Source organism: Mya arenaria, chromosome 8 (genome assembly GCF_026914265.1).
Source record: "Mya arenaria isolate MELC-2E11 chromosome 8, ASM2691426v1".
NCBI classification, from domain to species: Eukaryota; Metazoa; Mollusca; class Bivalvia; order Myida; family Myidae; genus Mya; species Mya arenaria.
Genome location: NC_069129.1, coordinates 51,606 through 123,694, shown reverse-complemented (window position 1 = coordinate 123,694; position 72,089 = coordinate 51,606). Strand labels below are relative to the sequence as shown.

Sequence of the window (72,089 nt, the reverse complement as noted above, 5' to 3'; positions counted from 1 at the left end):
GCCTCCTTCTGGTCGTAACAGCCACCCAAAGTAGGTCCATGTGCTTGTTTTACCCAAATAGGGGGTCCTGGACGTTGGGGGTCAATTTTGGTCAAGCTCACCCCAAGATGGAAGTTATTGGGCGGTGCTAGGTGATAGCCCTGGATGTCCCCTACATGCCAGTACCCGGTCTTGGGGCGTCACATCGCCTCCTTCTGGTCGTAACAGCCACCCAAAGTAGGTCCATGTGCTTGTTTTACCCAAATAGGGGGTCCTGGACGTTGGGGGTCAATTTTGGTCAAGCTCACCCCAAGATGGAAGTTATTGGGCGGTGCTAGGTGATAGCCCTGGATGTCCCCTACATGCCAGTACCCGGTCTTGGGGCGTCACATCGCCTCCTTCTGGTCGTAACAGCCACCCAAAGTAGGTCCATGTGCTTGTTTTACCCAAATAGGGGGTCCTGGACGTTGGGGGTCAATTTTGGTCAAGCTCACCCCAAGATGGAAGTTATTGGGCGGTGCTAGGTGATAGCCCTGGATGTCCCCTACATGCCAGTACCCGGTCTTGGGGCGTCACATCGCCTCCTTCTGGTCGTAACAGCCACCCAAAGTAGGTCCATGTGCCTTGTTTTACCCAAATAGGGGGTCCTGGACGTTGGGGGTCAATTTTGGTCAAGCTCACCCCAAGATGGAAGTTATTGGGCGGTGCTAGGTGATAGCCCTGGATGTCCCCTACATGCCAGTACCCGGTCTTGGGGCGTCACATCGCCTCCTTCTGGTCGTAACAGCCACCCAAAGTAGGTCCATGTGCTTGTTTTACCCAAATAGGGGGTCCTGGGACGTTGGGGGTCAATTTTGGTCAAGCTCACCCCAAGATGGAAGTTATTGGGCGGTGCTAGGTGATAGCCCTGGATGTCCCCTACATGCCAGTACCCGGTCTTGGGGCGTCACATCGCCTCCTTCTGGTCGTAACAGCCACCCAAAGTAGGTCCATGTGCTTGTTTTACCCAAATAGGGGGTCCTGGACGTTGGGGGTCAATTTTGGTCAAGCTCACCCCAAGATGGAAGTTATTGGGCGGTGCTAGGTGATAGCCCTGGATGTCCCCTACATGCCAGTACCCGGTCTTGGGGCGTCACATCGCCTCCTTCTGGTCGTAACAGCCACCCAAAGTAGGTCCATGTGCTTGTTTTACCCAAATAGGGGGTCCTGGACGTTGGGGGTCAATTTTGGTCAAGCTCACCCCAAGATGGAAGTTATTGGGCGGTGCTAGGTGATAGCCCTGGATGTCCCCTACATGCCAGTACCCCGGTCTTGGGGCGTCACATCGCCTCCTTCTGGTCGTAACAGCCACCCAAAAGTAGGTCCATGTGCTTGTTTTACCCAAATAGGGGTCCTGGACGTTGGGGGTCAATTTTGGTCAAGCTCACCCCAAGATGGAAGTTATTGGGCGGTGCTAGGTGATAGCCCTGGATGTCCCCTACATGCCAGTACCCGGTCTTGGGGCGTCACATCGCCTCCTTCTGGTCGTAACAGCCACCCAAAGTAGGTCCATGTGCTTGTTTTACCCAAATAGGGGGTCCTGGACGTTGGGGGTCAATTTTGGTCAAGCTCACCCCAAGATGGAAGTTATTGGGCGGTGCTAGGTGATAGCCCTGGATGTCCCCTACATGCCAGTACCCGGTCTTGGGGCGTCACATCGCCTCCTTCTGGTCGTAACAGCCACCCAAAGTAGGTCCATGTGCTTGTTTTACCCAAATAGGGGGTCCTGGACGTTGGGGGTCAATTTTGGTCAAGCTCACCCCAAGATGGAAGTTATTGGGCGGTGCTAGGTGATAGCCCTGGATGTCCCCTACATGCCAGTACCCGGTCTTGGGGCGTCACATCGCCTCCTTCTGGTCGTAACAGCCACCCAAAGTAGGTCCATGTGCTTGTTTTACCCAAATAGGGGGTCCTGGACGTTGGGGGTCAATTTTGGTCAAGCTCACCCCAAGATGGAAGTTATTGGGCGGTGCTAGGTGATAGCCCTGGATGTCCCCTACATGCCAGTACCCGGTCTTGGGGCGTCCACATCGCCTCCTTCTGGTCGTAACAGCCACCCAAAGTAGGTCCATGTGCTTGTTTTACCCAAATAGGGGGGTCCTGGACGTTGGGGGTCAATTTTGGTCAAGCTCACCCCAAGATGGAAGTTATTGGGCGGTGCTAGGTGATAGCCCTGGATGTCCCCTACATGCCAGTACCCGGTCTTGGGGCGTCACATCGCCTCCTTCTGGTCGTAACAGCCACCCAAAGTAGGTCCATGTGCTTGTTTTACCCAAATAGGGGGTCCTGGACGTTGGGGGTCAATTTTGGTCAAGCTCACCCCAAGATGGAAGTTATTGGGCGGTGCTAGGTGATAGCCCTGGATGTCCCCTACATGCCAGTACCCGGTCTTGGGGCGTCACATCGCCTCCTTCTGGTCGTAACAGCCACCCAAAGTAGGTCCATGTGCTTGTTTTACCCAAATAGGGAGGTCCTGGACGTTGGGGGTCAATTTTGGTCAAGCTCACCCCAAGATGGAAGTTATTGGGCGGTGCTAGGTGATAGCCCTGGATGTCCCCTACATGCCAGTACCCGGTCTTGGGGCGTCACATCGCCTCCTTCTGGTCGTAACAGCCACCCAAAGTAGGTCCATGTGCTTGTTTTACCCAAATAGGGGGTCCTGGACGTTGGGGGTCAATTTTGGTCAAGCTCACCCCAAGATGGAAGTTATTGGGCGGTGCTAGGTGATAGCCCTGGATGTCCCCTACATGCCAGTACCCGGTCTTGGGGCGTCACATCGCCTCCTTCTGGTCGTAACAGCCACCCAAAGTAGGTCCATGTGCTTGTTTTACCCAAATAGGGGGTCCTGGACGTTGGGGGTCAATTTGGTCAAGCTCACCCCAAGATGGAAGTTATTGGGCGGTGCTAGGTGATAGCCCTGGATGTCCCCTACATGCCAGTACCCGGTCTTGGGGCGTCACATCGCCTCCTTCTGGTCGTAACAGCCACCCAAAGTAGGTCCATGTGCTTGTTTTACCCAAATAGGGGGTCCTGGACGTTGGGGGTCAATTTTGGTCAAGCTCACCCCAAGATGGAAGTTATTGGGCGGTGCTAGGTGATAGCCCTGGATGTCCCCTACATGCCAGTACCCGGTCTTGGGGCGTCACATCGCCTCCTTCTGGTCGTAACAGCCACCCAAAGTAGGTCCATGTGCTTGTTTTACCCAAATAGGGGGTCCTGGACGTTGGGGGTCAATTTTGGTCAAGCTCACCCCAAGATGGAAGTTATTGGGCGGTGCTAGGTGATAGCCCTGGATGTCCCCTACATGCCAGTACCCGGTCCTTGGGGCGTCACATCGCCTCCTTCTGGTCGTAACAGCCACCCAAAGTAGGTCCATGTGCTTGTTTTACCCAAATAGGGGGTCCTGGACGTTGGGGGTCAATTTTGGTCAAGCTCACCCCAAGATGGAAGTTATTGGGCGGTGCTAGGTGATAGCCCTGGATGTCCCCTACATGCCAGTACCCGGTCTTGGGGCGTCACATCGCCTCCTTCTGGTCGTAACAGCCACCCAAAGTAGGTCCATGTGCTTGTTTTACCCAAATAGGGGGTCCTGGACGTTGGGGGTCAATTTTGGTCAAGCTCACCCCAAGATGGAAGTTATTGGGCGGTGCTAGGTGATAGCCCTGGATGTCCCCTACATGCCAGTACCCGGTCTTGGGGCGTCACATCGCCTCCTTCTGGTCGTAACAGCCACCCAAAGTAGGTCCATGTGCTTGTTTTACCCAAATAGGGGGTCCTGGACGTTGGGGGTCAATTTTGGTCAAGCTCACCCCAAGATGGAAGTTATTGGGCGGTGCTAGGTGATAGCCCTGGATGTCCCCTACATGCCAGTACCCGGTCTTGGGGCGTCACATCGCCTCCTTCTGGTCGTAACAGCCACCCAAAGTAGGTCCATGTGCTTGTTTTACCCAAATAGGGGGTCCTGGACGTTGGGGGTCAATTTTGGTCAAGCTCACCCCAAGATGGAAGTTATTGGGCGGTGCTAGGTGATAGCCCTGGATGTCCCCTACATGCCAGTACCCGGTCTTGGGGCGTCACATCGCCTCCTTCTGGTCGTAACAGCCACCCAAAGTAGGTCCATGTGCTTGTTTTACCCAAATAGGGGGTCCTGGACGTTGGGGGTCAATTTTGGTCAAGCTCACCCCAAGATGGAAGTTATTGGGCGGTGCTAGGTGATAGCCCTGGATGTCCCCTACATGCCAGTACCCGGTCTTGGGGCGTCACATCGCCTCCTTCTGGTCGTAACAGCCACCCAAAGTAGGTCCATGTGCTTGTTTTACCCAAATAGGGGGTCCTGGACGTTGGGGGTCAATTTTGGTCAAGCTCACCCCAAGATGGAAGTTATTGGGCGGTGCTAGGTGATAGCCCTGGATGTCCCCTACATGCCAGTACCCGGTCTTGGGGCGTCACATCGCCTCCTTCTGGTCGTAACAGCCACCCAAGTTCCGTGATGTTTGGTTTCAATTGGTTAGGCTGTGGTGGCTTGTACGTCAAAACAGAGATTGATCATGATTGTATGTTTATTTAATTTTTCATTAATATTCATTTAATATTACATTTATTGCATCATACAGAATGTCCAGTCCTCGTTTAGTGGTTACAAATACATCTATACAGCGATCTATGTTATTGATATCAAACCAGACTTGTTGTCTTCTTTAATCGATATTCTTTCATCATTTTATTTATTGCATTAAACTGAATTACGTCCAATTCTTATTCAGCGTTCACCAATAAATGTGTTTTATGTTTCCTTTTACTTCCACAATCTGGTGCATTTCAAGAATTTTCAGTGCAAAATTTATTACGGTTATGATTAAATTCCTTATTGGCTGCTGACTTAATGTATTTGGCAATTTTCTCTATTTCGTCGTATCTATTTCCGTAAGTCAACGCAAACACTTATTGGCTGCTAGCTATTGGCTGCTGGCTTGGCGGTAGTCAGAAGTTTCTTTAAAAATCGCGCTGCTGTAAAGTGATTGTTTACATTTTACGACATACATGGAGACAAAACGTCCAATGTGAAACGGTGAATGTCTTGTATAACGATCATCGAAGTTACGTCCCTCCTTCTTTTAAGAAGTGTTGATGATCCCATGAAAACAAGTTTCAATATTGTTTTAAGCGGAAGTATTTTTATAGATAAGAACCAACCCTTATTATTGAAAATCAAAACACTTGAAACTGATGTGATCACCATCGTGCGTCATGAGCATTGATTAAGATTCCAAGTCAAGTCTGCCAATAGTTATAGTGGCAAATACAGAGTAAACATTGTCACCAATACCGTTCAAACCAGAATTCTTGGTTAGTGATAATTGATAAGAAGTATTAAACATATATTATCAAAATATAGTCTGAGAAAACATTATCCTCGTCGTTTAAGAATTGCAATTCTGTTAATGTACATAACAATTTACAATAACGTTACAAAATTAGTCGTACAAGTGCAACTTATAAACTATTTAGCGATACAGATACAACGATACAGATGCAAAGAAACACCGATTCAACGATACAGATTGAACGGTACAGACACAATGGTACAACGATACAGATGCAACGATACAACAATACAGATACCGCGATACCCTGAACGATTCAGATACAACGAAAAAACGATACAGATTCAACGATACAGATACAAAGACAAATCGATACAGATTCAACGATACAGATACAAAGACAAATCGATACAGATTCAACGATACAGATACAAAGACAAATCGATACAGATTCATCGATACAACAATACAGATACTACAATACCCTGAACGATTCAGATACAACGAAAAAACGATAGAGGTACAACGATACAGATACTAAGACAAATCGATACAGATTCAACGATACAGATACAACTATACAGATATTATGTTAGAACGATGCAATGCTACAGATACAACGATACAGATTCAACGATACAGATTCAACTATACAGATACTATGATAGAACGATACATATACTACGATACAACGATACATATATTTAATAAAAACGATGCAACGATACATATACTACGATACAACGATACATATATTTAATAAAAACGATGCAACGATACATATACTACGATACAACGATACATATACTTAATAAAAACGATGCAACGATACATATACTACGATACAACGATACATATACTACGATACAACGATACATATACTTAATAAAAACGATACAACGATACATATACTACGATACAACGATACATATATTTAATAAAAACGATGCAACGATACATATACTACGATACAACGATACATATACTTAATAAAAACGATGCAACGATACATATACTACGATACAACGATACATATACTTAATAAAAACGATGCAACGATACATATACTACGATACAACGATACATATACTACGATGCAACGATACATATACTACGATACAACGATACATATACTTAATAAAAACGATACAACGATACATATACTACGATACAACGATACATATATTTAATAAAAACGATGCAACGATACATATACTACGATACAACGATACATATATTTAATAAAAACGATGCAACGATACATATACTACGATACAACGATACATATATTTAATAAAAACGATGCAACGATATAGATACTACGATACAACGATATACTTACAAAGATACTTCCTTATCTACTAATTTGTCTTTCCTATGATGTGTCGCGGGCGCGGGCGCGGGCGTGGCCATTCTCGACTGTTTAACCTCTAGTCTTTGGCTGATTTGATAAACACTTCAATGGGCGAGATAACTGATGACGGATGTGCATAGAGAATGTTTATGTCGTCGTATACAAAACCAAACATATGTTTCACAATCCCCTTGTTCTGGTACTCGTTTAATAATTTAGTGTCTTCTGCATGGTGACCTAGATTCATTAAAATAAATATTTTCCCTATAATACTTTAAATCATTTCTTTTTTCATTTGTTTGGAGGGAGACATGATATCAAAAGAGACATTTGAAACCGATACTGCAAACATCCGGGGAAGGGAATACATCATCTTATTCAGAATTATATCGTCACGACTTGAAAATGTCAATGTCAAGCGTGTTTGCGATCTGTAAATTTGCACTTCTGTATATCAAGGAAATTTGACAGATTTGTTTGTCGATTCATGCCTCACCAGCACACTATATCGACAACCACACCATAATTCCTTTGATGGCCGGCACTTATACAGACACATAATATTTTGCCATTTGCAAACTGTTTTGAAATATGCCTGTGCATTTAAATATTTGTGTGCATAAGAATATTCAGTCTACGGACAATCTAAAACCAGGGTGTGAACAAGCAAGATCGATCTAAAATCCTACCGTTCAGATCTTTTTCAATTTCCCCTTTCTTGAGGTATGGAGTTATTTTCGAGATATTTCCCGATTCGGAAGCACTTGTTTCCCACTCAGGAAGCAACACCAACCAGTCAGTGAAAACAGCTAAACAGTGGGTCAGGATCTGGAAACGAAGCAGTTTTGTACTACCGCTGTTACTACTGAATAGTACCGTACAAACAGAATATGGTTGAGCCAGAGTATATCAAGTATGAGAAAGTATTGTTCTGAAATATAAAATATTTCAGAACGGATCAGAATATTATTTTATTTTTTTACAGTTTTTATAACAAATATACCAAAATAACAACTAAACTATGCAATGAGCGTCTTTTAAGGAATAAATTGCGGGACATATGTTATTATCGGGGTATGAACGCAGTTGGGCTGGTTAAAGCGTGTCGAGTCGAACACCAATAGTTTATTATTTCTTTCAAGAACTGTTATAAAAATACTTCATTTCATTGAAGAAAACCTTACACAAATTCTATCTGATTCATTCTGTAAACAGAACGACCCTACCGTAACCGGAAACAGATTACGACACAGTAACGCGGGAAAAGAATCAATCACTTCAAATCACCTTTAAACGTACAATTTAAACACTAAATTTACTTTCTAACAAGTTTTTCGGAGCCTGCTAACACAAAACAAACGATAAGAAGATGAACAATTTTCAATCTAAATGTACAAATGCATATAAATATAAGATGATTCACTATCCGAACATATCCGAAGATGTTGCGTTCATCGAAAAATATTCGCAATTGCCGCAGCCAGGGGGGGGGGGGGGGGTCACTGCGTTGTGCTTCTCATGTATTTCCCCCAAACGCAGTCTAAACAGTACCAGCCGTAGACGCACTGGTGGGATCGCCAGCTTTTCTCCAGTAGTAATAACTCGCAACTTACTATCCACGTACCCCATGTGCTCTCCGCGCAACACTCATGCACCAGCCACGCGGTAGCCGACATTTCTTCGCGGACCAGAAATGTTGCATGTCCATTTTTTCTTCACGTAGGAAGGCTACGCGCGGGTCAGGTAGCTTCAAATTACTTGCGAAGTACGCGCTGGCCAACCGCGGAGGACCCGTACAACCCCAAATTCTTGACGTGAACCACTACGCCTATGCGAGTCGGATGAAACCATAGCCTTACACGCTAGATGCTACAATTTCTAGGCAACTGTAGGTCAATTGCAGCAAAAATTATAATCACACTATAACGTAGAAGCAAGTGTTTTTACAGCATCTTCATGAAACTTTGCTGGTGTGTTTGTCTTGTTAGGATGATATGACTCAGTATGCTCTTATTGGTTAGTATGAGGTTCGGTATCGCAATTCGGTTAAGCCCCAGTGACTGACCTTTCTAAGCACGATTGACCACGCTATTGTGATGTTGCCTCGTAATGTATTGTCTTGTGACGAAGTTTGTTTAGAGGCAACATTTAACGTTTATTACAGTATGAAGTCTACACTGACTCTCTCCTCGAATAACGATGACTACATGTGTTTACAATAATTTATAAAACAATCGTTTGTTCATTCCGTGTCGAATGATTTCCTTATCGTACGTGAAATCTAATTCCAAGAATTATTCGCCAGTAAGACAGAGAAGAAAAATAGATAGAGAAAATAACTCTGAAATGATCAAATAAGGACCTCTCCTGGGACCACTTATCTGCAATTTGCCGCGGCGGCCGAAGTAAACGCAGCCTTCTGAATATGCGCAAGTTTCCGTGAAGAAAGTAATGGGATATTTTGTTACTTTAAGTCAGCTAAATGGGTAATAAATATAACCATCTCCCATTCGCCCACACGTTTTTTTAGCAACATTAAAGGTTTTGGAGCACTTGGACCTGTTTGAATTCAGACATCACAATTAGCCTTTCTCTGTAAATACTACCGTTCATGAATTGCTGTTGTCTATCAGACATGCACAGATCGAAATCTGAGTAATGTCTAAAGGTTATAACAAATGCGATATGCATTTACGAAACTAAACGGGACTGGAATGTCGGCTTATTTATTTTGTAAATGCATTATAGTTACCGTTTAACCGACTTAGTGTTTTACATTATATTTTGGCTACTGACACAGTCTCTGTCTTAATTTACCGATTCATCTGATTAAAACTATAACGTCTGACTGCGAATTTAGGCGGATAGAGAAAACGAATCCCATGTTGTCATATAACCCAATGTTAAAACTATAATGTCGATAGGATATTTCGACATTGAAAGGGTGATTAATAAACACCAAAGTTATACATGTATAGCCTTACTTTCACCTTTCCAAAAAGTGTTTTTGAAAAAAAAAGTGATATAAAAGATGTTTTTCTTGTCCATCTGAAGACCTACACTCTAAAACCACGGATGTAAATACAATGTACATGTATATCGGAATGGATGTGTAAAACAGTTCAAGTCTTCGCCACAGTTTCCTCAAAATTTCAGCAACTCGTTAACCACATGACTCTGGTATGATATTTGCGTTTACTGTTTCTAACTATATTGCAGCAGGACATTATGTTTTGTCAAGAATCATGTAACTTTGAGTTATTACCATCCAAATTGGAATACTCAGCACTATGCCAAAATAAATCGGCACATTTAGAAACTTCCATCGCATTGAACAACATTTAGTTTTTAACACTTATGCCAGTAGCTTTTCATTGTGATCACCTCGTCTGAGACATTGATAGTTAAACGCCATGGCATTTGGCTTTAAAATATTATTCAGGTTAATTAAATTATTTTTATAGACATAATTTATTAAAAGTGAAGAGCACTTATGACCTTTTATAGTAATATGCAAGCACATATCAAAATAATTTATATAAAATCAATACCACGTGAAGGTGTTATCGAATGTGGAATTTTAACTTCATTTATAATTTTACAACGATTTTGAAACAATTATATTAATCGCTCTGGTTGGCACGCTGTATTCGAGAGCGTGTTCCTATGGTGTGGGCGGAAGTGGAGTACCCGGAAAAAGCCAACTTGTCCCACTTGGTGACGACACACCTGCCTTGTTTTTGTGCATCTTCACCTTATTTGATTGATATAACTATGTGTTCTGTATTTTGATATTATCAGTTATAGAGGAAAAATTTAGAACAAGACGACTGAGGTTGATGACGCACCGTGACTATAGGGTAGAAACCGTATATGGGATATACACGTACAAAACGAGAAAGTGTGGCGTTGGCAGTTCTGCATTTAACCATCTGAAACCAACGAACATTCTATGTATATAAAATATTACCATTTTAATGTTATCTTATTCTAACTGTCTTGTGAAACCGATACTCGTGCGAGACTCGTGTTAGACCCATGCGAGACTCATGTAAGACTCACACGAGACTCATGCAAGACATATGCGAGGCTCATGTGAGACGCACACGAGACTCATGCAAGACTCATGTAAGGCTTATGCGAGGCTCATGTAAGACTTATGTGAGACTCACACGAGACGCTTACGAGACTCATGTAAGACTCATGTAAAACTTATGCAAGACTCATGTAAGACTCATGTAAGACTCATGCAAGACTCATGTAAGACTCATGCGAGACCCATGTAAGACTCATGCGAGACTCATGTAAGGTTCATGTAAGACTAATGTAAGAAAAATGCGAGACTCATGTAAGAATCATGCAAGACTCATGCGAGACTCATGTAAGACTCACGTTAGGTTCATACGAGACTTATTTAAACTTATGCGAGACTAATGTAAGACTCAAGCGAGACTCATGCGAGACTCATGTAAGACTCATGTAAGATTTATGCGAGGTTCATGGTAGACTCATGTGAGACTCACACGAGACGCACACGAGACTCAAGCAAGACTAATGTAAGACTTATGCATGGCTCATGTAAGACTTATGTTAGACTCATGCAAGACTCATGTAAGACTCATGCGAGACCCATGTTAACTTATGTAAGACTAATGTAAGACTCATGCGAGACTAATGCAAGACTCATGCGAAACTCATGCGAGACTCATGTAAGGCTAATGTAAAACTCATGCGAGACTCATGTAAGAATCATGCAAGACTCATGCGAGACCCATGTTAACTTATGTGAGACTAATGTAAGACTCATGCGAGACTAATGCAAGATTCATGCGAAACTCATGCGAGACTCATGTAAGGCTCATGTAAGACTCATACGAGACTCATGTAAGGCTCATGTAAGGTTCATGCGAGACTTATGTAAACTTTTGCGAGGCTCATGTAAGATTCAAGCGAGACTCGTGCAAGACTCATGTAAAACTCATGCGATACTAATGCGAGACTTATGCAAGACTCATGCGAGACTCATGCAAGACTTATGCAAGACTTATGCGAGGCTCATGTCAGACTCATGCGAGGTTCATGCAAGAATCATGCAAGACTCACGCGTGATTCATGCGAGACAGAGAAGATGGTTTTGGTGCACCAAGGAATCCTTTCATTTCGGAATCTTAAATGAACAAAGCTAATGATGATTGACGATCTCTGGGAGATTGACGTTCAGACTGATTGATGGACAGGAGGCATTATGTATCCATTAGCACGCGGAAAGGCGCAAACATTTAGCACCACTTACAAACCATTACAATACATCAGCTTTATTAAATCAACGCAAACAGACAATGTTAATGTGGTAAGTCAGGGAACGCCACTCCCAAACTGTATTTGCCATAAAATGCTTATATAAGTGAGAGAAAATCCACGAAGATAACTACATATGTAATGTGTACATCTTTCTTGACAACAACATTTATATAAGTCTAAGAAATAGCTGACTAGGGATGGTGAAATACTATATAACGATCAACGATGTCTTGCCTTTTCGGTATAAGAGGTTGAACATTAATACGCATGGGAAACATACATTTCGAACGTGTGTGATAAATGATTACTTTTATATTTGCGTTCACACATATCCAAAGTTCATTTATCGGCCAAGAAACGCGAACGGCTGTTAGACAAAGAATGGATTGGTGCACTTACACCAGCCAGGATGCACTGCATGGCTATATAAGTCATATTATGAGATGAAAAACAGAGATTTAAAGTTTTATATAAAGTTGGTTTGAAATTTGAGACTCACTTTGGAGCTTGTTTGAAAACTACTTGCCATGATTGCATACAATTTTAGCAAGACTTAACCCAATCTTTTACCGATTCAAATTTTGGTGATTTTGAAATGAAAATCATTGTAAATCAATAAGATTTAATGAACTATTTGGGTATATTTAAAATTGCAGTTCTCATAGCTATTCTCCTCGGCGCACATATGAGTTTGTCTAATGGAACGACTTTAAATAATGGACTCTTACAATCTGCCCTGTGGTGCTCCGAGCATGAGAAGGTATATAGCAGAGCAGGGTCTGGCCCGCTTGCTGCCGCCGACCTGGCTCGATGGTGAATCACCGGTGTAGAAGGTGCGCCAGTGAAGCGTGTTTTTGCGTTAAATGAAAAATAAACCCCAAGATTTAAGGTAGAGGAAGTGACATTTGTTTTGAACGCCATTCAAATTGCCATAGGTAGAAACTGTATCTGTTCTTTGGATATTATAAGTATATTCCATGGCCGAGAGTGTAAGATAGGTTCATCCCGACCCGTGCGTAGGGTGTTGCGAAAACGAGGTTTACCGGGATGAAACTTTCTCCAACCTCAGATTAGTAGATGCAAAAAAATAACCATGCTAGAATATAAGTATCTTCCATGGCCGAGAGTGTAAGATAGGTTCATTCCGACCCGAGCGTAGGGTGTTTTGCGGAAATGAGGTTTATCGAGTTTGCGCAAAACACCCTGCGCGAGGGTCGGGATGAACCTTTCTTACACGAGCGGCTATGGTAGATGCTTTTTCTCCCACCTCAGGTAAACAAAATTAAGTAAAAATGTATTTTTTCGCTGGAACTATTTTGTGCTTAGTGAAAATAATTGCGTATGGATATGCGATAATTCGTGGTTGTCATGGATATTCGCGCAGTGATTCAGAGTATGTAAATTGTCTGATTGTTCTTTAAATAGTTTTAAGAAGAGTGAAGCATTATTTCTTTAAAGGTGCGTGAAACCTGTTTTCTGGTGACATTTGAAGCGAGGATTAATTAATTAGCGTTCTAAATATTGCCACAAGACAAGGTTTCCATGTCTCGCTTCAAACAGACGCTGGCAAGATAAGAATTTCTAGCATGGTTAAATTAATGGATCTATTTATCTGAGGTGGGAGAAATTCTTATCTTTGCCCGTGGGCCCGTATGGAACTCCTTTTTAATGGTCATCACATTGTAATTACCTCCCTTGTTGAAGACTGTAGTCTGTAGCATCATAGAAACCTTGTCTTGTGGCAATATTAAGAATGCTCATTAATGATTTCCCACTTCAAATGTCACCATAAAAAGTTTTCACGCACATTTCAAGAAATAATGCTTCACTTTCCTCATAACTATTTAAAGACCGATTCGACTATTAGCATAATCTGGATCACTGTGCGCATATCCATACGGATTTATTTTCACTACGCACAAAAGAGTACCAGCAAGAATACATTTTCACGGAATTTGGGACATTAAACAAGATCACGGTATTTGGGACATTAAACAAGATCACGGTATTTGGGACATTAAACAAGATCACGGTATTTGGGACATTAAACAAGATCACGGTATTTGGGACATTAAACAAGATCACGGTATTTGGGACATTAAACAAGATCACGGTATTTGGACCGTTAAACAAGATCACGGTATTTGGGCCGTTAAACAAGATCAGGGTATTTGGGCCGTTAAACAAGATCACGGTATTTGGGCCGTTAAACAAGATCAGGGTATTTGGGCCGTTAAACAAGATCACGGTATTTGGGCCGTTAAACAAGATCACGGTATTTGGGCCGTTAAACAAGATCAGGGTATTTGGGCCGTTAAACAAGATCACGGTATTTGAGCCGTTAAACAAGATCACGGTATTTGGGCCGTTAAACAAGATCAGGGTATTTGGGCCGTTAAACAAGATCAGGGTATTTGGGCCGTTAAACAAGATCACGGTATTTGGGCCGTTAAACAAGATCACGGTATTTGGGCCGTTAAACAAGGTCACGGTATTTGGGCCGTTAAACAAGATCACGGTATTTGGGCCGTTAAACAAGATCAGGGTATTTGGGGCTTTAAACAGGATTCTGTGTATGTGTGTCAACGATTGCACACTAGTTATACACTCGGCCTATCCCTGTACTCCCCACTGCGATAGTGACTACCAAAGAACTCATTTAAGTGTTCTGAAATGGCAAAAAAAACAAGGCTGATATGTGGAATCGGGTTTATTAAATCATTTTACTAACAAAAACAACTTTTATTTCAAAGGCATGACACCCACACAACACACTCCACTTTACACACCTCAAACACAACAAGGAAAATGTGTTTTGGCTAAACTATTGATCATGGAAGTTGTATATCTTTGTCACGTTTGCGCTTTTTGTGCTTGACCTTTTTCTGTCAACAAAGAGCGTCTCTGATTGAAAAATAATACATGTATACAGTCTTATGAGTTACAATCTAATCGATAATACTTTATTTCGAAACAAATATTTGCTATTATACTTTGTGGCCAATTTAAAAAATGAGTCCAACCAAACCACATTTTGCTTTTATACATAGCTTGTTAAAACACCAGGTAATTTGAGTAAGTTTAACAACGGTAAAAGTGCAGCAATATATTTATATTAGTGACATTAACAAATAATACAAATGAAATTTCTGTATTGTTCTTTGCGACAACCCATCTACAGATAGGTATTAATTAAACATTCTTTCTTCTAAGCATTTTCAAAACAAGCATCCTCAACAACAAATGTCTGAAATAAAGTTTATCAACGAACATTGGCCTACAGTCAAATATTGAACGTTTGATAAATTGAAGTTGGGAACTATCATCATCTTTATTTAGTATTCGAAATTATACTGCGTCCAATGAAATGACAGAATTTTTCAAATCTGCGCCGTGCATTTATTTTGGTACATTGGCGGTCTTGATGAAGTGTAAATTACACCTTACTTATTTTGAAACATATATATATATATATACATTTCTCTGAAAGTGAAAGTTTCTTTGAAATGTCGCAACTTCCACTTTAATGCATTAACTAATTGAACAACGACAAACAGAATTAGGTTACGTAGTAAATACGACTTAGTAAATATGACGTAAGCGGGAAGTATTACGTCATACGTCCGTATTACTGAAATATGCATTGCGGAGCTCGCGGTTTAACATGACTTTAACGCCATTGCGCTTAAAACGCTTATTTCAAGATTATGTTTATGTAAAATATCCTTCATTGGTGCGAAATTCTAAAAATTGTCAAAAATAATATTAAGACCTCGATGTCTGCCTGTCGCCTTTCATACACTAACGCTATATTTACAGCCAGCTCAAACTGTTAGATCAGATCCTGCGGGAATATGGAATGTTTAAAAATGATAAGAAATTGCACACATGTAACTCATCGGAGTGGAAAACTGGAAAAGTGTTTAGGACCAAAAACACAACAAATCTCATATGTAACAAACATATCACAAATGGGCTATTGTGACTTAACAATACATTCTTTATGTAAAATAAACGATAATACATGAGAAATATGACATGAATGCAGCTATCAGGTACATGTACATCAATGATTTGCATGCATACAGTACTACAGTGTATGAACTGTGATCGTGTATCGTCTCATGCTGGATTTAATGCATTATGCAACAATGCTATATAGGTATCAGCACACATAACTTCCACTTGATTGTAAGACAATTGGGTAATTAGGAACTGCATAATGATTCTGGAAGATTCGGAATTTTACACTAATCCATAATTACGACATTCCAGATCAAAACGTAGTACTTATAACCCTTTCATTATATATGTTTCTGGTTTATAGCAATTTAAGAACATATGATTACATAATTAATGTCATTTTAATGACGTACTATTGCGTTTTATGACATAATTTAAAGGAATGCAGTATTGCACTGGAGTGGAACTACCATTGCAATCTCCTACGCAGTGATCTCCCCTGGCAAGCAAACCCGATCTCGCCACCACATTCGAAACCATTCGGCCATTTTCCCTCGAAAGCAACCTCGGATGTATGGTTTACAATATCATTTTTTTTATATTTAACTACACGGAAAGTAGATCGCGTAGTAATTTCATTTTAGCAGTTACACTTAATGATTTTACTCTTGAAAATCTAATTGTTAATTCAATAACACACTTCACTGACAATCAGTTTAAACTTAGATATACATTTTTACGTTGAAACAATACAGAAAATGAATACTATTACTTAAAATTTTAAGAAATATCAAAAATGGCCGCGGTGTTCGGAATGCGTGGGTTGTGCTACAGTACGTTGCAATATACATGGCGTGTGCATATTTCCACCATGCACTCTATATGGCCGACTTATCCTCGCACTTTTCGTACACATGCTTTTTCAGATTTAAATTTCTGAGTAGCTTTAATATCTATGTAGGAACTAGAAGCTTTACTGGTCAGTTAAGGGTAAATGTATTTCATTTTGCAGTTTTATGTTTCTATTCGACTTGTGACATTCCCTAAATATGTTACTGGAATTCTTGATCTTCCGGTATTTGGCAGTACGCTTCTTGATGAAATAGCCCCACTATGTAACTCTTCGAAAAAAGGCTTTCATTATTGTTTGTGACGAATATATCATCTCAAGGCTTACCATAGTTGCTACAGCCGCGGTATTAAAGTAAAAGGGTGTTTCGACACGCATGTTTGCATTGCTCGATCTTCGACTGTGCCTGTGGGAGCATTCGGACAAGCGTTTAACGTTCGGCGTATTACGTCTAGTATGGCAGCATAACGCTTTAACGTTCGGCGTATTACGTCTGGCAGCATATAGCTTTAACGTTCGGCGTATTACGTCTAGCAGCATATAGCTTTAACGTTCGGCGTATTACGTCTGGCAGCATATAGCTCTAACGTTCGGCGTATTACGTCTGGCAGCATATAGCTTAAACGTTCGGCATATAACGTCTGGCAGCATATAGCTTTGTACCAGCTTTGACATAAATGTTCTCAGACTTTTTCTACAGGACTGAGTGGACTATAGAACTGCATGTGTGTGTTTTCCTGCTATAGAACTGAGTGAAATGTTGTTGTTTTTAGAATGCTGTTTAAAACGAAAACACTTATTAAACCAAGTTTTCTTTATCTTGTCAGCTGCTAAATGGACACGTACTGGAAATAAGTTTGCACCGAAACATGTCCTTTTTGCGCAAATTTTGGAATTCATCATTTTAATTCACTAGCATTTAATGTAAAACTAGTTCGCACCATTCACCGAACAACAGCTCCTTGTATCATTAAAACAGTTCATATATGTCCAAAAGTGACAAGTTCAGTTATTCACTTGACAAAATGCGATGGACAAGGTTGTCCAGTTTAGCGTCTAAACGTTTAGTATTTTGCAGCCTTTGCCTCTCACGAGTTAAACGTTCACATATTTCACTACTGGGCTTGCCTCTGTAGTTTTATTGCATTATTGAATGGTAGTCTTGCACGTAAAGCAGTAGTTACCAACTATATCGGATACCACTCATAGAACGGTTTTATAATTGACCGATCTAAACTGTTTTACCTAACACATGTTTTGCATTGTATGCTGACAATGCAAATACACATATTTCATAAACGTAACATAAGAGACGACTGTCTCATACATGTATTTCACGCATACTATTCTATTTTCGTGTTTCACATTCTGTTTAACGATATTGACTACACCAAATACTTTTCAATACCCGACACGTATTCAACATCATGTGAAAAAGCGATTGCTTTTGGATGCGATGCACGATATAAACAGCAAATGTGTTGTCATACCAATGAACGCCGAAACCTTCTATTGATTACGACGTTCGTTAGAATTAAAACGATAATGCATAATGGACTAGTTTCGTTTTTTGATAAAAGTTCCTCTATTAATAAACTTTTATTCGCATATCTACGTTCGAGCTTTACTTCAGTGTTTTAAAACTGAAAATCGATCGCAAGACTTACTCTAAATGTTTCTAAGGCAACATAAACGCAATCATTCGGACTGATCAACGGCTAACAAAAAGTCAAGTACTACTATAAAGTTACTTAGAATCCATAATTGAGCATAGTTACGATATATATACAACACACATCACTGTTGGTTACGTTGTGCTATCACCACACAGCCGTACAGCATACAGTATAATTACATTAGCTTCCCATAAACCATTCAACATGAGCTACATGCACTGAATGACTGTCTGCTTTGGTATGACTATTCCGTGTGTTCACCTAGAACATCAAGGGGAAACGTTTTAGCAGCTGTGTATAATTAACTCGCACTCTCACTGCAAGACTCGAACAGATTTGCTGACTGTGGCCTCTCTACTTCGGAGATGGGCGAGCTGGGGCAGCTTGCCCTAACCATTGTTTTGATCTCTTTCAGTTGATCATGCATAGATGTCATCAGCTGCTCAATGTTCCGTATACGTGATTTCATATTATCATGGTCGTCACGAACTGTTTCTACAATACCATAAACCTCGTTCACGTTTTGGTTGATTTCTACTGGTCCAACTAATGATTCACCAACTTGGGTTCTAAGATACCGCGCGTGACTCATTTTGCGTACAGCACGCAGGAGACGTCGGCGGTGAATTATAATTCTATCGTCGGAGGCATCAACCCCTTCGCGCCTCATGCGACACAGGATGAGAAACTCGGTGACAACCTTTGCTGCGGAGTTTTTGTAGAGTTTATCAAAGCTTATCTGTTGCACAAACGTGTGGACATATTTTTCTCCTCTGCTCTGTTCGAGCTTTCTAGTCAAAACCGCGACACAGAGGGCCATAAGCCCGACACCCATCATTCCCGTGAAGATGGCGAGAACACGACCGCAAGTTGTACGAGGGACGATATCTCCATAGCCCAGGGTCAGGAACGTCACACACGTCATCCAGATGGCTTGCATAAAGAATGTCGACTGATGAGCTTCGAGTGCATAGTGTTCACACATTCTTAGAGAGTAACTGTTGACAAGCAAGACTATGCCCATGATAGATATCAGGCAACATCCCGGCCACTGGCTCATCAGCGCTTTAAATACGAATTGGGCGTTTATGTTCACATTGCTCATGGCGCCGAGACTTTGTACCGTTGTATCACAGAACAATGCACTGTGCACGACCAGAAACCTCATCAAGAGGTAGATCCTCGCAAACATTAGAATGGAAAATAGGGAGTTTATCGGTAGACCTTCTACCGTGAAAGCATGAAGATCGTCAACAGAAGAGACATACATTGGAAGCCTCGCTGTCGTCGTAAATGGCAGAGGATGGATGGAACATATCACAAGTTCCGCGACTAGTTTTGCAAAGTCCTTCCATGTCGTAACGAGTTTCCAATTGCTCAGACCTCGGCTAATTAACCTGAGTTTAATGCCTATCACATGGTACATAACGATGGCCACCAGCACTCCAATTGTCGTTATGGACGTTATCACACGGAGGTAAATGGAAATGGTCGCCGCAGTCGAGTAGACCTTCGCAAACTGGCATTCCGTGTCAATTATCACAATTATGATACCAATAATGGCCAACAAGAAAGCCATATCGGATACTCTTGTCCGCCGGCCTATCAACTCCTTGCGCACGCGCAAACGGTATCCGAGATTCCTGACGTCGAGAACGCTTTCGCGCTTGCTGGGAGGCATGATGAGATTTTGAGTGCTGACGTTGTCTGAGCTTGCGTATGTGGGGTACTGCCAATGTCCGGTTTTTAGCGGCAAATCTGGGGAGTCCATAGTCGGTACTGAGCAAATGGGAAAATTCTGAAAATATAGATAAGGAAATATCTTACAATTAACTGTCATTGTCCATTATCTGTTGGCATTTCTGGGGAGTCCTTAGTTCGTACCGAGCAAAACATATAAATAAGGAAAATATATGTTTAACGTCTGTTTAAGCGACAACGCTTTGGATCCATACTCGGTTCTGAAAACACGGGAAACTTATAAGTTGACCGTATTGCCCTCGAAGAAGCTACTTTGGGATAGATCTTACGCGACACTTAAAATTGCACAGGTAAGATATCAATTCTGCTTGAATAGCACTTTTATTTGGTCATTCCATTCCATCGCTGTCAGAGTGAACGACATGGTTAAGCTCACAGTAGCCTCATCCTTGACCAAGGCAGTGTATATTTCTTACCAGTTGTGTAATTAATGAAGAAAGGCAATGACATGTTTTCTGAAATACGTGAAACGTTACACATAGTATGTGTATTTCTAACAGTTTTTGGATAACTTTGAACTCAAAACTAAAAAACTGGTCCGAAATATAGCTGAAGGGAGAACGTCGGGCCAAGCTTATTTACTATGACACGACTTATTTCATAATCGTTTCTAAAGGTTTCACCACCGATGAAATAAGTTTTACCACTTTACGGCCATTCAGGGTCATGCGATAGAAGAAGGTGATACAGTTTTACCACTTAACGGCCATTCAGGGTCATGCGATAGAAGAAGGTGTTACCACTTTACGGCCATTCAAGGTCATGCGATAGAAGCAGGTAATACAGTTTTACCACTTAACGGCCATTCAGGGTCATGCGATAGAAGCAGGTGATAGAGTTTTACCACTTTACGGCCATTCAAGGTCATGCGATAGAAGCAGGTGATACAGTATTACCACTTTACGGCCATTCAAGGTCATGCGATAGAAGCAGGTGATACAGAATTACCACTTTACGGCCATTCAAGGTCATGCGATAGAAGCAGGTGATATAGTATTACCACTTTACGGCCATTCAAGGTCATGCGATAGAAGCAGGTGATACATTATTACCACTTTACGGCCATTCAAGGTCATGCGATAGAAGCAGGTGATATAGTATTACCACTTTACGGCCATTCAAGGTCATGCGATAGAAGCAGGTGATATAGTATTACCACTTTACGGCCATTCAAGGTCATGCGATAGAAGCAGGTGATACAGTATTACCACTTTACGGCCATTCAAGGTCATGCGATAGAAGCAGGTGATACAGAATTACCACTTTACGGCCATTCAAGGTCATGCGATAGAAGCTTGTGATACAGTATTACCACTTTACGGCCATTCAAGGTCATGCGATAGAAGCAGGTGATACATTATTACCACTTTACGGCCATTCAAGGTCATGCGATAGAAGCAGGTGATACAGTATTACCACTTTACGGCCATTCAAGGTCATGCGATAGAAGCAGGTGATACAGTATTACCACTTTACGGCCATTCAAGGTCATGTGATAGAAGCAGGTGATACAGTTTTACACCTTTACGGCCATTCAGGGTCATGCGATAGAAGCAGGTGATATAGTTTTACCACTTTACGGCCATTCAAGGTCATGCGATAGAAGCAGGTGATATAGTATTACCACTTTACGGCCATTCAAGGTCATGCGATAGTAGCAGGTGATACAGTATTACCACTTTACGGCCATTCAAGGTCATGCGATAGAAGCAGGTGATACAGTATTACCACTTTACGGCCATTCAAGGTCATGCGATAGAAGCAGGTGATATAGTATTACCACTTTACGGCCATTCAAGGTCATGCGATAGAAGCAGGTGATATAGTATTACCACTTTACGGCCATTCAAGGTCATGCGATAGAAGCAGGTGATATAGTATTACCACTTTACGGCCATTCAAGGTCATGCGATAGAAGCAGGTGATATAGTATTACCACTTTACGGCCATTCAAGGTCATGCGATAGTAACAGGTGATATAGTATTACCACTTTACGGCCATTCAAGGTCATGCGATAGAAGCAGGTGATACAGTATTACCACTTTACGGCCATTCAAGGTCATGCGATAGAAGCAGGTGATACAGTATTATCACTTTACGGCCATTCAAGGTCATGCGATAGAAGCAGGTGATACAGAATTACCACTTTACGGCCATTCAAGGTCATGCGATAGAAGCAGGTGATACAGTATTACCACTTTACGGCCATTCAGGGTCATGCGGTAGAAGCAGGTGATACAGAATTACCACTTTACGGCCATTCAAGGTCATGTGATAGAAGCAGGTGATACAGTTTTACCACTTAACGGCCATTCAGGATCATGCGGTAGAAGCAGGTGATACAGTTTTACCACTTTACGGCCATTCAAGGTCATGCGATAGAAGAAGGTGATACAGTTTTACCACTTTACGGCCATTCAGGGTCATGCGATAGAAGAAGGTGTTACCACTTTACGGCCATTCAAGGTCATGCGATAGAAGCAGGTAATACAGTTTTACCACTTAACGGCCATTCAGGGTCATGCGATAGAAGAAGGTGATACAGTTTTACCACTTAACGGCCATTCAGGGTCATGCGATAGAAGAAGATGTTACCACTTTACGGCCATTCAGGGTCATGCGATAGAAGCAGGTAATACAGTTTTACCACTTTACGGCCATTCAGGGTCATGCGATAGAAGAAGGTGATACAGTTTTACCACTTAACGGCCATTCAGGGTCATGCGGTAGAAGAAAGCGAGCTTAATACTGCGCTTGGCGGCGTCGGTGTAATGCCAATGTGCAATAGCAACCAGACCAAGAACGCTGTTTGTATCCTACCAACGGCATATTACTCTGATATACTATAATTACACCAACCCAGGTCCCATTGGATTAAGACAATGCACAAGGAATGAATAGTTTGGTTGGGAAGTACGTACGGTGTGTTTAAATCACATTTGATAGAACTATGCGGATTACATAAATTTGTCATTTTTTATTTGAATGGACGCATAAAATAATCCAAAGTTGTCGTCGGAATCAACGCTATATTGTTACGTATTTAACAGAGGCCTGTTCCGCGTGAAAATAGGCTAGAGAACCTTCGTTATGCAGGAATTTCAAATTCGCAGCTATCTCCGTATTACCTAAGGTGCAACTCCAATCAAACGTCTAATCTAGCGTCAAAATTGCACCTCGTTAATTATTCATGAGTTCGAGGCTTCTGCAGTCTATCGCCCAGGGTATTCAATGGAGTTATATGTTGTGACCAGAATGGTTACCAATGTATGAACACAGTAGTGAGAAATGATGACTTCCTTACATTCCATGCCTCCCACGATCGGCGAAATTGGTATCCTAGTTTCGAAAATAATATAATCCCAGGGACAAGAAACATACATAAATAACCACGTTGTGGACGAATTACGCTATGCCATTATACAACCGCCACACAAGCCTTATCGCCAGCTAAAAAGTTTATGATGAATACCGCAATAATGAGTCTTTAACATTTCCTTTCTGACATTTGGACAATTAACTTGTTGTGTTACTTGATCGTCAAAATACATCGATAGGTCACCTTTAAAAACTACAGTTTGACGACATGCCATGGTCTAACTCCCACCAAAGCCATTCAAGTAGTTTTGTTATCTAGTATATAAAAAAGAAAGAAAAGAGAAAAATGTCAACTAAATACAAACTTACCGGTTAAATGTAAAAGTCCATAAGTTGAGGTATAATGTTGAGGCAGCTACGGTCATTCTTTCACTTGGCTAATTTCACTCATTGTCTGAAAGTAGGAAAACAATTAACCAATTATAATAGCAAGATTTCTGTTTAGATTATTAATCAAATGATATGTACAAAGAAGGATAGGCCTTCAACAGCTTTAATTAATGGCAGAAATTAAGACTGAAGAACTGTTTCTCTTGCTAAAACAGTAGACAATTGTGCGGGGAACGCTTAAGTTCAGCATTATGAATAATTCTCGTGGATATTGCTAAAATTTCATCTCACTTCATTTATATTTACTAATATATTTTACGTCTCATTGGAAAAGGAGTGAAATATAACACAATAATTATATCAATCAGTATCTATGTTGACAGTATTTCGTTTCAAATACTTGATTTAATCACCAAACATTCGCTTAAATATTCGAAACAATATTTCCACCAATCTTGAGGACCTTAGTTGGAATGTTCACTTCTTTAATCAAAGTTTCTACTCCGTTTACCCGGCCATCAACCCCGCCCATTGATGTGCTTTCGGGATGACACGCGATAAGGTCATTTGCCTGTCAAGCAGTAATGAAATATCACGAAAACGGTATTCCCAGTGGGATTATAAACAAGGAGAACAGGGTTTCTTCATAGCAAAATGAGCCACTGACACTCAAAACTAGGTCTGGTATTTGGAAAACGGACTATCTGATTAGTCGAAATGGCATGAAGATTACTACAAAATAACTGGATAATGGATGTTGTTCATTTATAAATCATAACAAATTCGTTGTGAAAGAAGAAAAAATGCTTCGAATGTTGAAAGAGTACTATTTGTTCATGGCATGGTTTCGTCATGGTTACAATTTTATCTGTTCATATTAGTTATTGTATGATTTTAGCTGGAACCCTAAGCTACAACTTCAAGTTCAAAATACAATACACAATACAATATATACACATGTAAAGCAAACATAGATTTTGAGTGATTAACCTTTAACTACTTACTAAATTATGTATTTATGGAACTATAAATTCCTGATAACAACATTGTAACCGTGTATTTAAGAGCTGAAAACCCTAAAATATTAAATGATTGGTGTTCAAAAAGCTATCGCCACATAAAGTAGAAATACCGTGTTTTCTGCACCTTTATTTCAAATTAAACTCGGTATCCTTCATAATAACTATTGTTTCGACATTTATTCATCCTTTTTGGTATATCAAAACATTTATATTAATTGTGGTAAATCTTATTTTGGTAGTATGGGTGCATCTTTAAGCTTATTATGTTACTAAATCTGTCCAACAAGTTGCTTTCCTCATTCGTGTTGAACCTATGGGCGTGCTTGCAGAACGATTAATGGCCGGGAACATCATACGTGTATTCATCGAAAAGTTAATATTTAATAAGGGTATAGTACTGATTTAGTTTACAGGACTCACGATGCGTTCCGTTTTGAATTCTAACAAAGACGACATTATACGACCAATTAAATGTATTGACCTGTAATAGTTGGAAGGAATAATAGGATTCCTAGAGTGGAACGGCTATGTAGATTTTTGTTATGAACATAATATAACCGCGGTTGAAGATTAATATCATGTTTTGTTTTTGTGCAAATAATATGAAGATTTAAGAAATGTTTACGTCATCTATCCGAATGAAATTCAACTCAAAATGCATTTTATAGTAAACTTTCGACAAAATATGTTAAAGAAGTATTTGATTCTGTTCATGTTTTAACCAAAAAATACAAAAAATAACATACATTTGTGCCTTACCCACTATCATCCACAACTGTACTGCTCATAGTATTTATGTGAAATGGCATTACCCACTATCATCCAGACAACTGAACTGCTCATAGTGTTTATGTGAAATGGCATTACCCACTATCATCCAGACAACTGTACTGCTCATAGTGTTCATGTGAAATGGCATTACCCACTATCATCCAGACAACTGTACTGCTCATAGTGTTCACGTGAAATGGCATTACCCACTATCATCCAGACAACTGTACTGCTCATAGTGTTTATGTGAAATGGCATTACCCACTATCATCCAGACAACTGTACTGCTCATAGTGTTTATGTGAAATGGCATTACCCACTATCATCCAGACAACTGTACTGCTCATAGTGTTCATGTGAAATGGCATTACCCACTATCATCCAGACAACTGTACTGCTCATAGTGTTTATGTGAAATGGCATTACCCACAATCATCCAGACAACTGTACTGCTCATAGTGTTTATGTGAAATGGCATTACCCACTATCATCCAGACAACTGTACTGCTCATAGTGTTTATGTGAAATGGCATTACCCACTATCATCCAGACAACTGTACTGCTCATAGTGTTTATGTGAAATGGCATGGCTTACTATTGTTGCTGTGAATGCTTTCGTGAATTTATATACTTGTACTTTAAGCCGTCGGCCTTTCTCCACTAAAACAATAATTGAATTGAATTAATGCACTCAAAGGGTGAATGCCAACATGTTCTAAGTGAGATTTAATAAAGAAGCAGATAGAGCCGTTTCGTTTTAAGCCTTTGAACCACTCATAACCCTTATTTCCCAAAGGGGATATTGACATTGCCAGACTTAGGCTGAACCTAGTATTTTAAAACAAGATTTGACAAGTACAACTGAGCACATTGTTTTTGTCGCTCTAAAACAATCCGAACAGTGCGCTGGAGCCTTCAATATAACCGTTTTATATTTTACCCCAACAAAGATTTGTTTCAGAGGAACAACATCCGACTGCTCAATTTAATTTGAATTCGCGATTGAAATGCATTTGGATCTAACAATGTATGATAAACATTTACCGCTTCGCATTTTTGTTACAAATTATCTTAATGTCACATAATATGCATACAAACTATTGTGAACTGCTTTATTCCTGTTAGATTACGAACACTGTATATATGTATATAGATGTATCGGTTAACGGGCATACAACCTAAAATGATTTATCATAAGTGGCCTAACAAATGTTCGTGGAATACATAAACTGTTATATTTCTTCCCCACAAAGCACAATGTCCCTTTACAGATTCACGTTACAGTTTTCCTAACAATATAGGAAGCAACAAAAATTAAAAAAGTGGTTTGCAATCAAACATTGCTATCAATCAGTGACAGACTTAACGAAGATATACATAACAGACTTGGCGTCGGCAGTCAATTCTGATTAGTTGCATTTCACGATTTGGCCACCGCGGGAAACAATAAAGGTGCTCACACCCAATACAATGTCTTGCGTAGATACAAATCGGCTCTTGCGAAGACATTGTCGAAACAATTTACCAATCTCTCGGCTTGCAATTGAAAACAACTCACTTTCGTAATACAGCACGTTGAAATAAATTATGGTTATATGTTTTAAGAGGTTTGCCAATGACTACTCCGGTCCATATTCACTAGCGCCTTGAGTCTTTGAGATTAAAACTAAGACAAAGATTTTAATTGTAAAAATGTTCTTACAGGAGCAAAGAGGGCAAAAACTGCTGTACCGTCTACACGCAAACGTTTACCTATCAGGCACACATCTTCTTTCAAAATTAGTCACATAAATATTTTGAAACATTGAAGAATGCCCTTTTTTAAACGTGAGTCAGAATCTCAGATTCAAGACAATAGTGAATATGGCCTCTGATGTGTTAAGTGTGTGCCAAAACTCGTATATCAACATGATAGCTGTTTAGTTTCCTACAAAAGCAAACGAATGCGAAAAAATGGAGGGTGAGAGTGATGGAGTGGTACAGGTGTCCGCCTCTCTTTCAAGAGAGTTAAATCCCCGCAAGCGGTACTTTCTCATAGGCTCTCTAAAAGGACTCCAGTTCTAGTTTCTGCCCAGGAAACGAACACGAGCTTGATTCTCTTAACTGTCACTTTTCTTCACAGTTGGTCGTGAAGAAATATCTATAAACTACATAAAAACATTTGAAGTGAGTTACGAAACCTGCTATGTCAGCATGTGCAAGGTATATACTAGATGGCAGTCATTATTTGTTTTCTTATTAGTTTTATCAGGTTAATGCATACTTTGGTAAGATTTACCTTTTACGTTTTTACTTTATTCAGAATTGTCGGGACAAGAGTGATGTTTGTGAACGTACACGGGTTTAAACCGCCATTAAATTTACATTTTACTGACCGTTCCAAGGCGGTACCTAAGTACTATGTACTGTGCTGTTTGTGGAGTTTGGTGCTGTTCTTCCATGTTTCTTGTACGTGATATTTTGTTTTTGTGTTCTATGTTTTGGCGTTAACCCAGTGTCATTAAACCGGGTTTATGTTTAATTGTTTGGCTACTGAGCTTGTTTCTTGTTTTACATGGATTGTCAACATTGACAATGTCAAAGTAAATGCTTGCCTGCTTTTACTGTCTATACACTCTCTTATTAAAAGGATATATCTGGGTGCGTAACCAAAGCGCTAGCATAAATGGGACTGAAGTTGGTAGTGCAGCAATAAAGCAAAAAAGTAATGCAAAACTAACAGAATGCAATAACTGCCTTATAAGAGTATTATAAATTATCTTCTAGCTGCTTTTTTTAATAAATGACATGAATAATATTCAACGACAGTATTTTGACATGCTTTTTAAGTAGAAACTATAAAAAAAGCATTTCTTGATTTTATTGGATTTTGAGGAATAAAAAGTTGTCTGTTTGTGTATGACCGGACAATTAAATAGATGCACAAGTAGTATTTATTACCTGTCGTTTCTATACTGTTGGGATACGGTTGAGGCAAAGCACTTTTTGAATTTTAATTGTGATACCACATATATGTATATAATACTTTTCAAGTAAACGAACAAGTGAACAAATTCTATATGGAATTATAAAAACGCAATAGTTTCACGGTTACAAACCACCAAAAATAGTCACATCGCTTTCGTTAGACTTGACCTACATTTCGATGACTCTTATACACTAATGAGCAATCTATATGTGTTGTATAAGTACGCTAATGAGCAATTTATATGTGTTGTAAAGTACTAGTCTGTCTTTAAATACTCTGAGCAAGTCGAGCCGCATACCGTTATGGAAATATACTAGTTACTTCAAAGCTAAGCCTGCGTCTTGTTGTAATGTAAACAAAATGTAAAAAATATGTTTTGTTCTGTTGTTATAACATTTACAAGTAATATCAAATTGTCCACGATTTAATTGAATCAATAAAGTCGATTTTGTATTAAGAGATGAGCCATAGAATATTGATGAATTAGATTGCCCTTTGACAATTACGGAAAATCTGATAACTGAATCGAATTTAAAAAGACACAAGCGTCCTGACATGCAGAAATGTTGATTTTATTGACACTATAAGAAGTGTATTTTTCCCTATCTAGTCGAGATGAGATTTTAATTATAAATGTGACATCATATTTTTCCTGGATGTTGGTGTAAGGATGTCATGGATCCAATTATAAAGAAAGTCGATGTGATTTGAGCTTTAGAGACATAACTTAAGTAAATATTACAGCAAAACTACAAATGAACTTGCATCTACTTTACAGAATAGAGTTAACAAATAGTATGAACTGAGACAACTTATTTATTTCATCGCAATTCGGGTTTAGAAGTAATCGTAGCGCCACTGATTTTATTTTCAAATTATATACTATTTTTCAAAATGTTATGATTAATCAATCGAAATTAAATTGTGCATTTTAGACTTTAAAAGGGCATCTATTACTGATATCCATGGAACACTTTGGATTAAACTTATGTAATCTGGTATGAGTTGCGAAACGCTGAATATTATTTAATTTGTTCATAAGTATTTTAGATTCTGTCTTAAAGATTGTAATTGTATGTCACTTTCTGAGCCTTTCGGTATTGATCTTGGCATTGAACAGGGCGAACCCGTCCCACCGTTTTTGTTATGTATTATTCAAATTATATAATATATGTAAACAAATAGCCTTAAACGTTTTGGCTAAGATAATGAAAGAACCATGTTCACTTATGTGCAACATGTATATTGAACGATGTAATATGTGCATTGATAGGAATGTCAATACCATTTTTTTTATTTTTATAAATATCATTGGCTATGGGAACCGTTTCTATTATTTTAATGTTAGTCATAAAGTAAAAACAATGGGTCAAGTTGTTGTCTCATCAGTGAAGATGGAGTATTTTATTTACAGAGTTTTCAATTTGAATATAAGTACAATAACTATTGAGAATGCAACCTACATTTTCAGCCTATGAAACGGCTCATCTGCCTGTTTTACTACTACAATTTATCGGTAAGAATTTCAATCTTCCGCGGGATTTTCAAGCTACGACTACTCAAAATATTTGTAAGCATATACACGTTGTGCATTATTTTATTTAAATTCCTTCAGAATGTATTTATATGCTTGTTCTTCTTCAGCCCTTGAAATAAATCTGATACTTTTACGGCATTAAAAGTGTTTTGTTTGGTTTTAATACATTCTCTTGTTATTTATGATATATATATGCGCGAATAATTGTCGTTGTGGTATCTGTTTAAATTAAAATTTAAAAAAGTGAATCTTCAGTATAACAACAATCTGGAAAAATAAAAGCAACCGCTGATTTCAGTGAATTGTAATTTTAATTTCATGATAATCGATTGTTAAACATTTAATCCCAATACGGCGATGAGGCAAACGTTTCGTATACTGCGGTCAAGTACACCATTGCATGAACATTATTATTTTAAATCAAATTTACTCAGTCAGTGTTTCGTAGGCTGTTGTTCAAATAATTTAATTAATTTTACAATGTATTTTTGCCGTCCTTTTCAAGAATTACTTTCAATCGAATTGGTCATGGAAATACACTAATTCTAGATAATGGGTTGATTGCGTATCGACCAATCAAAATGGTTACATTCTAAGCCAGTTAGTTTACAATAAGTAAAATATTACTTATTGTATACTTAATATTACTAAGATTGTATCCATATAGGATAAAAACACCATTTGTCCCGATTAATATCATCCTCACGTGATTTGAAAATTGAGAGAGGTGGGCTCTGTCGGACCGTATTTGGTACAAAAACGAATATGGTACAAATGTACCATATTCGGTCGAATATGGTACAAATGTACCATATTCGGACCGAATATGGTACAATTTTCGACCGAATATGGTACAAACATTGTACCATATTCGGTTGGAATAAGTTTTTCTATGCTCGCCAAAACGTATTTGGTACATACCAAAAAAACTCATAAAATGAAAATGGCCTACGTATATGGTACATAAATTATGTATTTCTTAATAAATGAAATAGTCTGCCAATGTGTAAACTTTTTTTCAAACTCAAATACATTGTATTAACCTAATATTGGAAGTGACAAAAGTATCATCATCATCATCATCATCATCATCATCATCGTCGTCGTCGTCGTCGTCGTCGTCGTCGTCGTAACTAGCAGTAACAGAAACAGCTAACCTAACCACACTTTACATGGATTTTGCTGGTTGTGTAACTGTTTCGCCGGCTAGCTCAGTCGGTTGCGCGTCAGATTGGCACGCAGGCGGCCTGGGTTCGATTCCCGGGCGGGCCAGATACTTTCGTGGAGATTGGTCACGAAATGATTTCTACGGCCATTCTTACCCTACCGCTGTTTCAAGTAGGGCAGTTGTCAATTACTGGCGAATGTATCTGCTTAGTACTGGTTACTAAGTACTAGTACTCTAAGACTAGAGACGTGCTTGCTCCAGGTAACTCTGTAAAAGTTTGAGGATTATCGCATTTTGGTTATGTTCATAGAGTGTGAACTTGTAAGGGTAAAGGTAGGCGAGCAAATCCATGAAGCGCGCCAGCGCTTCTTGGAAAATTTGATCGTTTAATACCCCTCGGTATTAATGCTTATATTTTAATACATTTTAATAATAATTGGTAGGTTTTGTCCAGATATGATTGCTTTAAGCAAACGTCGTTGCAGGAATGTCGACGTCGCATTCGATTGGTCGAATGACGTCGCGTCAGCCATATTAATGATTTCGTGCATTGTTTGGGTCAATCTAAAACTTCTGACAAGAAGATATTGCATGAGAAAATCCGAAAAATAAACAAGAAATTGGGCCGAAAAAATAACTAACGAAATTCATATTTCATGCATTTGCAGTTGTTTTACGATAGAATTTCTTCGATATAATTCAATATCCTTTGGTCAGTAGTTTTAGATTGACCCAAACAATTCACAAGATCATTAATAGCAATTTTCAAATTTTTAAAACTTTTTTTTTCGAAAGTGTATTTTCACCAAAATCCGATTTAAGAGATTTTGAGCTCTTTTAAATGAATATATCTCTCCAAAAATAAGGATGTTTGACTGGCTGCTTTAGACAGGTGTGACTGTATTCCTAAACATTAGGCGAAAAGAAAAAAATTGTCTGGTTCCGGTGACCCGACCCTACCTATTTTTTTCGCCCGACCCTAAACTTTTTTTTATTTGAATACGAAAAAATTGGTCCGATTTTTTACTCAATATTCAAGAGAATTGTAAAGAACGTTTTTAAAGCGTTCATGTAAACATTCTAAAAATAAAACAAAACTTAATAATTTTAGTTTAAGTTTTGAATCTATAATATGTTGTCTTGATTAAGGGAAAGTAAATTTTGAAAATAGAAATACATTGATCTTGTGGCAAGGTTCGAATCAAAACCTCATATTTTTAAATAAATGTACGAATTTGCACAGCACTAAAGCATAAGGTCAATGAGTTTGCAAACACCTAGAATTTACATTCGGCCGGATATTGGACTAGATACTAGTAACAGAAATCCTGTTAGCGTTCGTTTCCTATTAACAAGAGCGGGCAGAAACAGCGGTCTTATTTCGGCAATAAAAGAAATCATCAAGGGGCCAAAATGGGCAAACGCATGGCTGCGTTTGCGTGTTAGTGGAATCGGTTGGTATGATATCATAGATGTCATGTACAGACATTACAGGTGAAATATACATGTATATCGGTGTTTGGAAACCTGTTATGTTATTTTTGTGATTGATGATTATGTTCTTCTACCGGAAATTTGTTGTCATTTGCTCATTTAATGGTAACTTTTTACGAAGCACATTTGGGATATTTTGGCTGCTACTAAAATGAATGTATATATGTATATTATGTCTGGTCAAAATGCTACAGTTGGATTAAAATTTAAATGCTGTTCTATGTTCTTCAATATTACTTTGAAAAATCCTGTCAGTATACCAATAAATGAAAAAAGTACAAGTTTGTTGAATCTCTTGAATGAAACAAATTATAAAATACAAAATGTAAAATGAATATGTGATGATGATGATGACAAAACATTTGTGATGATGATGATGGTAAAAAAATTGTGATGATGATGGTGGTGGTGATGATGATGACAGTGGTTATGATGATTGGGGTTTGATGATTGTGGTGATGATGATGATGATAATGATGATGATGATGACGGTAATTTTGATCGTCGTCATCATCATCAAAACTTTTGTCATCATCATGACGATGATGATGATAATGGCGTTAATGGTGACGATGATGATGTAATTGATGATGATGACAATGGTGATGATGATTGGGGTTTGATGATTGTGATGATGATAACTGCGATGTTTATCGGCCGATGATAATGATTATAATGATGATGATGAAAAAAGTTTTTTATTATGTTGACGCCAATGATTACCGGCCGCCGATGATGATGATTATGATGATGATGATGATGCTGATGATGATGATGATGATGATGATGATGATGATGATGATGATGATGATGACGATGATGATTATTTTCATGATGGTATTGATGACGTTGATGCAAATTGTAGTTATGATGATGATGATGATGATGATGATGACGATGATGATGATGACGATGACGATGATGAGTGTGTACCATATTCGGAACGAATGTGGTACATTTTTCATCCGAATATGGTACAAGTTTGTACCATATTTGGTCAGGCATTTTACCCCAAAACTGCAGATACGTATATGGTACAATTAGACAGTTGTACCATATTCGGCCGAATATGGTACAAATTTGTACCATATTCGTTTTTGTACCAAATACGGTCCGACAGGGCTCTAATATTATCAGTGAAGATCGTAAATGTAAACTATGTACTCAGATTATTGTTGAAACCGAATACCATTTTCTTTGCTGTTCTGCTTACAGATTTACGTTGAATACATTTTATACAATTACGCTCGGTTAAAGCATTTGTTAAAATGTCAAGGTAATAAACAGTATTGTCAGATACGTTTCCTATGATTTCGAAAGTTCCGATAAAGAGGACTCCTAATATATCTGATTCGTTATCTTGTGTTTTCTTGAATTGCTCATTAATATCATATTTAGCTACCATTAGCTTGGTTTCAAGGCTTAATATTGTTGTGTATTACATTTTCATTATAGTGTGTATAAGTTTGTGATGGCCAAATAGATGATCATACCATTAGTAAATAGCCTAAGCTAGGATGCCGATTTGCCAAAAAAACTTTTTACTTAGCTAGTTTTGTCTCCCGTGACACAATTCGACGGAGGGCTGATCTGAGTTTCTGCTTCATCTGACGTCAATCATCAGGCGGTATAACAATTTACCGAAACTAATGGTCCATCAAGTGCGAACATCACAGACATTGCGACATATCTAGATCAGAGAGAGCGTCGTGGAGGACTCAGCAATTACAGCACACGAAATTCGATTAGTAAAGAGGATTAAAAGGCATTTAACAGGATCCTTCGGGTCTTCTTTATTGCTTATATCTATTACTATTAGAATTAGGCGTATTCAGGTTTCTTCGAAATAAATTGACAGTTTCGCTTTATAAGTCTAGTAAATTTCAGACAAATATTTCATATACAACATATGTCGCCTAAGAATTATAGCTGCACACATTAAATTACAATTACGTTCCATTTGGGATGAATGAAACGTTATCGAGCCAAAGCCGAAAACAGATGCCACAAATATCAGGCTACACCACAATGTTGTTAAGAGCATTTTATTTTCATTGCTTATTTCTGTACCCTGCAATAACATCTATAAGATCAAAAGAGGTAAATGATGAAATGTGGCAGAAATATAGAAGTCATTACCATAAATAAGTACCAACCAATATGACTCACACAAAAACTGTCTGATCTTCCACGATTATAGGATATCGAGGTTACTCAGTAGTTACAGCTGTTCTGTGAACAAAGGTCAGCAATCTTTAGTCTTATAAGTGTGCAATCTGTTTGCGAAAGTGAATTTTGTTAACAAAATATATATCAAATAGACCGACATAAGACTGGCACATTTCTCTAGGCATCTATTATATATAGAAGCCAACAAGATGCAATGCCTTGCATGCACTAAACGATTGACTCTGGCATATTACTACAAACCCGAATTGCATAGATAAGCTGACTTAGTTTAGATGCACAAGCACTGGAACTCAACATTTAACATGTATCAGAACGTGGTGGCCTAACAGTAATTCAAGGAAAACAAACACTAATCCTTCTACCCAGCCTTTCAATACGCCGCTCGACAAATTCATTAACAGCTTTCCTAACAAGATAGGAAACAAGCACAACATCGCTTTATGCAAGACAAATATTTACAAAGGTCGGGCGTTTGTTTGCAATAATTCAACATTGCTATCTATCAGTGACAGACCTAATGAAGATATACGTGCCAGACTTGGCTTCGGCAATCAATCCCAATTACTTGCAATTTACTGTTTGGCACTATGGGAAAAAATAAAGGCGCTCCCACTAAATGCAGCAACTTGCATGGATACTAAGCATCCCTAGCGTTAACGTTGTGAAACTAGTTTACACTCTTTTAAACTCATTTTTTACACAACACTTTGCCTTAAAACACGATACGCGTGTTTTCTTAAACATTTGTATATTACTTCAGGTCATCTTTCTGATTTAGAATACAACCCCTGTAAGTGTTATATACTGGCAGGTATAGTGTAGTGTTACATACTGATACTAGCGTGTAATATCACATATTAACAAGTATCGTACATTGTTACATACTGATACTAGCGTGTAATATCACATATTAACAAGTATCGTACATTGTTACATACTGATACTAGCGTGTAATATCACATATTAACAAGTATCGTACATTGTTACATATTGGAAAGCATAATTTAGTGTAACATACTGACAAATATTGTGTAATGTTACGCACTGGCAACTAGAAAATTTACAAACGCTGAAAAAATCTCAGATCGATCCTGTAAACGTCTATACAATCGTCTTAACTAATCGAATTCTATTTTCTGTAATTACTGTTTACCCACCACGCATGCTTTCTTTAATCTCGATCTGTCGCAATGTCTGCGATTCGCACTTCATGGGATATTTGTCTCCGTTATCTGTAATACTGCCGCTGATTGGCGTCAAATGAGGCAGAAACTCGCCTTGATTCGTGTCATGCCAGATTATGAAACGATCTGAACTCATACAACAAATATGAATAACCCAATAGAGCAAATGATGTCTTAAAAAGGAAAAAAACAGCTATCGAAGCTCAGGTCAACCGCAACAGAAGAAAGATGGCCATTTGTTGCGGTTTGCAGTCGCAAACCTATCACAGAGAGAAATGTTGTTTTACGAAATGCTTTCTGTAAATAAAAGCAAAGTCTTCTTACACCAACAGTGAGGCAGAAAAGTATGATTTGTTTTCGTAATGTGAATGATAAGACTCCCGGAGAGCATTTGGTTCACGTGCAATACGTGTTTAAACACAAATATGAATTCCGACAAGGTACTAGGTCTCACCCATATCGCAACGGAAAAGGAACAAAACAAAGAAACGACTACTTGTACATCAATTCAATTGACCAATTGACACACAAATACAGCAGTTCTATATTCTTGAAACATGCAATGATTTTCAATACAGTGTTTATGAAAACTAGTGTTATAACATGCGGACAATTACTTCCCGATTTTTGATGTAGTGCATAAGGCATTTCGAGTTTGGTGTGTTTCACGTGACGGGTGTTTTGAGGTATGTAAATTCGACGGTTTATACCTAAAACTGCTAACTCAAGTACATGCATTGTAGTCATTTTCAAATAGCATTCTAATGACAGTCATCTTGTTCATCTCTTGGACTATTTTGAATCGCCACCGTTTTATTCAGCGCTAAATCTCAACGCTGGAAATGGAACTGATGTCGCACAACTCCGTTTGAGAACTTGAGCATCTATTTGAACACAAATTCAATTACCTATAAGTATCGACTCTGGCAAAATGTCACCTGAAGTATGTCTTGTCTGGATAATGAAAGCAGATCATACATGCGGTTCGTCAAATGTTTTCACTAGTTTTTGTATGAACAGAACAGAACAGACAGTTTATTCGACTCATACAAGTGAACTTCGTCGTATACATACGATTATGTTTAACCTTATTCATGCTTTGCGGTGGAGTATCATGTTTCAGTAGAAGAATTATAAATTATCACTTTGTGATTGGTTGTTTCATTTAAAAATAGAAAAGCAACATTATATTTCAAATGTGGATGGTCAAGTCACATTTAACAGTTAATCAATAGCACCAAAGAAACTCGCGCGAAAGTTGACTGAAATACTTAATAAAGCCTTACATTGATTTTTTTCGAATGGTGTCAATTTTATGTGTAAATCACAGGTATGAAGCTAACAATGATTGTTAAATGAAATTTGGAACCTTCAAAATAAACATAGCTTATTGCACAAAAGAAAAAAGTAACGTAGCAGCTATACCACATACAGGAATCGCACACGAGCTGTATGAACTTTTATGGTCAGGTATTATTACGAGTCTACAAGACTCGCACAAGTACCAGTCTACATGACTTGCACAAGAACCAGTTTACAGGACTCGCACAAGTACCAGTCTACAGGACTCGCATAAGTACCAGTCTACAGGACTCGCACAAGTACCAGTCTACAAGACTCGCACAAGTACCAGTCTACATGACTTGCACAAGAACCAGTTTACAGGACTCGCACAAGTACCAGTCTACAGGACTCGCATAAGTACCAGTCTACAGGACTCGCATAAGAACAAGTCTACATGACTCGCACAAGTACCAGTCTACAGGACTCGCATAAGTACCAGTCTGCAGGAATCGCACAAGTACCAGTCTACAGGACTCGCACACGTACCAGTCTACAGAACTCGCACAAGTACCAGTCCACAGGACTCGCACAATTACCAGTCTACAGGACTCGCAGAAGAACCAGTCTACAGGACTCGCACAAGTACCAGTCAACAGGACTCGCATAAGTACCAGTCTACAGGACTCATACAAGTACCCGTCTACAGGACTCGTACAAGTACCAGTCTACAGGACTCGCACCAGTACCAGTCTACAGGACTCGCATAAGAACAAGTTTACAGGACTCGCACAACTACCAGTCTTCAGGACTCGCACAAGTACCAGTCTACAGGACTCGCACAAGTACCATTCTTCAGGACTCGCACAAGTACCAGTCTACAGGAATCGCACAAGTACCAGTCTTCAGGACCCGCACAAGTACCAGTCTTCAGGACCCGCACAAGTACCAGTCTACAGGAATCGCACAAGTACCAGTCTTCAGGACTCGCACAAGTACCAGTCTACAGGACTCGCACAAGTACCAGTCTACAGGAATCGCACAAGTACCAGTCTTCAGGACTCGCACAAGTACCAGTCTTCAGGACTCGCATAAGTACCAGTCTTCAGGACTCGCACAAGTACCAGTCTACAGAATTCGCACAAGTACCAGTCTACAGGACTCGCACAAGTACCAGTCTACAGGAATCGCACAAGTACCAGTCTTCAGGACTCGCACAAGTACCAGTTTTCAGGACTCGCACAAGTACCAGTCTTCAGGACTTGCTTAAGTATCAGTCTTCAGGACTCGCACAAGTACCAGTCTTCAGGACTCGCATAAGTACCAGTCTTCAGGACTCGCACAAGTCCCAGTCTACAGAACTCGCACAAGTACCAGTCTACAGGAATCGTACTAGTGCCAGTCTACAGGAATCGCACACGCACTGTCTGATCTTCTATGGGTTTGGATTATAGAGGTTTTGTTAGTTGTGTTGAGATAGAAATGCACGCACACATTTTGTACCTGTTGCCAAACGAAAACCTATTTGACTGAAGGCCTAAAACACAGAATGTTCACAATCGAAAATACAATTTATGTTAATTCGTTTAAATTTAAAACAGCTTTTTGTTTATTTCTTGTGCTATACTTATTCTAAATTACAGAGAACATGCCCACCATCCCCTTCCTTAATGTCAATATAAGCACGAAAGAAATGATCATTTGAGATTCTTTGAAACGTTCTATTTTGTAACCGTAACGTAACCAATACATGGAGGAATGATGCGTTGATGTGTTCATTAGAACGAGTAAAGAATAGTAGTCGCATATCTCCGTGTCGTAAAGTTCCGTATGTTATGGAGAAAACCGTATGTTTTACATGCACACATGCAAAGAACAAAATGCAATTAAACAGTTACAGCATACAGGGTATATAACTGCAAATTTCAGTTGGCTCAAGATGCGAGTCACGTGAGGCTACCAATTGACGTCATAAGATTAGAACGTTATGTGACATTGGGTTCCAGCCAAGGGCTTTTTCACGAGCGATAATGCCACAGTACAGTCAGTCCCAACCTCGTTAGCTAAAAGGCTATATTTTATCAATTACTTTCCGAAGTTTTATGTCGCCAAGAGGTGTTTTTACAATTTCCGCAAATAAATTGGTATCATCAGAAATTCTGTGACAGGTTATTCCATTATCGTATGACCGCTTCGATAACAAGCCTGGTAATTAAGCCATGTACCTGGATGTTTAATTGGATTGGGTTTACATCACAGGGAATTAAGAGGCTTCGGATGATTACAACTTAGAACGAAAACAAGAAAAACTATTATGATGGGACCCATCAAGTTCTTCAGATTCTTAATGCTGTACAAGTCCCTCTTAATATAAATGAATTAGTATGATAGCTGTGTTAATTAGGTATCTGTAGTTTTCCCGCAAACTCATAATTAATGATACCTTGGAAGGCTGACAGGCTGAAGGAGCCACAGTTATTAATTTTTACACATTAATAATTTCGTCATGTCAGCCAATAATTAATTGTAAACCTAGGAAATCCAAATTTTGCAGTATATTCGGTATTCATCTTTTTTCTCTCCTTTTTAAGATGTATGAAAGTTTCAAAGCGATTGGCATTATACTTGTATAACATATTCCCTAAGCAGGACAGTTACTTTCCCTGACGTATTGTAAACGCTAAGACCATGAGAACATCGTTGGTATCGACCTATCCGTAGCAGCACATTTTTCATGGATTGAATACTTATGCATTTATAATATCCAACTTTATAACTGCAAAATACGACTTATTCGAAATTAACCATACATTTCTCCATCCTTATAATGTTCCTACTCTGTACCAGCATTTTGCCTCTTCCTAGATTCCCCGGGCTCTTAAGTGTTTCAAGAATCAGATTGGCTCTTTTGTTTTTCTGTACTATTACATGTCTCTTGAAGTTGATTGGATCTACTTTTGTCTTTAAGCAATACACTTGACTGGCTGGTCAAGTGGATTACTCAACAGATCCTACAAATACATGATATATCACCGCATTCCAAGAATCAAAGTTCCAACACTCCGACAGATAAAAATTAAGTTCAATGTATGTAGCATAGTGTAAGACTCCGTGAAAAAAGTTTCCCCTTTTACCATCCGACAATATTCGATTGTATGTAAAAACAAACACTATAAGCGACTATTGGTCACCATTGACATGACTGTGATACGATTTTCCTACGATTTCTATGTATATGTTACAGTTCAATTTTGGCTCTATTTTCTGTATATTGTCAATTTTGGACTTATTTCTGTGTTTTTGCCTACGAAAATGATTAGTGAAATTTGAAAAATCCTTGTTTGTCATTGAACGACACAAAAATGCAAACACCAAGTATATGTTACCTGTTACCATATAACCTTGGGGTGTGATTTGTTTTTACTACGGACAACAAGGAAGCGTTTGGGGATAGGAAAATGACCATAGAATACTCACTGGAGCTATTTTTTGGTGCATTTATCAGAGACGATTTAGCATACGTAGAATTATTGAACATTTAACATTTAATTAAGTTTTTAAAGGGGGCACTACGCAATAAGCATTTTTATCGTGCTATAAGTAACCGATCGACGTGTGACTAAACGTCACTGTAACGATAGCAACTGAGATAGTCAAGTTGACGGTAGTATAGCTAGGACAAGTATGTTAAAATTTCAACACGAATCTGTCACAGGCCGGAAAAGTTTGTATCTGCTTGAGGCCTGACAATCGTATAAGTCTGTAGGAAGGAAGTTTGTATGGCATTACACTTCTTATTTTTCAGTGTACAGATTACAACTGGTTCATAGACTGAGGTGGTAAACCACCGCTTAGGCACGAGCGCACTATCTTTGTTCATATTGTTGCCAAGATATTGGTGTTTTTCGACACAATTAACCTGACACTGACCTTTATGCATGACTACAAAATACGGTAATCACGACGAAGATATTTGTTTCAATGAACGACTCGGAGATTCTCGGTCATTCTCATGAAAAGGGTAAATTAAACGAATTTGGAAATGAATACTCGGTGACATCATTTTTTATCACATGACAGTGAATCAAAGTATGGTTATAACATATCAGATCATTGGCTACTTTCCATCTTAATTTTGAAGCTAAATGGTTTTGTGATTCAAAGAACAGACTGAACATGCTGGATCTACATGGTCAAAGTTTTTTGTTTACATGTTTACCGCATTGTTTGAACACCGGATGTGGTCACTATATCGAATACTCAGCGGTTACCTTTAACAAATCATTTTCTTTTAAGAAACGTAACTTTTTTTCTAACATTGTTAAATATCCAGTACAATGTTCTCCCTATATATGGCGTTGGGGTAGTCAAGCACTAGTGTTTTTTGATAACAAATTGTTCAATACTGTAAAGGAAATTGTTGCAGTATCTTATTATTTGATATTGTATATACGCTTACATTCGTGTTGACATATCTGTATTTATCTTTTTCAGTGCTTCTCAAATGCTGTTTTTTGATCGTCACTTACAATTTCTACATTGGCGTTGCAAACCCGTACTAGAGAGCACAAGGGATAACGGGATGGTAACATAATTATCTAGGTCCCACCTTCATATCTGCCCAAACCCGTACTAGAGAGCATAAGGGAGTACAGGATGGTAACATATTTATCTAGGTCCCAACTTCATATCTGCCCAAACCCGTACTAGAGAGCATAAGGGAGTACGGGATGGTAACATATTTATCTAGGTCCCACCTTCATATCTGCCCAAACCCGTACTAGAGAGCATAAGGGAGTACAGGGTGGTGGCATATTTATCTAGGTACCACCTGCATATCTGCCCAAACCCGTACTAGAGAGCATAAGGGAGTACGGGATGGTGGCATATTTATATAGGTCCCACCTGCATATCTGCCCAAACCCGTACTAGAGAGCATAAGGGAGTACGGGATGGTAACATATTTATCTAGGTCCCACCTGCATATCTGCCCAAACCCGTACTAGAGAGCACAAGGGAGTACAGGGTGGTGGCATATTTATCTAGGTCCCACCTGCATATCTGCTCAAACCCGTACTAGAGAGCACAAGGGAGTACAGGGTGTTGGCATATTTATCTAGGTCCCACCTGCATATCTGCCCAAACCCGTACTAGAGAGCACAAAGGAGTACAGGGTGGTGGCATATTTATCTAGGTCCCACCTGCATATCTGCTCAAACCCGTACTAGAGAGCACAAGGGTGTACAGGGTGGTGGCATATTTATCTAGGTACCACCTTCATACCTGTACAAACCCGTATTAGAGAGCACAAGGGAGTACGGGATGGTAACATATTTACCTAGGTCCCACCTTCATACCTGTACAAACCCGTACTAGAGAGCACAAGGGAGTACGGGATGGTTACATAATTATCTAGGTCCAACCTTCATATCTGCCCAAACCCGTACTAGAGAGCACAAGGGAGTACGGGATGGTAACATAATTATCTAGGTCCCACCTTCATACCTGTACAAACCCGTACTAGAGAGCACAAGGGATAACGGGATGGTTACATAATTATCTAGGTCCCACTTTCATACCTGTTCAAACCCGTACTAGAGAGCACAAGGGAGTACGGGATGGTAACATAAATATCTAGGTCCCACCTTCATACCTATTCAAACCCGTACAAGAGAGCACAAGGGAGTACGGGATGGTAACATAATTATCTAGGTCCCACCTTCATACCTGTACAAACCCGTACTAAAGAGCACAAGGGAGTACGGGATGGTAACATAATTATCTAGGTCCCACCTTCATACCTGTACAAACCCGTACTAGAGAGCACAAGGGAGTACGGGATGGTAACATAATTATCTAGGTCCCACTTGCATATCTGCCCAAACCCGTACTAGAGAGCACAAATGAGTACGGGATGGTAACATAATTTTCTAGGTCCCACCTTCATATCTGCTCAAACCCGTACTAGAGAGCACAAGGGAGTACGGGATGGTAACATATTTATCTAGGTCCCACCTTCATACCTGTACAAACCCGTACTAGAGAGCACAAGGGAGTACGGGACGGTAACATATTTATCTAGGTCCCACCTGCATATCTGTACAAACCCGTACTAGAGAGCACAAGGGAGTACGGGATGGGAACATATTTATCTAGGTCCCACCTTCATACCTCTACAAACCCTTACTAGAGAGCACAAGGGAGTACGAGATGGGACCATATTTATCTGGGTCCCACCTTCATACCTGTACAAACCCGTATTAGAGAGCACAAGGGAGTACGGGATGGGAACATATTTATCTAGGTCCCACCTGTTTATCTGTACAAACCCTTATTAGAGAGCACAAGGGAGTACGGGATGGGAACATATTTATCTAGGTCCCACCTGTATATCTGTACAAACCCGTACTAGAGAGCACAAGGGAGTACAGGGTGGTGGCATATTTATCTAGGTCCCACCTGCATATCTGCCCAAACCCGTACTAGGGAGCACAAGGGAGTACGGGATCGGAACATATTTATCTAGGTCCCACCTTCATATCTGCCCAAACCCGTACAAGAGAGCACAAGAGAGTACGGGATGGTTACATATTTATCTAGGTCCCACCTTCATACCTGTACAAACCCGTACTAGAGAGCACAAGGGATAACGGGATGGTTACATATTTATCTAGGTCCCGCCTTCATATCTGCCCAAACCCGTACTAGAGAGCACAAGGGAGTACGGGATGGGAACATATTTATCTAGGTCCCACCTTCATATCTGTACAAACCCGTATTAGAGAGCACAAGGGAGTACAGGGTGGTGGCATATTTATCTAGGTACCACCTGCATATCTGCCCAAACCCGTACTAGAGAGCATAATGGAGTACGGGATGGTGGCATATTTATCTAGGTACCACCTGCATATCTGCCCAAACCCGCACTAGAGAGCACAGGGGAGTACAGGGTGGTGGCATGTTTATCTAGGTCCCACTTGCATATCCGCCAAAACCCGTACTAGAGAGCACAAGGGAGTACAGGGTGGTGGCATATTTATCTAGGTCCCACCTGCATATCTGCCCAAACCCGTACTAGAGGGCACAAGGGTGTACAGGTTGGTGGCATATTTATCTAGGTCCCACCTGCATATCTGCCCAAACCCGTACTAGAGACCACAAGGGAGTACAGGGTGGTGGCATATTTATCTAGATCCGACCTGCATATCTGCCCAAACCCGTACTAGAGAGCACAAGGGAGTACAGGGTGTTGGCATATTTATCTAGGTCCCACATGCATATCTGCCCAAACCCGTATTAGAGAGCACAAGGGAGTACAGGGTGGTGGCATATTTATCTAGGTCCCACATGCATATCTGCCCAAACCCGTACTAGAGAGCACAGGGGAGTACAGGGTGGTGGCATATTTATCTAGGTCCCACATGCATATCTGCCCAAACCCGTACTAGAGAGCACAGGGGAGTACAGGGTGGTGGCATATTTTTCTAGGTCCCACCTGCATATCTGCCTAACCGTCATATTGCTGTCCTTGACATTCGTATTTGCGCCATAGAAACATGTATGGAAATCAGGACCATGACCTCACCATTCAACAATATAACCACGCTCACCATTTATCTGTATATTCTGGTGCCATTGCCGTGACAGCGAGAGCTAGGAATCCCCTAAACAATTCAATAATGGTTGTTAATTAAAGCAGTACTTGGCTAATGAATGCTGACAAGATATCGATGGCTTGAACCGATGCTGTCTTGAACATTACCTGAACGTTTAAACTGAGTTGATAGTTTATCATCGATATCATTTAAATCCGTCCCCGGGTTTATTCAATTTGTCAGGAAGCATATTTCAGTTTACTATATTTTCAAATATAGTTTGAAAGAGACAAAGCGGATACAAAAATGACCTTTTAAACCAAATTACCCGTTAAATCAAATTTACTGTTGAACCAAATTACATATCGGACCAAATGATGACCTGTTGAACCGTATTATATGGCGGACAATATTACCTGTTGAACGAAATTACATGGCGGACAATATTACCTGCCGAACGAAATTACATGGCGGACAATATAACCTGCCGAACGAAATACATGGCGGACAATATAACCTGCCGAACGAAATTACATGGCGGACAATATTACCTGCCGAACGAAATTACATGGCGGACAATATTACCTGCCGAACGAAATTACATGGCGGACAATATAACCTGCCGAACGAAATTACATGGCGGACAATATTACCTGCCGAACGAAATTACATGGCGGACAATATTACCTGCCGAACGAAATACATGGCGGACAATATAACCTGCCGAACGAAATTACATGGCGGACAATATAACCTGCCGAACGAAATTACATGGCGGACAATATTACCTGCCGAACGAAATACATGGCGGACAATATAACCTGCCGAACGAAATTACATGGCGGACAATATAACCTGCCGAACGAAATTACATGGCGGACAATATAACCTGCCGAACGAAATTACATGGCGGACAATATAACCTGCCGAACGAAATTACATGGCGGACAATATAATCTGCCGAACGAGATTACATGGCGGACAATATAACCTGCCGAACGAAATTACATGGCGGACAATATTACCTGCCGAACGAAATTACATGGCGGACAATATAACCTGCCGAACGAAATTACATGGCGGACAATATTACCTGCCGAACGAAATTACATGGCGGACAATATAACCTGCCGAGCGAAATTACATGGCGGACAATATTACCTGTTGAACGAAATTACATGGCGGACAATATTACCTGCCGAACGAAATTACATGGCGGACAATATTACCTGCCGAACGAAATTACATGGCGGACAATATAACCTGCCGAACGAAATTACATGGCGGACAATATTACCTGTTGAACGAAATTACATGGCGGACAATATTACCTGTTGAACGAAATTACATGGCGGACAATATAACCTGCCGAACGAAATTACATGGCGGACAATATAACCTGTTGAACGAAATTACATGGCGGACAATATAACCTGCCGAACGAAATTACATGGCGGACAATATTACCTGTTGAACGAAATTACATGGCGGACAATATAACCTGCCGAACGAAATTACATGGCGGACAATATAACCTGCCGAACGAAATTACATGGCGGACAATATAACCTGCCGAACGAAATTACATGGCGGACAATATAATCTGCCGAACGAAATTACATGGCGGACAATATAATCTGCCGAACGAGATTACATGTCGGACAATATAACCTGCTGAACGAAATTACATGGCGGACAATATTACCTGCCGAACGAAATTACATGGCGGACAATATAACCTGCCGAACGAAATTACATGGCGGACAATATTACCTGTTGAACGAAATTACATGGCGGACAATATTACCTGCCGAACGAAATTACATGGCGGACAATATTACCTGCCGAACGAAATTACATGGCGGACAATATAACCTGCCGAACGAAATTACATGGCGGACAATATTACCTGTTGAACGAAATTACATGGCGGACAATATTACCTGTTGAACGAAATTACATGGCGGACAATATAACCTGCCGAACGAAATTACATGGCGGACAATATAACCTGTTGAACGAAATTACATGGCGGACAATATAACCTGCCGAACGAAATTACATGGCGGACAATATTACCTGTTGAACGAAATTACATGGCGGACAATATAACCTGCCGAACGAAATTACATGGCGGACAATATAACCTGCCGAACGAAATTACATGGCGGACAATATAACCTGCCGAACGAAATTACATGGCGGACAATATAATCTGCCGAACGAAATTACATGGCGGACAATATAATCTGCCGAACGAGATTACATGTCGGACAATATAACCTGCTGAACGAAATTACATGGCGGACAATATTACCTGCCGAACGAAATTACATGGCGGACAATATAACCTGCCGAACGAAATTACATGGCGGACAATATTACCTGCCGAACGAAATTACATGGCGGACAATATAACCTGCCGAGCGAAATTACATGGCGGACAATATTACCTGTTGAACGAAATTACATGGCGGACAATATAACCTGCCGAACGAAATTTCATGGCGGACAATATTACCTGCCGAACGAAATTACATGGCGGACAATATAACCTGCCGAACGAAATTACATGGCGGACAATATTACCTGTTGAACGAAATTACATGGCGGACAATATTACCTGTTGAACGAAATTACATGGCGGACAATATAACCTGCCGAACGAAATTACATGGCGGACAATATAACCTGTTGAACGAAATTACATGGCGGACAATATAACCTGCCAAACGAAATTACATGGCGGACAATATTACCTGTTGAACGAAATTACATGGCGGACAATATAATCTGCCGAACGAAATTACATGGCGGACAATATAACCTGCCGAACGAAATTACATGGCGGACAATATAACCTGCCGAACGAAATTACATGGCGGACAATATAACCTGCCGAACGAAATTACATGGCGGACAATATAACCTGCCGAACGAAATTACATGGCGGACAATATAACCTGCCGAACGAAATTACATGGCGGACAATATAACCTGCCGAACGAAATTACATGGCGGACAATATAACCTGCCGAACGAAATTACATGGCGGACAATATAACCTGCCGAACGAAATTACATGGCGGACAATATTACCTGCCGAACGAAATTACATGGCGGACAATTTTACCTGCCGAACGAAATTACATGGCGGACAATATTACCTGCCGAACGAAATTACATGGCGGACAATATTACCTGCTGAACGAAATTACATGGCGGACAATATTATCTGTTGAACGAAATTACATGGCGGACAATATTACCTGTTGAACGAAATTACATGGCGGACAATATTACCTGTTGAACATAATTACATGGCGGACAATATTACCTGTTGAACATAATTACATGGCGGACAATATTACCTGTTGAACGAAATTACATATCGGACAATATTACCTGTTGAACAAAACTAAATATGGAACCAAGTTGCCTGTTGAACCGATTTAAATATCGGACAAAATTACCCGTTCAACCCAATGAAATATCGGACCTAATGATGTGTTCAACCAAGCTATATATGAAACTCACTTACCTGTTGAACCGATTTACATATCGGACTAAACTACCTGTTGACCCAAATTGAACATATAACGCCAATGCATGAGTTAATCTGTAAACAGAACTACACATTTGTTGTAGCCAAGTCCTGCATGCAATATTAAGCTGTACTTCCCGTACACGTACCTGTGCGTGTGCCTACCTGTACATGTAAAAGTTGCAGTATAGATGATTCTTCATTTTGTGACAATTATGTGACACTTGTTCACGAATCTTACAATGGAAGCCTGTACGGTAGTGTCCTATAAGAATGTTCACCAAGGAGGGTGACGAGGAGAAGACACGAAACACATTCTCTTTCTGCATGTATAACGTATCACACTCAGAAGTGAAGTCATCTTTGATAAAAGCGGTTGTACGACAATGCGTGTACGTCTACATGTACGTATGTGCCCGCGTGAGTACTTTTTTCATCAAGTTGTAAAGACATGTACCGTTGAACGAGTAAAATAATTTATGCGAGTATCAGCGAGTACAGTACACTATTAATGTAATACTCAAAACATACACATGCATATCAACCATAAACTTTGAGTGGTAAATCTTTAACTAAATTTACGGAGACTATTAATTACTGATAACAAGATTGTAATTTTGTATTTAATGGCTGAACATCAAGAAATATTAAATTATTGGTGAGTGCTAAAAGACTTACTGTGATCTACTTTCTTTCGCATATCATTCTGTGTACTTTGAAGTATCGGCTTATGCAATATTCAAAGGTAAAGAAACTATAACAGTACGTAACGTAAATAAACTAATACAAAATACAATCCTGCACGTGAGAACACATTAGATTGAGACTGAGACACCACCACCAACGCCTCTGTGCACCGCCTAAAGTGCAATTTTATCTACAAGTAGGCTCACAGTGAAACACTCATATACCATAATAAAATCTAAATCATCTCGTAATTCCTTGAGATAGTTGTTCACTATCTAATATGCGCTTCGAGTACAAGAAAGAAATCGTTGCAATTAACAATTAGACAACGTTGCATAAATAAACTAAAACAAAACACGCCCTGCACGTGACAACACATGCTCACTTCGAAATATGATTGAGACTGGAGCAACACCACCAACGCCTCCCTGCACCGCCTTTAGTGCAGTTCTATTTATAATAACTAGGCTCAAAGTGAAACACTCAAATACTACTTAGTTCTCTAGATTCGCAATAAAAACATACTCATGTCGTTATTTATTTAGATATTGGTTCATGAGTTATTATGTATTTCAGGTATATGAAGAGTACGTTAGCAATTACCAGTTATTTAGTGTAAACATTGATTATTGGCATTCACCAAGTGAATAGTTTCGTGCAATAAATAACTGACACACCACAAATAACGTCATGCACCCGACAGAAGGTCAAATAGCTAATCCGAAAGCACTAGAAAACACAGATTTGTGTTTTTATCCATAGCTATTTTAAGGACAAGAAGCAACAATTTCCTCAAGTGATAAAATAAAATATACAGCTTGCATAAGCATCATGTTATACAGTGTTCTTTGAATGTCTCAACTTTCAACAGCTATTCAAATATAAACACAAAAATGGCATCTACCATGTTTTCATTATATTATCATCAGATTTTGACAGCAATATAAACATATGGTGGATATGTTGTTCCTGCATCACAGTTTGAAGAATCAGGCTTGTTTTATTGTGTTAAACCTAGCAATAGATCTCACATCATGAACACTCACTCAAGCAAAGTCATCCGTAAACTTTGCCTCTCACTTTGGGAATATATTCCTACTCACACTAAAAAAAATAACCTTATGGTTAAAAACTCTAACGCGAATTTATACATCGATTAATTAACTTAATTTAATTAACTTTAAAGGCGTCATGTCATCTGCAAAGTGTACAATCCGAAGACAATAATATCATCAAATGATAAAATCATAATAATGAGCATATAATTGTGGCGTCAGAAAATAGAGCTTATCAATGTCCATCAGATCATTGGGTTTTTTAAGTATACATATATCTATGTAAGGCTCTAACGGCACAAAGTACAATGTTTCATAAGCAATTCCAGCAAAAATCGTTATATAACAGAATGAATTTAAGAAATACGCTTACCTTATAAAAATATCAGAGATCCTTCGATGGGAGGATATTAACACATGTGACCACTTAGTTTCCATTAGCATATACGTCAATCAATCGTATATGTGTTTAGTCTTGACTCTATCACTCTTACATTCTCGATACGGCAATAATCTCTCAAACAGTTTCATGTATGATTTCTCATTGTACCATTATAAAGGCTCTTAGTTATAGCATCGTTCCCTTCAGGAATAAGTTTTAGATACTACATTCCTCTACTGACATAATTCCATAAGTATTTTCATTTGAAAACGAACAAATGTGAAATACCTTTGCAGACACAATGAGAACACTTAGTAAAGTCATTCACCCTGGTACAACTCCACTTCACCTGCATGGCAGACACAGTACCAACACTCGAACACAAACATTGGTATCCATACCATCAGCTACCCTCAGTCAAACAGCTAATTCACCTGTTTCTTCAAGTCACCCGCTATATGCACTCTTACATGTCAATTCCCAACAAATTATTAGCACGCCATTTTATCAAGTGTAATGACGGTATATACGCAAAAAGTCCTGCAAATTCTCTACATTCTCGTCTTAAGTGGAGAAACATTCTCGTTGTACAGTAGCATTTAAATGGAATTAAAGATGACAAAAATGTGATCATCCGTACCACCTACGACTGTGCATAATTAAAGTTTAATGAAGCGAGATTAATATAATGAACTTTTTATGGGGTTTAGTCGTTAAAACATAGCTTACGTACTCTATGAATTTTTCAAGACCTCTCCACGAACAAATCAATAGAAAGTGTCTCTTAGTCTGAATTTCGAAACCAATAATTGGAAGTTCTCATCACAAAGCGGCATCCTAATGAACCTTTAGTGCTGCATCATCAGTTCCTTGCCTTGTCAGTTGTTGAGTCGCGTTGATATACAATCAGATAACAGTAAATCACGTATCAAGGAAACACATTGTGAGATTACGCAAATGCCATCCACAAATCCCTTTCTTATCAGTTTGAGTTCATAGATGTTTGTTTGAATCAAATTGGTTTCCTTCTAACTGAGCCAAAATCAAAAGAATGGAAATGACGTATGGACACGATTTCCCAGTGATATATTGTGCTGATTTGGCCACCATTTTTGATTAATTACCCATGATGATTTTTTGTTTTACAGACTACGTGTGATATTTAATTTTGTTGTGATACATTGATTAGGTATGGCATTATTGATGTGTACCACGGCGGTTATTTCATTCCTAGGTATGGCATCATTGATGTGTACCACGGCGGTTATTTCATTCCTAGGTATGGCATTATTGATGTGTACCACGGCGGTAATTTCATTCCTAGGTATGGCATCATTGATGTGTACCACGGCGGTTATTTCATTCCTAGGTATGGCATTATTGATGTGTACCACGGCGGTTATTTCATTCCTAGGTATGGCATTATTGATGTGTACCACGGCGGTTATTTCATTCCTTATTCACAATATAGTCCCAATTTCTTTTAACTCGATTGAGACCAAAAGTAGCTTATATATCGGAAAAAGCTCATTTAGCTAATGTTTCTTGTTAACATATACCCGACTTTAAATGAAGATTCTTGTATTTTGTAGCTTATGCATAAGCTGCCTAGTCCGAACTCTGGGTAGAAATCAGATTTGTTGTCCATTTTTGAGAGTTGATGAGAGTTACCATCCGTCGTCGGCAACTACGGTGTTTTATTCCGTTATACTTGGGACAGTTGACTGACAATTGATCTCATTTTAATGAATATGCATGAAGCAGATAGACAACTCTTCTTCAAATTAACTCGCATGTTACAATGCAATATGTTTAATAACATTGTTGTGTCAGTAGCCTCCATGGCCGACTGCTCTTAACTTCTGACAAATGTTATTGGACCCGGCTCAATTCCGACTTGGTCAGAATATTATTCAACGGCTAAATGTCTGGTACCTTGCGGAACCAATGGAACTGCCTCAGTAATTATTCATGACTACGAGATTGTCCTAACCAAGTCGCCCACAGTACACAACATAGCATAGCGTTGAAGTGTATCGGAGGTATCCGACCATGAACACCCTCGTGGTTAACTAATCTAAAATCTCTTTGATGAGAGGCGGATACATTTTCCGCTGATCTTCTCTCTGCAATACACTTATTATTAAAAGATATAACATTGGCGTTCAAATGAATGTTTTGTCCAGTTGCAGTAAACTTCCTTGTTTCGACTTCTTATTGCGAAAGAGCAACACTATTTTCCAAAAGGAAGGGTCTAGCAAATCGACTGTTTGGTTAACTGTTGCTGTATCAATTACAAAATAAATACTTTTCTTTTGTACGGTTGAAGTCAATACCTCAAAAACATATAAAGTAATGGAGAGAAGTAAAAAAGTGTTAATATAACCAAAGGGCTTTTAATCTATAAATACAATTCACCAAATAATGATTTTGTTGCGCAGGACTTAAACTCAACAAAGTCAATATGTGTATAAAGTTTGAAGTCAATATCTACAACAAACATACGGAGGTATGCGGAGAAAAAAGAAAGTAAGCTAAGGGCAATAACTCTTAACTGCCCATACACAAAATTATGTTTCTTATCCACAGAACTTCTTTAAATCACAGATAATATGTGTATGAAGTTTAAAGTCAATTCCTTAAAGACATATTTAAAATCTAGACACGTCCAAGTAAAAAATAAGTAGAACACTAATCAAAGAAATATCCATACACCTTTGCATAGCAACTATGTCTGACCCAGTCAATAAGTGTATGGAGTTTAAAGTCAATACCTCGAAACATATGGTGATATGGAGGGAGGTAACACAATAAGAAAACAAATCATAAAGGAGCAATAACTCTTCTAATACCATTCACAAAGTACCTCAAAACCATATTGAGTTATGAAAAAATGGAGTTGACGCGATGTCCCTGGACGAACGAACCGACGGACAGGACATGGTGATTCTTATCGCGATGTCCCAGGACGAACGAACCGACGGACAGGACATGGTGATTCTTATCGCGATGTCCCTGGACGAACGAACCGACGGACAGGACATGGTGATTCTTATCGCGATGTCCCAGGACGAACGGAACAAGGTGATTCGTTTATAACTCACTCTAAATAGCACTAATTAATATGGGTTTTCTGTTAATAAAGCAATGTACATTACATGGCCAAACACAGAAGCCTTCAATTTATCCAAGATCCTGTTTAAATCAACGTCAATGGAATCAACCCGACATGCCTAGCTTATAGGCCATGTTTACCATTTCAAGACAGATGAAATTATCATGAGATAATATTCCGTTTGAACTATTTTCTGTTATATGCTTTCGATGCAATATCGAGTTTTGTCAGTGAAAATAACACTACTTTGATCATAAATTATAGTTACTTCCCTTTGATCAAAGTTGGGTACCTTACTTATGAAAAAACAAATAATGAGCCAATTGTTCAGAACAATATTAAAGTTTACAACATTATTAAGGTCATCGTTGTTAACTTTCAAATGGTTACTGCTCTGGAAATTTAATATGCTTGTGATCTGCTTTAATTCTAACAAGAGTGGATACAACTGTTTCAGCTGTATGTTTGAATATGTGAGCACGTCATCGATTATTTCAAATTAAAAAGTTAACAACCATGCAGCTTATTACATTGTTGACTTTAAAGTTTAACAAAGTTCAATACAAGTGGCGCAATATGCCATAATAATATTTTAATATTTCATTTGTTTTCTTGGATCTGAACCAGCTAAGAACTGGCGTTGTTTGAACAAAATAAGTGAAAACGAAACAACAAATGCACGAACACCAATTAATTAATGTATATTTTGAAGTTGTCGGACTTCTTGATATTAACTGTCAGGAAAAATTTACACAACAGACACAACAGACAATCAATGAACACAAATGCCCAACCCATCGTTTGACAATATGAACAACGAATCGTGGTCTTCAAAACATGTTTTCTCTTTGTGGGACACCATCATACAAACGGTGGTGCTTCAACGGCACCAAGCTGTTGTTCTGACAGCGGCTTATATCCCCACAAACAAACTCAAACGGATTTGAACGTGATTTAATACAAACGATGTTTTGTTCACTTGACCTTCCAGCATCCCCACTCAAAACAATTAATGTCCCATAGCGACCACTTGAATTTATGCGCTGTGATACTAATTCGAGTCATTTTTGGGAGGAGTATAGCTGTTTGAATCATCAAACTAATATGAAAAGACTTACTCTTCAATATTGAGAAAACAATGTTTTAGAATGATAAACAAGCAACATTGATGAATAACTAGTTTTGCAGGTGCTTGTAATGACTGTCAGGTGCTTGTAATGACTTTGTCAGGTGCTTGTAATGACTGTCAGGTGCTTGTAATGACTTTGTCAGGTGCTTGTAATGACTTTGTCAGGTGCTTGTAATGACTGTCAGGTGCTTGTAATGACTTTGTCAGGTGCTTGTAATGACTTTGTCAGGTGCTTGTAATGACTTTGTCAGGTGCTTGTAATGACTTTGTCAGGTGCTTGTAATGACTGTCAGGTGCTTGTAATGAATTTGTCAGGTGCTTGTAATGACTTTGTCAGGTGCTTGTAATGACTGTCATGTGCTTGTAATGACTTTGTCAGGTGCTTGTAATGACTTTGTCAGGTGCTTGTTATGACTTTGTCAGGTGCTTGTAATGACTTTGTCAGGTGCTTGTAATGACTTTGTCAGGTGCTTGTAATGACTTTGTCAGGTGCTTGAGTGGGGTCTCTTAAGCGAATGTACTTTGAGCAAAAACAAAACAAAAATAAATGAAACTATCATTAAATCTCAGAAAATAAGCATAACAAGAACACAGACAAGTTTTGTTTTAGTGTGAGGTCGTTTTTCAATGAAATTTGCACATATTCTCTGACGTTTTAGCACTCTTCGTTGACAGCGAACTTTCCGAACGCAGTTTAGCAACGATCCGTGTATAATTAGCGCTTTCAAATGTGTGAAAACGAACATATTTTGAGGGTTCAACGCAAACAGTTGTAACTCCGTTTGTTATTTGAGCTACAATTGTCTTGCACTGACCTCTCGATATGTGCATCGTATATTATACGACTATACCCCCAGCAGTGCTATTGAAAAAGTGTCTTCTTACGGTAGTAAGCTGACCGTGTACGAGAATTTCGAGTAATCCCCCACTAGCCGATACATTGTATCTTGAAAGGCCATGATAATAATCCAATGTTTATCTTTCGGAAAAAATATTTCTATTAATTTTATCTATTTATAAATCTTTTAATTTATTAATGCATTTATATGCTCACTAATATTATGCAATACACTTATCGCCGTATAAGTCAGACGCAGTTACTCATTTTTTCTTCCAAAGTGTCCTCTTACAGACGTAAGAAACCGTTTCGCGAGGACGAACACCAATTTTATCGTAGCGAAACGGCTTCATACGTCTGTAAGAGGAAACTTTTGAAGAAAAACACGTACTGATCTATTACATACGTGGGCTGAACATGCATTTGATTGAGTGAGGGACCAATAACAGACTGAGGACTATGCTTATAAAAGTTGTCCTATATAAGGCATTGCGACCATATTATCAGTCGATTTTCCTTTATATCGTTTTTGTTTTGTTTTAATTTAAAATAAGAATTTATCCACCATTGTGAACAACATTTTGGGTGCTGTTAAAAGTAGCAGACCTACAGATTGACCGATTTGACACTATTTTCTTCATTTTTTTGTGGTCTCAGAATCAGCTGATTTCGATATCAAATGTTTTCAAATAAGTCATATAGGATAACACACAATAAAACGGATCTCATTTTTTTGGAAAACTGTCGAAATATTTCTAAATGCGTTAGTTACGCATTTAACCATAAGATAACAACTATCGAGCGAAAATATTAAATACTGCGACCTGATTTTTTATCAACATTCTTAAATCACCGGTTTTCAGACATTAACACAAAATTTGGCTCATTCCATGACAAAAAATTGAAAAGTTGTCAAAACGGTCGATTTGTGAGGGTGTAGGGTGTGTGGGTTGGGGGCGTATTTACCTTTGCCATCGGGCAATAATACCCATTGGGTGAGCACTGTTCTTGTCAAGGGGGTTAAGTCAAGTTATTAGTTGAAATGCCAAAGGGGTTTAAGTATTCGCTAATCTACACTAATACCATTAAGTCCTAGCGGAATGGAGACGTCAATAAGGCATTCAGGTCCGTGACTTCAGTGCAACATGTGGGGGTGTAATTAACATGTGACTGCACTATTTGAAGTACGCATACTCGTATTATTTATATGACAGTTGTTAACCTCACCCTGATCGATACCTTGAACAAGGAAACTAATTATATCTTGAATATGTGCCTTACCCAACGTGGAAGTTTATTTGGTGCATACAAGACTTGTTTCTGCGTTCTTGTGAATCTTCTATGTATGTATTTACCCGATAATACAATGAAATCAATCGGGTATGTGATAACAGAATGCCGGATAATGCTTTGTTTCACATAACAGCATCTAAACTGTTCGTGTGTCTTGGTATTGTCCATAAATGCTATATTATAATGAAAAGCACCCGCCTTTTACAAAATAAACGTTTAATTAAAAGCAGTTGAAAGAGATGTACACACAAACAAGGACAATGGTGATAAAGACACAGACGGAAAACAAAAGATACTTCTCAAACATAATATCCTCAGACCACGGCTTTGTCAGAAACTGGTTGCCTAATAAGTAAAGTTGATTTTAAAAGAAATACTTTTGATATTTATAGCTACATCCAGTTTTAACGAACGTGAGGAAACATTTCGACCACTGAACTATTGACCTTTGCTTGTTCAGGACAACCTACCACCAAAGTGTTATGCTCCTTCACAATTCTAAATTTATTATACGGAAAAAATCTTCATCAGACGGTTGACCGTGACCTCTACCTTTGACCTGCTGTCCTCAGAGCAATAGGGTAGTCTACTGGTTACAGGAAACTTGCCATTTAAATTTCATGGAATAAGGCTATTCTCGAGTTAAAGCGTGGACAAAGTTTTCAGACGACCATATAAACTACGACCTTGGCCTTTGACATCCTGACATTAAATGCTAATGTACGCCGACCTCTAGCATGCATAAAGTACGCCGACCTCTAGCATGCATAAAGTACGCCGAACTCAAGGCTTCAGCATGTACGCCGACCTCAAGGCTTCAGCATGTACGCCGACCTCAAGGCTGCATAATGTACGCCGACCTCAAGACTGCATATAGTACGCCGACCTCAAGACTGCATAAAGTACGCCGACCTCAAGGCTGCATAATGTACGCCGACCTCAAGGCTGCATAAAGTACGCCGACCTCAAGACTGCATAAAGTACGCCGACCTCAAGGTTGCATAAAGTACTGCGACCTCAAGACTGCATAATGTACTGCGACCTCAAGACTGCATATAGTACGCCGACCTCAAGGCTGCATATAGTACGCCGACCTCAAGACTGCATACTGTACGCCGACCTCAACGCTGCATATAGTACGCCGACCTCAAGGCTGCATAATGTACGCCGACCTCAAGGCTGCATATAGTACGCCGACCTCAAGGCTGCATAAAGTACGCCGACCTCAAGACTGCATAATGTACGCCGACCTCAAGACTGCATAAAGTACGCCGACCTCAAGACTGCATAATGTACGCCGACCTCAAGACTGCATAAAGTACGCCGACCTCAAGACTGCATAAAGTACGCCGACCTCAAGACTGCATAAAGTACGCCGACTTCAAGACTGCATACTGTACGCCGACCTCAAGGCTGCATAAAGTACGCCGACTTCAAGACTGCATACTGTACGCCGACCTCAAGACTGCATAAAATACGCCGACCTCAAGACTGCATAATGTACGCCGACCTCAAGACTGCATAAAGTACGCCGACCTCAATACTGCATAAAGTACGCCGACCTCAAGACTGCATAAAGTACGCCGACCTCAAGACTGCATAAAGTACGCCGACCTCAAGACTGCATAAAGTACGCCGACCTCAAGACTGCATAAAGTACGCCGACCTCAATACTGCATAAAGTACGCCGACCTCAAGACTGCATAATGTACGCCGACCTCAAGACTGCATAAAGTACGCCGACCTCAAGACTGCATAATGTACGCCGACCTCAAGGCTGCATAATGTACGCCGACCTCAAGGCTGCATAATGTACGCCGACCTCAAGACTGCATAATGTACGCCGACCTCAAGACTGCATAAAGTACGCCGACCTCAAGGCTGCATAATGTACGCCGACCTCAAGACTGCATAAAGTACGCCGACCTCAAGGCTGCATAAAGTACGCCGACCTCAAGACTACATAATGTACGCCGACCTCAAGACTGCATAAAGTACGCCGACCTTAATACTGCATAAAGTACGCCGACCTCAAGTCTGCATAATGTACGCCGACCTCAAGGTTTCATAAAGAAGGCCGACCTCAAGGTTTCATAAAGAAGGCCGACCTCAAGGCTGTATAAAGTACGCCGACCTCAAGGTTTCATAAAGAAGGCCGACCTCAAGACTGCATAAAGTACGCCGACCTTAATACTGCATAAAGTACGCCGACCTCAAGTCTGCATAATGTACGCCGACCTCAAGGTTTCATAAAGAAGGCCGACCTCAAGGTTTCATAAAGAAGGCCGACCTCAAGGCTGTATAATGTACGCCGACCTCAAGGTTTCATAAAGAAGGCCGACCTCAAGGCTGTATAATGTACGCCGACCTCAAGGATGCATAAAGTACACCAACCTCAAGGCTGCATAATGTACGCTTCCATACAGCTTGCCTCGAGATATTTCATCAAGAAGTTGAATTATCAAGCAAGCCGAGTATTATCATAATTACGTATATTAGATCACACATAACCATTTATGCTTGGAAGAAAAGTGAAAATTTTATCACTGATATAGAATTAAAATCATATGTTGTAAATCCCAATGAAAGGTACTAATAATTGTACTCCTTTGTAAAATAAAGATATCTAAATCTACAACTGACCTTTCTCATAGGTTCGCAATTTCCAACCCAAAACAGATTGTTGTTTCCAACCAATTGGGAATTAATCTCAACCACGCATATTGAAGCGACAGTGAATAATGAATTGACTATTGGCCGGATTGTTTCTGGACGTTTCCAGTGTTGTACATTTCTTCAATACCATTTGGAGGCATACCTTCCGTGTCACGTGACACCTCGAGATGCAAGATTCGAGGGATGAGCACGAACAAGTTCTATGAGTCATTTAAAATTCATGAACTGAGGAGCTTTTTTCCGTTTGCCCCCGCATATTCATTGTATTTAACTGTTCTTTTGTTGGCCTGTAGTTTCCATGGCATTGTCAACATTAATTTATCAAGTCAAGTTTTGAGTCGCGACAAAGTGAACATGCTCTTATTGTAAGGTATCGAAATGGACCGATTTTCCCATTTTGTCAGTGTTTAACACAATTTTATACTAAATCCTATCTAACCTATCTCTGAAATTCTTAAATGTTACACTATTAGCGTCGCCATTTTCAGTCACATGCAGCTATGACAACATATTTGCTACTGATGGCATTACAACTATAAGACTCCATTCTGCTTGCTGAGTTTCAATTAAGACTTATTATATAAATTGATAACAGTATACAGTATGATACAGTCGTTTAATGAACCAACACATTATACACACATGCATACGGCGATGGATTTGTACCGTTAAGATGCACAAACTTACTAATGTTGCATTTGATAACTTTATGTGTGTGGCTTCATTTCATTGTTATTTAAGTATGATATGCTAAATAATATCTCCCTTGACAATTATACAATCAATCTGGATGCTATCTCCATTGACACCTATACAATCTATATGAATGACATTCACCTTGACGCACATACTACCAATCCTCCTAATAGTTACACTGACACATAAACCATCAAGCCACCTGATACACTTGACAAATATTCCATCCACCTACTGATATAAACATTGACACATAAACCATCCATCCATCTGATATTTACATTGACACATATACCATTAATCCATCTGATATTTATCTTGACACATATAGCATTACTCCATCTGATATTTACCTTAACACATATACCATTATTCTATCTGATATTTAGCTTGACACATAAACCATTATTCCATCTGATATTTACCTTGACACATATACCATTATTCCATCTGATATTTACCTTGACACATATACCTTAATCCATCTGACATTCGCTTGACACATATACCATCAATCCATCTGATATTTACCTTGACACATATACCATTAATCCATCTGATATTTACCTTGACACATATACCATTAATCCATCTGATATATACCTTGACACATATACCATTAATCCATCTGATATTTGCCTTAACACATATACCATTATTCTATCTGATATTTACCTTGACACATATACCATTAATCCATCTGATATTTACCTTGCCACATATACCATTAATCCATCTGATATTTACCTTGACACATATACCATTAATCAACCTGATATTTACCTTGACATGTAAACCATCAATCCACCTGATATTTACCTTGACACATATACCATCAATCCACCGGATAAATCAAACATGGAATTGGCATTTCCAAGACCATCTTCATCTTTCGTATTGATTTATATTACTTCTCATAAAAACGTTAACATAATGAAATATTTACAAACTAATCTTCAATAGTGTCAGAGCACAGACCTTTGATAATTGAACTGTGGAAAATTCATAACAAACCTTTATACAGGTGTTGGCATGAATATTTGAAATCCAAAAAAACGCAATTATACAGCTAGTGGACAACAAGTATGAAAACAGAGACTGACAAACTTGATCAAACTATCCAATTTGTAAGTAATCGCTATGTGCATGATTTAAGCCAACCTGGTGTTGTACAGAGAACACACATACATACATACATTTATACATATAACTACTTAAAAAGCGCAAGACCTAAAAATAGACATGGCCTCTTCATGTATATCGCTCAAGACTTCTCGTATAAGTCTCGTTATTTCGTCGTTATATATCGCTCAAGACTTCTCGTACAAGTCTCGTTATTTCGTCGTTATATATCGCTCAAGACTTCTCGTACAAGTCTCGTTATTTCGTCGTTATATATCGCTCAAGACTTCTCGTACAAGTCTCGTTATTTCGTCGTTATATATCGCTCCAGACTTCTCGTACAAGTCTCGTTATTTTATACTGAGTCAAACAGGGATGCAGGATATGTGTATCGGACGAATAAGTCGGTCTGTGGCCGAACCCTTCTGGAGAAGCTTCCGCATAACTGATTAGTACTGAGGATCACCAAGGAATGGTTACTGCTTCTTACTGACATGTACATAGCATTTTAAAACAGAACACAAGTTCCTGGCTATAAAATCTCGTCTGAGCTAATGGTACGTCTTCATTATTGCGGCGTAAATTAAGCCTTACCGTAATCTTTAATGCAATTCTACTTTTGGGAATGCAATAAGAAGTAGTACACGAGGAATGTTTATTCTTGTGTTATAAATAGCAGTTACTATGCAAATACAGAACAACCTAATCCAAATGGAGCTCACTAACTACGAGTTTTGGTGTCATTAATATTTACAAGTTCTTGCGTTCTAGCGTCTCATTACAGTAGTTGATATTCATACAGGAACTGTGTTCTTCTCTGCTAACTGTTTATAGCTTTTAAGATATACAGTTGCACGGAAAATGCGTTTATGTCTTATTTAGTACCACTCATCTTCTGCTAGGTCGATGACGTTTAAGTGCAACTAAATATGCAAATAAATATTTAATAACATTCAGCGCACGATAAAATAAAGAGCTGATATTGCAGACAATTTCTTGATATAGTGTCCAACTTTTAAAATCCCAAGATTCTAAAAAAGGTCACGTGATAAAGTCTAATATTGCAGACGAATACAATTTTTTGATATAGTCTCTACTTTTTATAGGCCCAAAATGACACTTACGATGACGCCTTTCTTTTGAATTTAAAATGTTATATCCATAAGACGTGTAACACCTTAAAGGGACTGTGTCACAGATTGGTATTAAAAAAAGTTTTTTTCTGTAACGAATCACAGGACAATTATCTAATAGAATGTGTTACGCTTTGATATCGTAATTGTAAAAAAGTACCAAAATGTAAAAAATAAATGTGTCGGAGACCGGGTTCGAACCCGCGTCGCAAAAATTGTAGTCCAGCGTCTTACTCACTGCGCTACAAAGGCATGCGCGCAGGAAGACTTAAGACCGCAAAATCCAAAGAGCTACTTCTTTTCATGTCGTTTTAACCCATTTATTTTGGTCTCAATGCGCTATGTTTAGCAGAATGACGACGAAATCATAAAAATAGATTAGTTGTATTGCGGTCAGAGTATGAGTTCTTGCTTGTTCGGCTATTTCTGTATCCCGGCGTTTTATTTTTAGCAGAATATAACTATTAGATCGTTATATGTATCAGATTAATGTGGGTCAAAATAATGGATGCTCTGGTAGGAAGGTAACATACTGATATTCACTCTGAGTTAAGCCCAAGATGTTCTAGAAATTATTACCGACCGCAAGTGTCCCATCGCCTGCAGGGTTTGTTATTTTAACCTGGTGTGACCCTGAAGCACGCTTATTTGTAATGGTGAATTTTTGATATTACTTTTATGATATAGGAAACAAAAATGATTGTCTGGAAGTCAAAATAGTTGTATCCCAGGTTTCGCGTTGCTAATGCTTTAAATACTATGATTTGCCTGCTATACAATAATAAAATACTATTCATTCTATGATTTTTAAGCGTATACTTTTCTAATAAGATGTTTTCATTTGTATGCGTAAAAGCTTCGTTCCGGTGTATTCTTGGCATATTTTTGGACATTAGGCTTTCAGTTTATTCTAACACACATGCCCTGATACGACAGTGGGTTATGCATACGTTTGATGAAGCAACGTAGTTCGGATTTATCCTGTAAAACATCCAAAGAGTGCGAAGCATTCATAACAGCCCTAGTGTTATTTCTACACAGATACTTACATAAAACATAAATAACATTTATTTATCAATAAAAAGCACAATCATATTCCCATTCTTAGAACAGACAATTTCCGATAATCTCAAAATAGTTTCAACTACATTAACTGACCGATTTTCTAAAAATAGTTTCTACATACATTAACTGACCACATGTTTGTCCTCACCGCGGGAAAACGACCATTTGATAAGTTCTGCATTTTGGTAGGAATTATTGCTAAAGTTGCTCGTAAAAAAAACACCATTTTCCTTAAACAATTAAAACGTGTATGTTCATAAAACTTGCCTTACGTATGATATCTAATCAAAGCACCGAAAAACCTTTAGAAGCGATTGAAAGGGGCATGCATTGTAATTTTAAAACATGGGGATAAGTCGACTGAAGTGGTCGCTAAGCTGTGTATTTTGAATGGAATTATTGCTGAAGTTATTTGTAAAAAAATGATTTTCCTTAAACAAAACGTGTATGTTCATAAAAGGAAATGATATATATGATGTATTGTATTTTCCTACCGTATGATATCAAATCAAAGCAACGAAAAACCTTTAGAAACGATTGAAAGGGGCATGCATTGTAACATTAAATACGTGAGGATGGGGGATTACGACGATTGAAGTGACATTTACATAAACAAAGGACACAAGACGCCATAAAATATATATAGATATGTTTGTTTCCTCGCCCAGTGTGGGCACAAGCGCTCTTGGCCCTCGGCACATCTTTCACTTTTATCTATGTGCCCTTCACCCATTCCCATAGTTCAAATAAAATTTTCAACTCTCACATATTTGCCCGCAGATAGTCTTTCAGCGCCTCGCGGTTTGATTGAAATATAGTTAACAGACACCACAAGTAAAACCGCACAGTTTGTAAAGAGAGTTGCCTAGACATATAGATGTCCGCTACCCATAGGTAGTGGGTGGGTACTTTCTTATGAGTCCTGAAAAGGGACTACGAAAATAGTTTCTAAAAAAGAAACGGACGCGAGAGTGATTTTATCAGTTGAAGTCAAAATCGAGCTAAAATAGATTAGACTAACTCAATACCACAAGAACGCATATAGTGGTTAGTAAACATATTTGTGATGCAATGGACGTGTTCATTACATGGGTAAGTCCGCAATTATATCATGTTTGTACATCTGTGAGCCTCCTATACATGGGATCATGTCCAGATGTTGCTGGCAACACATGGCATCGCGTAGGCATTCTAGACGTAATAAATCCAGCTACCACAAATAAAACAAATACCCTGTTAAAGGCCATACAGAGTCGTATTTACAAAATTCAATATCTTAATATCATGGTACCGGGAACATTAGACATAATTGTGGAACCTAAATACAAAAAAATAATTCCTCATTTCTTTAAAGATGCACTCCTTTTCCCAAACAAGATTTACCACATTTAATACAATTGTTTTAATGTATGAAAAAAAGTATAAGTAAATGTCGAAAACAATGATTCTTATGAATGATAAAAAGTTTACTTGAAAGAAAGGTGCAGAAAACGCGGTATTTCTACCTTATGCGACGATAGTAGATCACAGTTAATCTTTTAGCACTCACCAATCATAGAATTTTTCTGCGTGCTCAGCTATTAATAAATACACGGCTATAATCTTGTTATCAGCAATTAATACTTTCGATAAATTCATTATTTAGTAAGTAGTTAAAGGTTTATCACTCATGTTTGTTATATATACATGTGTATGTATTGATTTTGAATAAGATTGTCACTAAAAATTATTTACATGTATACCAAACCGTCAGTAAGAAATATGTTAGACGAGTACGGCAAGTTGATCTAGATACTGCCATATAAACGGATATAGAAATATGACGAGATTGGTATTGCGGATAATAACACTTTCCTTGAATGTAGAGAACAAATTAACTGTCATTTCTTTTTTATAAGCATCTAAAGTCTAATTATACAGCTGATATCGTCTGGTTCTTTCGTTCCCGCTGAGCAATCAATTACTGAAATGGACCCCTCGGTGTGTTTTTACTGATGTAACAATATTGATATTATAGTCAGTGGTGATAATTTGGTCTTCGAAATAACCCCAGGCAACAGGAGTAATAGCCATAGAAATACAATCACCAAAATCTGGCATCAGCTCGGAAAATCGAGTTCGTAGCTTGGAAGAAATACACCTTCTATGTAGAATTGCGACGCTTAAGAGCAAATTATAAATAACTCGTTTCCAGATACTCATCGTCGGCAACCACAGTACTTTTTCCCGTTACACTTCATACATACGAAGCATAGCGCAGAGTGTATCGCGGGTATCCGACGATGCCAGATACTATACCGATAACAGTTATCATAGAAAAAAATGTAGAGAAATATCTCCGAATAAACAAGTTAGAAAACCCATGGCTAAATAAATACATACTAATTTCGTTTGACTTTATATAATTATTTTATAAATCATGAACAATGTATATTTTTATTGCCTATTAAACATAAATGAATATGAAATTAGCGTTGCGAGTTTTGGTTAAAATTTTGTTAAAATACGTGCAATTTTTTTTACACCGGGATAAAAACCCAACCAGCAAGGGACGACAACCGAAGAAGAGTATCACTTTAATCAATACGGGATGTGTTTTGTGTGGGGGAGGCAGTCGAGTGGTAAACGCGCAGTTATTTATAGGTATGTCTTACAGTTTTATGGCACATCTAGTGCGGTGAAACATCTGCTTGTAATTAGCGAGAGGCATCCATGGCTGCTGACGATAAAGGATTTTTTACATCAGATATATGCATTTTACCCAAGCAAATGTATAACATACATATCATAACAGCTGTTACAAATCATTTATTATGTAGTATGCTGTAGAAATCTACAGATTGGTATTTGTTTATCCCCTTGTCATTCTCTGTCGAAATAAATCATGGACTAAACACGATTAAATAATTGTTTGTTTTGAAAGTTTGGCAACCAGTCGAGTATTTATTTATTTATAACCCTCCGCTCCTTTTGTTTTCGATCACCAAAAAATGTATCTTAGCCCCTACCACCATTTCATATCCCTGTGTGAACACATATGTATTGGTATTTATATATAAGCCGCGATATGGCTTGAAATGTAAGTATATTGGTACGAGTATATACATGTACAATGCACAAAGCTTAAAAAACAAGCACATGCTATGGTGATAATCACCTTGATTTTCTTCTCCCCAGGTAGAACTTCTCCCAGGATGACAGTTGCCTATAGATTGTCATTGATTTGGTGAGCACAGCGGAAAACTATTTTTCCTCTTGCCAACATTGTTCGTCAGCCAATTTGAGTGCTGCGTCTACATCTTTAGACCTTGTACATGTTTCAGTTATAAAGTGTTACGAGGGCTCCTCAAAGCGTTCTATTATATTGTGAACATAGTTATTCCCCCTGTACAGCAAAACATTTTGTTATATGATGAACGTAGTTATTCCCCCTATACAGCAAAGCGTTCAGATTTATGATGAACATAGTTATTGCCCCTGTACAGCAAAGCGTTCAGATTTATGATGAACCTAGTTATTCCCCCTGTACAGCAAAACATTTTGTTATATGATGAACGTAGTTATTCCCCCTATACAGCAAAGCGTTCAGATTTATGATGAACCTAGTTATTCCCCCTGTACAGCAAAGCGTTCAGATTTATGATGAACATAGTTATTGCCCCTGTACAGCAAAGCGTTCAGATTTATGATGAACCTAGTTATTCCCCCTATACAGCAAAGCGTTCAGATTTATGATGAACATAGTTATTCCCCCTATACAGCAAAGCGTTCAGATTTATGATGAACGTAGTTATTCCCCCTGTACAGCAAAGCGTTCAGATTTATGATGAACATGGTTATTGCCCCTGTACAGCAAAGCGTTCAGATTTATGATGAACCTAGTTATTCCCCCTATACAGCAAAGCGTTCAGATTTATGATGAACCTAGTTATTCCCCCTATACAGCAAAGCGTTCAGATTTATGATGAACATAGTTATTCCCCCTGTACAGCAAAGCGTTCAGATTTATGATGAACATAGTTATTGCCCCTGTACAGCAAAGCGTTCAGATTTATGATGAACATAGTTATTCCCCCTATACAGCAAAGCGTTCAGATTTATGATGAACATAGTTATTCCCCCTATACAGCAAAGCGTTCAGATTTATGATGAACATAGTTATTCCCCCTATACAGCAAAGCGTTCAGATTTATGATGAACATAGTTATTCCCCCTATACAGCAAAGCGTTCAGATTTATGATGAACATAGTTATTGCCCCTGTACAGCAAAGGGTTCTGTTATATGATGAACATAGTTATTCCCCCTGTACAGCAAAGCGTTTTGTTATATGGTAAACATAGTAAGGGTGAACACAGTTATTCCACCTGTACAGCAAAGCGTTCTGTTATATGGTGAACATAGTTATTTCCCCTGTACAGCAAAGCGTTCTGTTATATGGTGAACACAGTTATTCCCCCTGTACAGCAAAGCGTTTTGTTATATGGTAAACATAGTTATGGTGAACACAGTTATTCCCCCTGTACAGCAAAGCGTTCTGTTATATGGTGAACATAGTTATTTCCCCTGTACAGCAAAGCGTTTTGTTATATGGTAAACATAGTAAGGGTGAACACAGTTATTCCCCCTGTACAACAAAGCGTTCTGTTATATGGTGAACATAGTTATTTCCCCTGTACAGCAAAGCGCTTTGGTATATGGTAAACATAGTAAGGGTGAACACAGTTATTCCCCCTGTACAGCAAAGCGTTATGTTATATGGTGAACATAGTTATTTCCCCTGTACAGCAAAGCGCTTTGTTATATGGTAAACACAGTTAGGGTGAACACAGACTGTCAGTTATTCCTCCTGTACAGCAAAGCGTTCTGTTATATGGTGAACATATTTATTTCCCCAATACAGCAACGCGAGTTTTTTTTTGTAATCCTATAAGTCATTTTCTAGGAGAGTAAAAAATGGTATCCCCTTGGTATATCATGTAAGTACTGACACATTTCTTTATTTGTAGATAAAAAGTATCAGGGATTTGTTGCGTTAGACACGATGATCAAACAGAATGTAACTTGATTGTCAAGAAATGAAACAACCACCTTATTTGTCATCGTCGGCAACCACGGTACTTTCATCCGTTACACTTCATACAAAACGAAGCATAGCGTGTTGTGTTTTGGGGGTATCCGACGATGCCTATTTGTATGAGCAGTTAAATTTTGATTAAATATGAAAATGTCCTTTTATGTACGTGTTTTACTTTTTCCTCAATAATATTTATATACTTCCTTCAGAATTCCAATTTTTATAACCTTTATCTTTACCCATCTTTGTTTACCATTTCACTTCACAATAGCGATGTACTTTGCTGTCAAAGACATTTCTGTCATCCATTACGGTAGCCACCATTGATTCTTGAAAGATCATTTTTAAACCTGTCAATATTTCTACAAACGTTGATGAACGTCATATTGAATATCCGTTTATAACAGACAACTCTTCATCAACGTGTTTAAATAAATTGGCAATACAATATGGTTGTATTTATATGACTGCAAGTCCCTTTTCCATTACACGGTCTAAATACTGGCAAGTGTATATAAGCATTACTACATTGTACTTCAAAATTGAATCACGTTAAATTTTTATATCAAATGATGCGAAATGACAGGTTTATGTACATTAAGACCTGGCCAATATGTTAGAATAAAACATGTTGAGTTTAAGGGCAAATTGAAATATATATTATTCATAGCACACCGCTAAGAAGACCCTCTGTATTATAATACATGACAGTGTTTGCAGCGAACGTCCTTGTTTCTGTTTTTTATTAGTATTGCTAATCTTGATAATATATAAACATGCCAACCAGCTTGGTAATATATTTGTATAAGACAACGTTCGCTCACAATGAAATTAATAACAATGCTACCGAATTGTGGAAAACTGAAATTGCTGATTTATTTAGACATTTTAAACAGGCATGCATTTATGTGAATACACAAGGGTATGGTTATTAAATCACCTACCTAGAAAAAATACCGGTACATTCTTTATTTACGGGCACTTTTAATCCAAGTCCTTTTCACATGGCTCAATAGACAGCTTTTATGTCATATCTCTTTATGGAATAGCTTGTGACAATTTTATCAATATCATTGACCAATAAACATAGCATTTACTAGCACACGAGCAAAAAGTTACATATTCCTGTCGATACCAACTGTTTCAGGAATTATCATTTATTCTAAACAAGATCCACGGGAGAAAAACGATAACATATTTTACAAATCGCACACAGATACTCCTCGCCATAATGTTCACTGTGACTATCGCACACTGTGAAAGTCAGATCGCTAACACTAGCACGACAGTCATACTAATATACATTTGTGGCGGCGCCAGTTTCTACCCGATTATTTCCAGCTCTGTGCCTCCCGCACCATTCAGAACGAGCAGCTGTATTAGCAAATATCTGATGTATTTTGGTCGCCGGTGGACGTTTTGGCAAAGATCGTGTATAGTAATTCTAAGCGCATTGTCTTTTAACCCATTACGCGAAATTATATCTGACAGAAAAATGCCCAACGGACCATTGTATCCTGGCTTCAGCCTTTTCGAGAAATGTTACTTTTCTCGTATTCGTGCCGTTCGTACATAGTCTGCGGAATTGGATATTAATGATACTGTACGCGTTTGATCATGTTGAATATCGTAACATGCAAAAATTGGTGTATTGCTTCCCAAGGAATATTGCAGACGTTTCCCACAATGCAAGACCGCTTTAAATGTTTCCTACTGCCGCTTACGGCTCTCCCCACCACTTGGCGGCATAGCGTTTATTTCCTGCTAGACACTTTTATTGTAATTATCATTTTAGGATAACTCTCTAGTGAAAATCTAGAGCAGAAATACATTTAGATAAATGTGTTTGCACCGAAAGAAATAAGGACTCAATTACTGAGAATGTACGGACAATGCGACCATAATTACAGCATATTGAATCTCCTGTAATTAAATGATTACAGCATTTTATAAGCATTTATTTTAAAATTATGGAAGAGTGTGTTATATGGTTTTGAGTGTGTATTTCTTGTGTTTTGGAAGTACTTGCCCGAGCGTTTATACTGCATGGGCGCAAAAAAGCGTGGAACCAATACAGGAATAATACTGCATGTATCAGGTTTCCTCTTACCAGTGTTAACAGAAGTCTGTTTCAATAAAGGCCATGATCTAAGTCGTTACATCAAACATATTAAACCTCTAAGGACATCATAAATGGGAGCAAGTTAATTTCATTCGTTTTCCCAACAGTGTTTTCAACATTATGAATGGCTTATGTTTCTGTATATTCCTGGCCATGTGATATAAAGTCACTGTACCCTGTGTACTAAGATTGTCTAATATAATACGCTTGTCATGTGAATTGCCGAATTTTTTGTTAAGTTGTTTTGTACATATGTCGTAGCAGATATGAATAGATATCTTGTTGTAGAAAAATCACCTCTTATCAGTTGCGTAGCTAGCTCTCTATTCATATGGATTCATAATTGTGCTAGGGGTTTCGAGGGCATGCCCCCTTAGAAAACTTTGAAAACCATGGTGCATTCTGGTGCATTCTGGGGGTTCTGAGGTGCTTTATTTAGTACTGGAAAATGGACAGTTTAAGGATCATGTAGTCAAGTACGCACACTGCAACTTTGACTAATTATATTTTTTAGTTTTGTTTATTTTGGAATCATATGGATTCAGCCGCGTACTCGAGTTAAGGCAGCTACTACGGCGCGCCTGCTTATTTAAAACAACTTGCCAGATGAAGCCCGTCAACCATCAATTGTTGTGTACTTTTAACTTGGAGTTCAATCATGCTGTTCTTATTCTTGATACTTACAGCTCAATCTATTTACCCGCTTTAATCACATGGCATAAATATGCTGTGAGAACAGTTTATTAAACTTGTAAAGAATTTGAAAATATTTTAAAATGGATGGTATCTTTACTTGAACAAGACAAAGACTGACAATCAATTAAAATACACCCGGACTACTCTGATCTTAATGCAACATACTCAAACTCTGCTTCTGATTCCACAATCGGAAACATCAGCAGAAGCAGAAATAATTTAATAAGTATAACTATTTGTAGTGTTTTAACGTGTGATCTGTAGTACTTAGTTCAAGTAGATTCTCAGTGAAGT

At 38.8% G+C, this 72,089-nt stretch overlaps 1 protein-coding gene across 2 annotated transcripts; it reads right to left on the bottom strand.

Moving 5' to 3' along the window:
- Window positions 1-14,692: 14,692 nt before the first annotated feature.
- Window positions 14,693-70,317, bottom strand: LOC128243706 (small conductance calcium-activated potassium channel protein-like). 2 transcript variants are annotated; one of them, XM_052961624.1, is made up of 3 exons: window positions 69,922-70,317; window positions 23,936-24,020; window positions 14,693-20,284 (listed from the first exon to the last, which is right to left on the bottom strand). In XM_052961624.1, exon 3 carries the CDS (start codon window positions 20,255-20,257, stop codon window positions 18,788-18,790), a length of 1,470 nt encoding a protein of 489 aa, XP_052817584.1. In that variant the 5' UTR covers window positions 20,258-20,284; window positions 23,936-24,020; window positions 69,922-70,317; the 3' UTR covers window positions 14,693-18,787. The 2 variants fall into 2 exon arrangements, with proteins under 2 accessions (XP_052817584.1, XP_052817585.1); XM_052961625.1 differs by lacking the exon at window positions 69,922-70,317 and adding an exon at window positions 50,826-51,197.
- Window positions 70,318-72,089: the final 1,772 nt, after the last annotated feature.

Coding starts and splice junctions, on each gene's coding strand:
- LOC128243706 (XM_052961624.1), bottom strand. CDS start 20,257: ATGGACTCCCCAGATTTGCCGCTAAAAACCGGACATTGGCAGTACCCC.